The 60,948-nt window shown below is 43.2% G+C and overlaps 2 protein-coding genes across 4 annotated transcripts; one reads left to right on the top strand and one right to left on the bottom strand.

Annotated features, from left to right (window-relative positions):
- Positions 1-220: 220 nt before the first annotated feature.
- LOC135512499 (prominin-1-A-like) lies at positions 221-44,471 on the top strand. 3 transcript variants are annotated; one of them, XM_064934582.1, is made up of 25 exons: positions 221-430; positions 865-933; positions 10,377-10,703; positions 20,922-20,986; positions 27,195-27,400; positions 30,230-30,350; positions 32,276-32,339; positions 33,857-33,946; positions 34,115-34,311; positions 35,210-35,284; positions 35,543-35,606; positions 35,821-35,977; positions 36,068-36,220; positions 36,327-36,450; positions 36,534-36,622; positions 38,149-38,233; positions 38,474-38,617; positions 38,795-38,863; positions 39,020-39,112; positions 39,318-39,371; positions 39,503-39,583; positions 41,580-41,648; positions 41,887-41,976; positions 42,074-42,186; positions 43,979-44,471. In XM_064934582.1, exons 3-25 carry the CDS (start codon positions 10,460-10,462, stop codon positions 44,028-44,030), a joined length of 2,499 nt encoding a protein of 832 aa, XP_064790654.1. In that variant the 5' UTR covers positions 221-430; positions 865-933; positions 10,377-10,459; the 3' UTR covers positions 44,031-44,471. The 3 variants fall into 3 exon arrangements, with proteins under 3 accessions (XP_064790654.1, XP_064790655.1, XP_064790653.1); XM_064934583.1 differs by having other exon boundaries at positions 865-937; XM_064934581.1 differs by lacking the exon at positions 865-933.
- Positions 44,472-46,146: 1,675 nt separating this feature from the next.
- Positions 46,147-52,581, bottom strand: LOC135512498 (BLOC-2 complex member HPS6). The gene has a single exon (XM_064934579.1). It carries the CDS (start codon positions 52,300-52,302, stop codon positions 49,444-49,446), a length of 2,859 nt encoding a protein of 952 aa, XP_064790651.1. The 5' UTR covers positions 52,303-52,581; the 3' UTR covers positions 46,147-49,443.
- Positions 52,582-60,948: the final 8,367 nt, after the last annotated feature.

Genomic DNA, 60,948 nt, shown 5'->3' with positions numbered 1-60,948 from the left:
TGGTCAATGTATACTGTAGTAGCCTTTCACTGCTAAAAAGCAAACACCCGCCAGCTCTCTCCCTCCCGACTGTCTCTCTCATCCAGTTAAGACCCTCCTGTTCTCCCTCCCCAATCCCTTCTTCCATCCCTCTATTGTCAGTATTTTGCAGATAGGGTCTACTGTTGCTGCTATTAATTTGACTGCCTATCAGGTTTCTCAAGGAAGGGACTAACACACTCCCTCACACATCTGTGCTGTGTAGAGCGGAGACACACCTGCAAACACATACACTAGTGGAACCAGGGTAGAGACCGGACACACACACACACCCGTGCTTTGCAGATTGGTGACACACCTGTCCAGGAGGAGGACACACTCAAACTCACCTGGAATATATACTTCACTCTCCTGCTTCAGCTCTTTCCTGTCTCGACTTAAGGAACAACAGGTAAAGTACTGTTTAATGTCCCCCCCAGCCATTTTCCTCTCACCTCTCCGATATCTTTCTCCTCTATGGCCTCCAACACACTCTACCTTCTTTCCTCTTCTCTCACACTCTTCTCCTGACTCTCCCCCCGTCTCTCTCTCACTCTCTTGTTATGTCTCCTCTACTCCTCCACACACTTCCAGAGCCTCAAACAGGTACAGGAGAAGTAGGCTAACAGCTCTGCAGTTAGCCTCCAGAGGCACTCGTACTAGTTAAGTGTTGAGTTAGCTGTACAAGATACACACGTCTGCTGTTGTATTTGATTAAGCCACTGTAGAGCCTATTTCCTGTAGAGGAGCTTTTAGGGTGGTTGTATACAGTTGAAGCAGCAGTAGTGCGAGAGTGTTTGAGTTGTACTCCAGGACTTGTTGACTGTGTTCTGTCTGTTCCAATAGGACTGTGTATAAAGAAGCCTGCTCACTCTCTGCTCTACTCGCAACAGAACTCGGTTTACACTGTGGGAAGTGAGTGAGTGCTTTTTAGTCTGTACTTAATTGTATATATTTTTCTTTCTCCGTTGTCCTAGTATTTGCCTTTCAGAGGCACATGAGTAAATAAATATAACATACTGAAACTTATTGGACAATCAAATTGCATGTGACATTGCAATACTTTGTTTGAGTTTATGCAATCCTAGTAAAAGCTTTTCTTTACTTTATATAGAGAATACCGGTATTTTTATTTCATTTTTATTGAACCTTTAACTATTCTGTCACAGTCTTAGTAAGCAGATCAGTGCCTGGTTTCCCCCCTCCCATATTTCACCTCTGTCTGTCTGGTTAAAACTAAACAAACCGTAGTGATGCAGGTAGCTGTTTATGATGACCTGTTATGCAGTAGTGAGTGTTGATAGTCTGTTTATAGAAAAACAGACTATCAACACTCACTATGTGGTGTTGCGTTATGGAAAGTTTTTCTTGTTTTTGGTGATCTGTCTCGTGTCTTTTTTTTATTGATCGGAACAGCAAATGTGAAATGACTAGATTCAAGTAATTGATAATGATAGCTGTGTTGGTGGTTGATTGATCAAAGCTCAAGTGTGTAAAGAGGTTGATAACCTTCAGTGGTATAGCCTAATACAGACCTATGCTCTCTAGAAGGATGCTGAGCCAATGTTTATAGATAAACAGGGAAGTATGATGCCAATGTGTGTCGCACAACATGAAAATACTTTGCACATGAACAAAGGTAGGACACGTTTATCAGAAGTTGATCACCAGCACCCCATACCCGTGGGCACAAAAGCAAAGGAAGTAAAAAAAATTAAAATAGCACTGAGTGTACAAAACATTAAGAAGTTCTTCCCTTTTGCACTCAGAACAGCCTCAATTTGTCTTGGCATGGACTCTACAAGGTGACGAAAGCATTCCACAGGGACCCATGTTGACTTCCCACTGTTGTGCTAAGTTTGCTGGATGTCCTTTGGGTGGTGGACCATTGTTGATACACTTGACAAAACCGGTGCACCTGGAACCTACTACCCTACCCTGTTCAAAGGCACTTCAATCTTTTGTCTTGCCCATTCAACCTCTGAATGGCACACATACACAATCCATGTCTCAATTGTCTCGAGGCTTAAAAATCCTTCTTTAACCAGTCTCCTCCCCTTGATCTACACTGACTGAAGTGGCTCAATAAGGGATCATAGCTTTCACCTGGTCAGTCTGTCATGGAAAGAGCAGTATTTTATACATTCAGTATATATACACTGCTCAAAGAAATAAAGGGAACATTAAAATAACACATCCTAGATCTGAATGAATGAAATATTCTTATTAAATACTTTTTAAATTACATAGTTGAATGTGCTGACAACAAAATCACACAAAAATTATCAATGGAAATCAAATGTGTCAACCCATGGAGGTCTGGATTTGGAGTCACACTCAAAATTAAAGTGGAAAACCACACTACAGGCTGATCCAACTTTGATGTAATGTCCTTAAAACAAGTCAAAATGAGGCTCAGTAGTGTGTGTGGCCTCCACGTGCCTGTATGACCTCCCTACAATGCCTGGGCATGCTCCTGATGAGGTGGTGGATGGTCTCCTGAGGGATCTCCTCCCAGACCTGGACTAAAGCATCCGCCAACTCCTGGACAGTCTGTGGTGCAACGTGGCGTTGGTGGATGGAGCAAGACATGATGTCCCAGATGTGCTCAATTGGATTCAGGTCTGGGGAACGGGCGGGCCAGTCCAGAGCATCAATGCCTTCCTCTTGCAGGAACTGCTGACACACTCCAGCCACATGAGGTCTAGCATTAGGAGGAACCCAGGGCCAACCGCACCAGCATATGGTCTCACAAGGGGTCTGAGGAGCTCATCTCGGTACCTAATGGCAGTCAGGCTATCTCTTGCGAGCACATGGAGGGCTGTGCGGCCCCCCAAAGAAATGCCACCCCACACCATGACTGACCCACCACCAAACCGGTCATGCTGGAGGATGTTGCAGGCAGCAGAACGTTCTCCACGGCGTCTCCAGACTGTCACGTCTGTCACATGTGCTCAGTGTGAACCTGCTTTCATCTGTGAAGAGCACAGGTCACGCCAATGGTGTTCTCTGGCAAATGCCAAACGCCTCCACAGTGTTGGGCTGTGTGAAAACCCCCACCTGTGGACGTCGGGCCCTCATACCACCCTCATGGAGTCTGTTTCTGACCGTTTGAGCAGATACATGCCCATTTGTGGCCTGCTCGAGGTCATTTTGCAGGGCTCTGGCAGTGCTCCTCCTGCTCCTCCTTGTACAAAGGCGGAGGTAGCGGCCCTGCTGCTGGGTTGTTGCCCTCCTACGGCCTCCTCCACATCTCCTGATGTACTGGCCTGTCTCCTGGAAGCGCCTCCATGCTCTGGACACTACGCTGACAGACACCGCAAACCTTCTTGCCACAGCTCGCATTGATGTGCCATCCTGGATGAGCTGCACTACCTGAGCCACTTGTGTGGGTTGTAGACTCCGTCTCATGCTACCACTAGAGTGAAAGCACCGCCAGCATTCAAAAGTGACCAAAACATTAGCCAGGAAGCATAGGAACTGAGAAGTGGTCTGTGGTTATCACCTGCAGAACCACTCCTTTATTGGGGGTGTCTTGCTAATTGCCTATAATTTCCACCTGTTGCCTATTCCATTTGAACAACAGCATGTGAAATGTATTGTCATTCAGTGTTGCTTCCTAAGTGGACAGTTTGATTTCACAGAAATGTGATTGACTTGGAGTTACATTGTGTTGTTTAAGTGTTCCCTTTATTTTTTTGAGCAGTGCATATAATCCCTGGAGGCTGGGAGACTCATGGCATAGGCGCAGAATGCACGGAGACCACAAAGTGTGCTTCAAAAATCATCAGACTAATTATTTTAACCTAAAGCATTTAATAGAAACATTTATAGTACAATATTATGGGGAATGAGAGGGCTACTTACAGTGTTGGAAAGAGATCACAGCAGTGAAGGTGTAAGGCATGAGTTGAAGTGTTCAGAGGCTTGATCAGTGCAGGACAGGATTTTACTGCAAAGACAACAAATAACACAAGACACTACACAGTTAGACAAAAGAGCTAAGTATGGGTTAGTCAAAGCAAGGAGTAAAATTATTAATGTGTAATAATGTGATTGATTCTACATATAGTAATGAGAGAAAATTGATAGGGGTACTCACAGTGCTTTGAAGGGAAACATTCAATGTCGTGCTTCAGTTCATGTCAGAAGAAAGTTGACAATGGTATTGGAGTGGAGTAGTCAACCCTTTATCAGGGAACATGAGGGGACTTATCTGCTATTTGTATTTACAGCTCCATTCCTTTACAGCTGCGCCATCGTAGGTTTGAACAATGAGTTTCTCTATGAAGTTAAACTCAGACATCTCAAAATTCATAAAGTCAAACAGACTGCGCATCTTGCCCACTTGGCACAAAGTAGCCCAAGAAACGTTCCTGAATAAAGCCTTGATCATCCACATACCTGACAATAACTGACAACTGCAAGCAGACTGGTGGCACCATAGGTCACAGAACGGTGGGGCAATTTTTACCCCCTGGGGCCTGTGGTTTCTCCTTATATGTTAACCAAACTAGGAAAGGTATGGACCCTATAAGGTATGACAGTGATTAATCAGTTGGAAAAAAGGTTTTCTATGGGCTATGATGGAACCAGTTTTTCATAATCATGGTTTTAAAAAACTCCTGGCCCTGGGGGGGATGAAAACTCTCTCAAACTACAGCTACCTGATATTTGTTCATATAAATTATATTTAGACTAGATTAGGAGGGGGATTTCCTCTACCCAGATACATAGACATTGCTTGTGTCTATCCGGAGTGATTATGTGTTATGATCTTTGCTAAATAAATACAGGAGGAAAGTGCAAAGCCTACTTATTAAGAGCATGCAAAAGAATGTGCTGCGTCAACCTCTCTAATCTAACTTTTAATGGATAATGCGATGGAAGCTATCAAATCATTTGGAATTTTTTGACATCCCGTTAAAGATGTAAAGCATTGTAATGTGCAATTACAGGTGGCTTGATGATAGGCTCCCTGTTAACCAACTATACATTTGATACAGGTTTGGTATTGATTGCCCTCACCATTTTCATCCTTCTTCATGAAACTGATCTCAGGTCGAGGTCGACCCTCGCTTTTAATTTGCACATTTTCCGTGTACCCCAGAGAATGAAAGGGGTTCTTCAACAATGGAACCCCTATAATGCTCTGTGCCACAATCCCAATACAACACACTACGTTCATTCTCTGATCCTGCATCTATGATTGGATGGACATGTCAGTTCATATTGCAAAATATATTGTTTTGATTGGTTGGAGGACGTCCTCCGTAAGTGGTCATAATTACCATGTATGTCTATGGAAGGGTGTGAGGCCTACCATCCTCCTAGATCTGGTATTGAAGTCAATGTAGTCAGAGGAGGACGGAAGCTAGCTGTCCTCAGGCTACACCATGGTGCTAGCCCAGACAGTGCTGTTGAAGTTACTGTAGACCTTCATTGCAAACAGTATATTTTAACCAATTATTTGGTGACATATGAATATATTTAGCATAGTTTTATCTAAAAATAACTTTTTATGTTTCACTTTTTTAAAGAAATTTCACTGAGGAGGATGGTCCTCTCCTTCCTACGCCGGGGAGCCGCCGCTGATATACACTACCGTTCAAAAGTTTGGGGTCACTTAGAAATGTCCTTGTTTTTGAAAGAAAAGCAAAAAAAATTTGTCCACTAAAATAACAGAAAATTGATCAGAACTACAGTGTAGACATTGTTAATGTTGTAAAAGACTTGTAGCTGGAAACAGCAGATTTTTAAAAATGGAATATCTACATAGGTGTACAGAGGCCCATTATCATCAACCATCACTCCTGTGTTCCAATGGCACTTTGTGTTATCTAATCCAAGTTTATAATTTTAAAAGTCTAATTGATCATTAGAAAACCCTTTTGCAATTATGTTAGCACAGCTGAAAACTCTTGTGCTGATTTAAAGAAGCAATACAACTGGCCCTCTTTAGACTAGTTGAGTATCTGGAGTATCAGCATTTGTGGGTTCGATTACAGGCTCAAAATGGCCAGAAACAAAGGACTTTCTTCTGAAACTCGTCAGTCTATTCTTGGTCTGAAAAATGAAGGCCATTCCATGTGAGAAATTGCCAAGAACCTGAAGATCTGGTACAACGATGTGTACTACTCCCTTCACAGAACAGCGAAACTGGCTCCAACCAGAATAGAGGAGTGGGAGGCCCCGGTGCACAACTGAGCAAGAGGACAAGTACATTAGAGTGTCTAGTTCGAGAAACAAACACCTCACAAGTCCTCAACTGGCAGCTTCATTAAATAGTACCCGCAAAACACCAGTCTCAACGTCAACAGTGAAGGCGACTCTGGGATGCTGGCCTTCTAGGCAGAGTTGCAAAGAAAAAGCCACATCTCAGACTGGCCAATAAAAATAAAAGATTAAGATGGGCAAAAGAACACAGACAATGGACAGAGTAACTCTGCCTAGAAGGCCAGCATCCCGGAGTCGCCTCTTCACTGTTAACGTTGCACCATGAATTGTCGCTGTCGATAATTCTAATGTTATAACTTCTAATAGTAGCTGTATCCACTGGCAAAGTGGGAGAGAGAGTGAGGTGATTGCCATCTCAGAGCCAACATATTTTTCTTGCTGCAGTGCTGCCTGGCAGCAGTAATAGTCTCGGATTAATTGAGAGATTCAAGGAACTATCATTGTTAACATAGAAGATGCAAAGCATTGAATATTTACATTTCTGCACTTTGAAATTAATTTTGTAACCTTGTCCCAGAAGCATTTAACTGCAGGGCACTCCCACATCATATGACGGAATGTGCCTACATGAGTTATTGAACACAGTAAACATTTGGGAGTTGGGGACAATTTCTTCATAAAACGTTTCCTTTGTGTTATACAGTTTTAACAAACTTAATGTATAAATTGATAGTTTGGATTACGGGATAACAAGGTCATATTTTTCCATATTTTGTTCCAATTAAAGGGTTATTCAGATTCACTTAGAACTGTGGACCATACTTTTTTAATGACTAGCTCAGAATATAAGCTTTCCATAAGTTGTTTAGATATTACAGAGATCAGTCCTGTTGGGAGCCCAGATAATTTATTTATAAATCCCATCATTGGATGGTTTGGTAGTTGGGCTTCCCAAGGGACTCCATAGGCCAACATTGCTGACCTAAGTTGTAAATCTAGAAAAAAGGAGTTAACTGGGAATGTGTTTGCCTTTCAAATCTTGGAATGTTCTCAAACCATTACTTCCATGATATTGCCAAGGCTACGGATTCCACATTTGGACCATTGGGGGAATGCAAAATGACACCCTCCAGATTGCAAGACATTATTGTGAAATATTGGAGTGTGGGTATGCCATTTCGATTCCCGGAGATTGTGTGAGCAATAATAGGACCAAAGTGTAGTTTACATTTTTTAAGGGACATATCAGTGAAGACCACCACTTCCAGGGCTATAGCAAACACCATATTTATCTCTATGGGAAATGGTGCCGGAGGGGATGGCTGCCGTTTTATGGGCTCTTAACCATGCTTTTTTTCACATTCTTTGTAACTTATTTTGTACATAATGTTGCTGCTACCGTCTCTTATTACCGAAAAGAGCTTCTGGGTATCAGAACAGCGATTACTCACCTTGAACTGGACAAAGAATTTTTCTTTAACGAGCTGGATGAGAGGCCCTCATCCCCGTCATTAGCAGGAGAAAGAGACGGGGGTATTGAGATCGGCGTGCTTTGCGAGGATCCCGCGACGAGAGGCTAATCTGCCTTTGCCATCGGTGCTATTGGCCAACGCACAATCGCTGGATAATAAAGTGGACAAACTACAAGCACGTATATCCTAACAACGGGATATTAAAAATGGTAATATCTTATGTTTCACCGAGTCATGGCTGAACGACGACATGAATAATGTACAGCTAGCGGGTTATACACTGTATCGGCAGGATAGAACAGCAGCCTCTGGTAAGGCAAGGGGTGGAGGTCTATGTATTTTTGTAAACAACAGATGGTGCACGAAATCTAAGGAAGTCTCGAGGTTTTGCTCGCCTGAGATGGTTTCATCTACAGCTTATCATGAGATACTCTATCTTCCAAGGGAGTTTTCATCTAAATTCTTCATAGCTGTCTATTTACCACCACAAACTGATGCTGGCACGAAGACCGCACTCAATGAGCTGTATATGGCCAAAAGTAAACAGAAAAACGCTCATCTAGCGGCTGCGCTCTTAGTGGCCGGGGACTTTAATGCAGGGAAACTTTAATCCCTTTTACCTCATTTCTACCATTATGTTAAATGTGAAAATGGAGAGAAATTAACTTTAGACCACCTTTACTCCATACACAGAGACACGTACAAAGCTCTCCCTTGCCCTCCATTTGGCAAATCTGACCATAATTCTATCCTCCTGATTCCTGCTTACAAGCAAAAATTTAATCAGGAAGCACCAGTGACTCGGTCAATAAAAAAGTGGTCAGATGAAGCAGATGCTAAGATACAGGACCGATTTGCTAGCACAGACTGGAATACGTTCTGGGATTCCTCCGATGGCACTGATGAGTACATCACATCAGTCACTGGCTTCATCAATAAGTGCATCGATGACATTGTTCCTACAGTGACTGTACGTACATACCCCAACCAGAAGACATGGATTACAGGCAACATTTGCACTGAGCTAAAGGGTAGAGCTGCCACTTTCAAGGTGCGGGACTCTAACCCGGAAGCTTATAAGAAATCCTGCTATGCCCTCCCTATGAATCATCACACTGGCAAAGCGTTAATACAGGACTAAGTTCGAATAGTACGACACCGGCTCTGACGCTCGGCAGATGTGGCAGGGCTTGCAAACTATTACAGACTACAAAGGGAAGCACAGCTGAGAGCAGTCCAGTGACACGAGCCTACCAGACAAGCTATTTTACTTTTATGCTCGCTTTGAGGCAAGTTAACACTGAAATATGCATGAGAGCAGCTGTTCCGGATGATTGTGTGATCACGCTCTCCACAGTCGATGTGAGTAAGACCTTTAAACAGGTCAAAATTCACAAGGCTGCAGGGCCAAACGGATTACCAGGACGTGTACTCCGAGAATGCGCTGACCAACTGGCAAGTGTCTTCACTGACATATTCATCCTCTCCCTGTCTGAGTCTGTAATACCAACATGTTTCAAGCAGACCCCCATCGTCCCTGTGCCCAACAACACTTAGGTAACCTCCCTAAATGACTACCGGCCCGTAGCACTCATGTCTGTAGCCATGAAGTGCTTTGAAAGGCTGGTCATGACTCACCTCAACACCATTATCCAAGAAACTCTAGACCGACTCCAATTTGCATCCTGCCCCAACAGATCCATAGATGATGCAATCTTTATTGCACTCAACACTGCCCTTTCTCACCTGGACAAAAGGAACACTTACGTGAGAATGCTGTTAATTGATTACAGCTCTGCAATGGTAAGGGTAGGCAACAACACCCCCCCCCCCTCCCCCAAATCTGCCACGCGTCCTTAGTCCCCTACTGTACTCCCTGTTCACCCATGACTGCATGGCCAAGCACGACTCCAGCACCATCATTAAGTTTGGAGACAACACAATGGTGGTAGGCCTGATCACCGACAATGATGAGACAGCCTATAGGGAGGAGGTTAGACACCTGGCAATGTGGTGCCAGGACAACAACCTCTCCCCCACTGTGATCAAGACAAAGGAGATTATCGTGGACTACAGAAAAAGGAGGACCGAGCACGCCCCCATTCTTATCGACGGGGTTGTAGTGGAACAGGTTGAGAGCGTCAAGTTCCTTGGTGTCAACATCATCAACAAACTTTCTTTTCACACCTTTAGTTAAATAGGCATCCACTTTAGAAGAGAGCAATGCGAGTGCATTTACCCGTTTTAATTGCAAATCGAGGGCAGAGATAATGTCCTTACGAACAATCTATCGGATAGTAGCGGCCAGCTCTTTCTGTTGTCTGGTGAAAGCCGCCATGTTCCCACAGGTGAATTGTGGATGGACAGATTATGCTATCTGATGGAGCGAAACCTGCTAATCTTTTAATTATTGAACAATGAACGTCCTACACCTTAATATGGGGTTAACAATTCACATTTTTATAAAACAATAGTTTTGCAACAGAAAGACACAATATCGCATATCAATGCATGTCACCAGAACTAGAAACCTGCTTCACTTGTGGTCACATTTATGGTTTCCCTCAATGCTAGTTTTCTCACAATTACAATATGTATGCATTTACTTTCCAGGGCCTGCACCCTTTCACAACATTCTCTTTACTTCTGTGTTTACTTCCGTATTTGTGTGTTTCCACTCACACCCCAGTGTCTCTGCTTTGTTTGCAGGCCCATCAATACAGAGATAGTGCCACTCTACATTCTCCAGCCTTACCCTAGCCCACCTTCCAGCCCTATCTCTAGTTGCAGTGATGGGAGCATGTAGGAGTGTTTGGAGGTTGGGAGGCTGCGCCGGGGTGGTGTTGGCCTGGATCGGGGCTCTGTTGCTGGGGTCCAGCTTGGCCCTGCCTCTCCCTGCCACCTGTCCTAAGGGAGTCTCTCCCTTGAACCTGATCCAAACACAGTACCAGTCAATCCCAGGAGCAGACGCAGGCTTCATGTCCGGGGTCGTCCAGTCCTTCCTCCACACCGTCCAGCCCAACCCCTTCCCAAAAGGTCAGTCTCGGTGCATCTATGTGGTCAAAAGTAGTGAACTATATAAAGGGAATAGGGTGCCATAGTAAAAAAAACTGCAGCATAATCGGACAACGCTGCTTTTCTACAGCAGTGCTTTGATCATATTGAGCTCATTCTGACCTAGCCAGGTGTGTGTAGCCACTATGTAAATCCCATATAAATACCTAGGCTTTCACCCATTTGCAGAGGGATTTCTGCATAGAGCATCTTTAAGTAGTGAGTGGACAATATTCCACTGTAGTCCAGAATCTTTGTCACCTTTGTTATCGATCCTAAATGACTACTTCAGAGCTGGCTCAGTTTATTTGTGACTGCTTCCTTGTTAGAGCTAGTAGTGATTCTGATGGACAAACAACAGTGAACGCCCCTTAGGTACACAGAGACACACACACACACACACACACACACACACACAGTGTGTGTTAATTAGCCATTGACCTTTGCTCAAATCAAATCAAATCAAATTTTATTTGTCACATACACATGGTTAGCAGATGTTAATGCGAGTGTAGCGAAATGCTTGTGCTTCTAGTTCCGACAATGCAGTAATAACCAACAAGTAATCTAACTAACAATTCCTAAACTACTGTCTTATACACAGTGTAAGGGGATAAAGAATATGTACATAAGGATATATGAATGAGTGATGGTACAGAGCAGCATAGGCAAGATACAGTAGATGGTATCGAGTACAGTATATACATATGAGATGAGTATGTAAACAAAGTGGCATAGTTAAAGTGGCTAGTGATACATGTATTACATAAGGATGCAGTCGATGATATAGAGTACAGTATATACGTATGCATATGAGATGAATAATGTAGGGTAAGTAACATTATATAAGGTAGCATTGTTTAAAGTGGCTAGTGATATATTTACATCATTTCCCATCAATTCCCATTATTAAAGTGGCTGGAGTTGAGTCAGTGTCAGTGTGTTGGCAGCAGCCACTCAATGTTAGTGGTGGCTGTTTAACAGTCTGATGGCCTTGAGATAGAAGCTGTTTTTCAGTCTCTCGGTCCCAGCTTTGATGCACCTGTACTGACCTCGCCTTCTGGATGATAGCGGGGTGAACAGGCAGTGGCTCGGGTGGTTGATGTCCTTGATGATCTTTATGGCCTTCCTGTAACATCAGGTGGTGTAGGTGTCCTGGAGGGCAGGTAGTTTGCCTCCGGTGATGCGTTGTGCAGACCTCACTACCCTCTGGAGAGCCTTACGGTTGAGGGCGGAGCAGTTGCCGTACCAGGCGGTGATACAGCCCGCCAAGATGCTCTCGATTGTGCATCTGTAGAAGTTTGTGAGTGCTTTTGGTGACAAGCCAAATTTTTTCAGCCTCCTGAGGTTGAAGAGGCGCTGCTGCGCCTTCTTCACGATGCTGTCTGTGTGAGTGGACCAATTCAGTTTGTCTGTGATGTGTATGCGAGGAACTTAAAACTTGCTACTCTCTCCACTACTGTTCCATCGATGTGGAAAGGGGGGTGTTCCCTCTGCTGTTTCCTGAAGTCCACAATCATCTCCTTAGTTTTGTTGACGTTGAGTGTGAGGTTATTTTCCTGACACCACACTCCGAGGGCCCTCACCTCCTCCCTGTAGGCCGTCTCGTCGTTGTTGGTAATCAAGCCTACCACTGTTGTGTCGTCCGCAGACTTGATGATTGAGTTGGAGGCGTGCGTGGCCACGCAGTCGTGGGTGAACAGGGAGTACAGGAGAGGGCTCAGAACGCACCCTTGTGGGGCCCCAGTGTTGAGGATCAGCGGGGAGGAGATGTTGTTACCTACCCTCACCACCTGGGGGCGGCCCGTCAGGAAGTCCAGTACCCAGTTGCACAGGGCGGGGTCGAGACCCAGGGTCTCGAGCTTGATGACGAGTTTGGAGGGTACTATGGTGTTGAATGCCGAGCTGTAGTCGATGAACAGCATTCTCACATAGGTATTCCTCTTGTCCAGATGGGTTAGGGCAGTGTGCAGTGTGGTTGAGATTGCATCGTCTGTGGACCTATTTGAGCGGTAAGCAAATTGGAGTGGGTCTAGGGTGTCAGGTAGGGTGGAGGTGATATGGTCCTTGACTAGTCTCTCAAAGCACTTCATGATGACGGAAGTGAGTGCTACGGGGCGGTAGTCGTTTAGCTCAGTTACCTTAGCTTTCTTGGGAGCAGGAACAATGGTGGCCCTCTTGAAGCATGTGGGAACAGCAGACTGGTATAGGGATTGATTGAATATGTCCGTAAACACACCAGCCAGCTGGTCTGCGCATGCTCTGAGGGCGCGGCTGGGGATGCCGTCTGGGCCTGCAGCCTTGCGAGGGTTAACACGTTTAAATATTTTACTCACCTCTGCTGCAGTGAAGGAGAGACCGCATTTTTCCGTTGCAGGCAGTGTCAGTGGCACTGTATTGTCCTCAAAGCGGGCAAAAAAGTTTAGTCTGCCTGGGAGCAAGACATCCTGGTCCGTGACTGGGCTGGATTTCTTCCTGTAGTCCGTGATTGACTGTAGACCCTGCCACATGCCTCTTGTGTCTGAGCCGTTGAATTGGGATTCTACTTTGTCTCTGTACTGACGCTTAGCTTGTTTGATAGCCTTACGGAGGGAATAGCTGCATTGTTTGTATTCAGTCATGTTACCAGACACCTTGCCCTGATTGAAAGCAGTGGTTCGCGCTTTCAGTTTCACGCGAATGCTGCCATCAATCCAAGGTTTCTGGTTAGGGAATGTTTTAATCGTTGCTATGGGAACGACATCTTCAACGCACATTCTAATGAACTCGCACACCGAATCAGCGTATTCGTCAATGTTGTTATCTGACGCAATACGAAACATGTCCCAGTCCACGTGATGGAAGCAGTCTTGGAGTGTGGAGTCAGCTTGGTCGGACCAGCGTTGGACAGACCTCAGCGTGGGAGCTTCTTTTTTTAGCTTTTGTCTGTAGGCAGGTATCAGCAAAATGGAGTCGTGGTCAGCTTTTCCGAAAGGGGGGCGGGGCAGGGCCTTATATGCGTCGCGGAAGTTAGAGTAACAGTGATCCAAGGTTTTTCCGCCCCTGGTTGCGCAATCGATATGCTAGGGAGTCTTGTTTTCAGATTAGCCTTGTTAAAATCCCCAACAACAATGAATGCAGCCTCCGGATAAATGGTTTCCAGTTTGCAAAGAGTTAAATAAAGTTCGTTCAGAGTCATCGATGTGTCTGCTTGGGGGGGGGGATATATACGGCTGTGATTATAATCGAAGAGAATTCTCTTGGTAGATAATGCGGTCTACATTTGATTGTGAGGAATTCTAAATCAGGTGAACAGAAGGATTTGAGTTCCTGTATGTTTCTTTCATCGCACCATGCCTCGTTAGCCATAAGGCATACACCCCCACCCCTCTTCTTACCAGAAAGGTGTTTGTTTCTGTCGGCGCGATGCGTGGAGAAACCCGTTGGCTGCACCGCTTCGGATAGCGTCTCTCCAGTGAGCCATGTTTCCGTGAAGCACAGAACGTTACCGTCTCTGATGTCCCTCAGAGAATCTCATCCTAGATCAGAGAGCTCTCGATTTGCTGAGCTGATTGCAATGCACAGATTGGATATTCTCTTTTGATCATGGCTTCTATCCAATCAGGATTGGAGGATGTTGTTGAAGCAACCCTTGTTTGCTCATGTTTTGGTTTAATTTTTGGATAATGACACTAGTATTCGTGTTATGACAATAAAGGGGTGGTTTACAGAAGATAGCCCTATTTGGTAAAAGGCCATGTCCATATTATGGCAAGAACAGCTCAAATAAGCAAAGAGAAATGACAGACTATGATTATTTTAAGACATGAAGGTCAGTCAATCCGGAACATTTCAAGAACTTTGAAAGTTTTTTCAAGTGCAGTCGCAAAAACCACCAAGCGCTATGATGAAACTGGCTCTCATGAGGACCACCACAGGAAAGGAAGACCCAGAGTTACCTCTGCGGCAGAGGATATATTCATTAAAGTTACCAGCCTCAGAATTGCAGCCCAAATCAATGCTTCGTAGAGTTCAAGTAACAGACACATCTCAACATCAACTGTTCAGAGGACACTGCATGAATCAGGCTTCATGGTTGAACTGCTGCAAAGAAACCACTACTAAAGGACACCAATAAGAAGAAGAGACTTGTGTGTGCCAAGAAACACAAGCAATGGACATTCGACTGGTATGAATCTGTCCTTTGGTCTGATGAGTCCAAATTTGAGATTTTTGTTTCCAACCGCCATGTCTTTGTGAGATGCAGAGTAGGTGAATGATCTCCGTATGTGTAGTTCCCACCGTGAAGCATGGAGGAGGTGTGATGGTGTGGGGGTGCTTTGCTGGTGACACTGTCTGTGATTTATTTAGAATTCAAAGCACACTTAACCAGCATGGTAACCACAACATTCTGCAGCGATACGCCATCCCATCTGGTTTGCGCTTAGTGGGACGATCATTTGTTTTTCAACAGGACAATGACCCAACACACCTCCAGGCTGTGTAAGGGCTATTTGACCAAGAAAGAGAGTGATGGAGTGCTGCTTCAGATGACCTGGCCTCCACAATCACCCAACCTCAACCCAATTGAGATGGTTTGGGATGAGTTGGAACGCAGAGTGAAGGAAAAGCAGCCAACAAGTGCTCAGCATAGGTGGGAAGTCCTTCAAGACTGCTGGAAAAGCATTCCAGATGAAGCTGGTTGAGAGAATGCCAAGAGTGTGCAAAGCTGTCATCAAGGCAAAGGGTGGCTACTTTTAAGAATCTAAAATCTAAAATATATTTTGGTTTGTTTAACACTTTTTTGGGTTACTACATGATTCCATATGTGTTATTTCATCTTTTTGTGATGTCTTCACTATTATTCTACAATGTAGAAAAATAGTCAAACTAAACTTTTGACTGGTACTGTATATCTGGGTCCAGGATAAAGTGACTAGGGGCAATTGAAATTGGCGTGGGAGCAACATGTTGAGGGTTCTTGCATTGGAATTATATTGAATCCTGCTTATATCACGTTATACTACAATAAACCTAAAGTTCAAATTCCCAGACTCCAAGATAATGGAGTGCTTTTGAAGTGACAGTCAGGTTGTCACGAAATCTCTGCTGCGCTGTATCAGAACAATGGACAGTGCCTTGTGCCGTACACACTAACGTAAGGCTGTTTTGGTAAAGAAGACAGTCTACAAGATAGATAGGCTGTTTGTAATAGCTGTCTTACCAAAATAATGGAAAAGAAACGCTGAAAGTAGTAGCCTAGTTATTCATGCATGCAAACAAAAATACTGAATAGCAGTTTGACTTAGAATACCGACACAACTGCGAATGTGAACGAACTAATGAATGCGAACTGAACAAAACAGCGGTACCAAGTAGTAGTAGGCCTAGTAAAACAAAATGTCAGATCGATAAAGGCATGACACAATCTATATTTAGGCTAGTTACATTAACAGTAAACAAATGCAGTAAACAAAATGCGAATGGAGATCCAAATAACCAAAACAGCCTAGAACCTATTACAGTGGAATGCAGCCATGCACAGTTGTCTTCCCAAATAAATAGGTCTATAATGGCCCGCATCAAACATGCAATATAATGACGCTCGCTCATGAGTTCAGTAACACGTTGTGATACGGCAAAACACACTTCTGTAAATAAAATTCGACACGTAATCAAGTAAGCAATGGCCAGACTACCATAAACAGGTTTCCAATATATACAGTTCCATGTACAACGAAAACCAATTGGCTACCAAGAAAACCCCAATAGAATGTCTAGTTATTTGATTAAACATACGATCTGTATAGCTATACCCTGGGGCATCATTTGGGATATTGCGTTGGAATTATATTGAATTATGCTTATATCACGCTACAATGAACATTAAAGTTAAAATGCTTTTGACCAATAAGTAACAGGTTGGCGCATATATCCGCTGCGCTCTATCAGCACCATGGACAGTACCCTACACACAAAAGAACGATTTGTATTAAAACTAACCAGCTAGATTTGGTCTTACCTTTTCAGAACAGTTGCTGCCTCCTTGATGTTCTGTGGATCTTCCTGAGTAATCGGTCATTCCATTCTCCCCGAAATCTTCTTGAAAGATCCCCCTCAAATACCAGTTGGCGTAGTTGAGCTTTTCTCGGGTGTATCATGCTTCTTCTGTGCTGACGGAACACATTTGTCAAAATGGAAAATGAGTTCTCGCATGTAGCTTCATCAGTGACAATCTCACTCATGAGCCCTATGATTTCATTTTGAAAATCGCGTGATGTTTATGTGACATTGTGGGGTATGGTGCTAAACACCATGACAAGTTCCTTGTCTATTCAGAGAGTATATTCCATCATGGACAGAAAATGTATACTGCCCCCCTCTCCTCTTGACTCTATCGCGTCCAATACCCCCTCAGTGGTCGCTGGTTGGAAACAAGACACTCAATAATGTCCACAGTCGCCGAAACACATACATGTGATTTCTTAACACGTGTTGACATCACAGTACTCACAATGCAGTGCATTTCAAAAGCTCTTTGTTTGATGCGTGCCCAGCGAATCCTTTGGTACTATCAATAGCATGCTTCCAGTTAGAATACCCGACCTGGGTGAAGGCCTTGTTTGCGTTAGCATTGGACACAGAACTTTCGACGTGGGAAACAAAATGTTGCATCTGCAATAACCGAGTATTCCAGCCACTCTCCTCATGTGAGCCAGTTGCTATTAAATGAACGTTTTAATATAGAAAACCTTAGGCTATGGTAGGATTATAGGCTAACCTGGGCTTGCTCCTCTGTTCCAAGGAACAGTCGGCGGTGGAGGGGGCTGTGGAGCCATTATCCTGGCGGCATTTGTGGAAGAGAGGGAAGGCTCTGCACTCGGAGCTAGCTGGAGCTCGCTAACATCATCGCTGCTGGGCTTGGCAGCGGCCTCGGTGGTTCGATGCTGCTGCTCATCGCTCTCCATTGGCTTTATTTGGGTACTTTGGCGCAGCCAATTTATGATATCCATCGTGGCAGTGGCGGATTAGCTGGTTCGAGCTAGCTAAATAGGCGAAGGCTAAGAACACTAACGCTTTTTACAGCTGGATAAGAAGCTAAATAAATTATGTAGTGGTGTGGTGTGTGAGACATAGTTGACTGAAGCTGCTTCAATGGTAAACTTGACCCCGCCCTTATAAATCAAATATTACAGGCGGAGCCGTATCACTTTATCCCCTTAGCCTACCACAGATGAAGTGTTTTTTACAGCTTTTATTGAAACCCAAAGGGATCATACATAACCTGCCCCAGTGGCTTTCCATAGACCCCCTACACACCGCAGCGCACTCTGTCCATTGTGCTGACACTGTCCATTGTGCTTACACAGTGCAGGGAGATACATATTTTTCACCAACCTGTCAGTCAATCATTTGGAACTTTTTTGCTATTTGTTTTATATAGGGACATAAAACAAAAACTGAGTGGGCTAAGCTCCCAAGTGGAGCCGGGTACACCCTCCTCCCTCTCTCTGTCATTCTCTCTCTGTCACCCTCCCTTTCTCTCTATGGCTGAATGCCTGGGTATCAGGATTCAGAAGTGGATTACTATTCTGTTCACTAAGTAACGTACATGACAGTGTACCAGTTGGGGCTTTAACACGCCAGCTGGGTATCTGCTTTCAGGAGATTAATAAAGAAATGGAGAGAGACTGTGAGAAAGTGGAATTTCCTCTTTCCCAACTAGACGATAGAGCTCCTCTGAAGTTTCTCTTCACAATGCCAGCTGGTGTTGTGTGAATAATAACCGGCTATAAGTGCAGGGTTAGACAAGACAGTGGAGTAGGAACAGTGTGGTAGTCTCAGTTCTCACATCCCTGGTATGGATACTAATGGTTTCCTGATCCTGAACCTAGGTTACATCTAAAGAACATACAGTAGGTTTGATTTCTGCAAGTAAATGAAATAATGATAGAGAGTATTTGTATTGTGAAGGTGTGAGATCTCACTGTTGTCAGAGAGAATGAGGGTGATGAAGAAACTGAGGGCGAGAGAAAGTGAGAGGGAATGAGAGAGATACCTAGTCAGTTGTACAACTGAATGCATTCAACTGAAATGTGTCTCCGCATTTAACCCAACCCCTCTGAATCAGTGAGGTGCGGGGGACTACCTTCATCGACATCCTCGTCTTCGGCGTGCCGCCTTGCTCAGGGGCAGAACGGCAGATTTTTTACCTTGTCAGCTCTGGGATTCGATCCAGCAACCTTTCGGTTACTGGCCCAATGCTGGCCCAATGCTCTAACCATTAGGTTACCTGCGAGAGAAAGAGAGATCGAGAGGGTTGATGTAAAATGTGACTCCTGATCTCCATACAGCCTTTGACAGTGTGAGGTCAGATCCTCTCACATGAATCAAATCAAATCAAATTTTATTTGTCACATACACATGGTTAGCAGATGTTAATGCGAGTGTAGCGAAATGCTTGTGCTTCTAGTTCCGACAATGCAGTAAAAACCAACAAGTAATCTAACTAACAATTCCTAAACTACTGTCTTATACACAGTGTAAGGGGATAAAGAATATGTACATAAGGATATATGAATGAGTGATGGTACAGAGCAGCATAGGCAAGATACAGTAGATGGTATCGAGTACAGTATATACATATGAGATGAGTATGTAAACAAAGTGGCATAGTTAAAGTGGCTAGTGATACATGTATTACATAAGGATGCAGTCGATGATATAGAGTACAGTATATACGTATGCATATGAGATGAATAATGTAGGGTAAGTAACATTATATAAGGTAGCATTGTTTAAAGTGGCTAGTGATATATTTACATCATTTCCCATCAATTCCCATTATTAAAGTGGCTGGAGTTGAGTCAGTGTCAGTGTGTTGGCAGCAGCCACTCAATGTTAGTGGTGGCTGTTTAACAGTCTGATGGCCTTGAGATAGAAGCTGTTTTTCAGTCTCTCGGTCCCAGCTTTGATGCACCTGTACTGACCTCGCCTTCTGGATGATAGCGGGGTGAACAGGCAGTGGCTCGGGTGGTTGATGTCCTTGATGATCTTTATGGCCTTCCTGTAACATCAGGTGGTGTAGGTGTCCTGGAGGGCAGGTAGTTTGCCTCCGGTGATGCGTTGTGCAGACCTCACTACCCTCTGGAGAGCCTTACGGTTGAGGGCGGAGCAGTTGCCATACCAGGCGGTGATACAGTCCGCCAGGATGCTCTCGATTGTGCATCTGTAGAAGTTTATGAGTGCTTTTGGTGACAAGCCAAATTTTTCAGCCTCCTGAGGTTGAAGAGGCGCTGCTGCGCCTTCTTCACGATGCTGTCTGTGTGAGTGGACCAATTCAGTTTGTCTGTGATGTGTATGCCGAGGAACTTAAAACTTGCTACTCTCTCCACTACTGTTCCATCGATGTGGATAGGGGGTGTTCCCTCTGCTGTTTCCTGAAGTCCACAATCATCTCCTTAGTTTTGTTGACGTTGAGTGTGAGGTTATTTTCCTGACACCACACTCCGAGGGCCTTCACCTCCTCCCCTGTAGGCCGTCTCGTCGTTGTTGGTAATCAAGCCTTCCACTGTTGTGTCGTCCGCAAACTTGATGATTGAGTTGGAGGCGTGCGTGGCCACGCAGTCGTGGGTGAACAGGGAGTACAGGAGAGGGCTCAGAACGCACCCTTGTGGGGCCCCAGTGTTGAGGATCAGCGGGGAGGAGATGTTGTTACCTACCCTCACCACCTGGGGGCGGCCCGTCAGGAAGTCCAGTACCCAGTTGCACAGGGCGGGGTCGAGACCCAGGGTCTCGAGCTTGATGACGAGCTTGGAGGGTACTATGGTGTTGAATGCCGAGCTGTAGTCGATGAACAGCATTCTCACATAGGTATTCCTCTTGTCCAGATGGGTTAGGACAAGAGTATGTACTGACATGAACAAGCCAGATGATGTTTATATGTTGAATATATTTCTGTGGTGATATCTAATCATTATTCGTTGAATGTTGGCTGATGTTTAAAAATATATATTTATTGAACCTTTTATTTTATCAGAGAGTCATACTGGGACCAAGGTCCATTTTTACAGATGAGCCCTGAATTACACATATTAAAGAAAAAATACGCATCAAAATATAAATACAGAATGCAAGCAGAAAGAAAAACATGGTCATATAAAACAAACACATCCAGATCCTCCTCCTTTCTTTCTCTCCCTCTCCATTCTTCTCTCTTAGATCTGCTGGTTAAATTAGTGGAGAAAAGTGACAATATATACAATGACAAGAACACCATCAAAGAGGTAAGAAAAGATGGATGCGTGCATGTGTGTGTGTGGTGTGTGTGTCAACTTGGTCGCTAAATCCAGAGAAACTATGGACCATGTAATAAAACTGTTAGTCTCTAAATCCGTCTTGAAGGACCACGTAAAAACGGTTGGCTGGTATGCCCTCACCCGTCTGAGTGGTCGGTTGTGAATGCCCTCACCCGCTATATACTTATATCTGATTAGTTTGGTTCTGCCCTCTAAATCAAATCAAATCAAATTGCATGTGTCACATACACATGGTTAGCAGATGTGAATGCGAGTGTAGCGAAATGCTTGTGCTTCTAGTTCCGACAATGCAGTAATAACCAACAAGTAATCTAACATAACAATTTCACAACAACTACCTTATACACACAAGTGTAAAGGGATGAAGAACATGTACATAAAGAAATATGAATGAGTGATGGTACAGAACGACATAGGCAAGATGCAGTAGATTGTATCGAGTACAGTATATACATATGAGATGAGTAATGTAGGGTATGTAATAATTATATTAAGTGGCATTGTTAAAAGTTGCTAGTGATACATGTATTACATAAAGATGACAAGATGCAGTAGATGGTATAGAGTACAGTATATACATATGAGATGAGTAATGTAGGGTATGTAAACATTATATTAAGTGGCATTGTTAAAAGTTGCTAGTGATACATGTATTACATAAAGATGACAAGATGCAGTAGATGGTATAGAGTACAGTATATACATATGAGATGAGTAATGTAGGGTATGTAAACATTATATTAAGTGGCATTGTTTAAAGTGGCTAGTGATAAATTTTTTACATAAATTTCTCCAAAATTAAAGTGGCTGGAGTTGAGTCAGTATGTTGGCAGCAGCCCCTCAACGTTAGTGGTGGCTGTTTAACAGTCTGATAGCCTTGAGATAGAAGCAGTTTATCAGTCTCTCGGTCCCTGCTTTGATGCACCTGTACTGACCTCGCCTTCTGGATGATAGCTGGGTGAACAGGCAGTGGCTCGGGTGGTTGTTGTCCTTGATGATCTTTGTGGCCTTCCTGTGACATCGGGTGGTGTAGGTGTCCTGGAGGGCAGGTATTTTGCCCCCGGTGATGCGTTGTGCAGACCTCTCTACCCTCTGGAGAGCCTTATGGTTGTCTGTAAACTTGATGATTGAGTTGGAGGCGTGCATGGCCACGCAGTCGTGGGTGAACAGGGAGTACAGGAGAGGGCTCAGAATGCACCCTAGTGGGGCCCCAGTGTTGAGGATCGGCGGGGTGGAGATTGTTACATACCTGGGGACGGCTTGTCAGGAAGTCCAGTACCCAGTTGCACAGGGCGGGGTCGAGTTTGGAGGGTACTATGGTGTTAAATGCTGAGCTGTAGTCGATGAACAGCATTCTCACATAGGTATTCCCCTTGTCCAGATGGGTTAGGGCAGTGTGGTTGCGATTGTGTCGTCTGTGGACCTATTGGGGCGGTAAGCAAATTGGAGTGGGTCTAGGGTGTCAGGTAGGGTGGAGGTGATATGGTCCTTGACTAGTCTCTCAAAGCACTTCATGATGACGGAAGTGAGTGCTACGGGGCGGTAGTCGTTTAGCTCAGTTACCATAGCTTTCTTGAGAACAGGAACAATGTTGGCCCTCTTGAAGCATGTGGGAACAGCAGACTGGGATAAGGATTGATTGAATATGCCCGTAACCACACCAGTCAGCTGGTCTGCACATGCTCTGAGGACGCGGCTGGGGATGCCGTCTGGGCCTGCAGCCTTGCTAGGGTTAACACGTTTAAATATTTTACTCACGTCGGCTGCAGTGAAGGAGAGTACGCAGGTTTTGGTAGCGGTATGTGTCAGTGGCACTGTATTGTCCTCAAAGCAAGCAAAGAAGTTGTTTAGTCTCTCTGGGAGCAAGACATCCTGGTCCATGAAGGGGCTGGTTTTCTTTTTGTAATCTGTAATTGACTGTAGACCCTGCTTCATACCTCTTGTGTCTGAGCCGTTGAATTGTGACTCTACTTTGTCTCTATACTGACGCTAAGCTTGTTTGATTGCCTTGTGGAGGGAATAGCACTGTTTGTATTCGGTCATGTTTCAGGTCACCTTGCCCTGGTTAAAAGCAGTGGTTCACGCTTTCAGTTTCGCGCGAATGCTGCCATCAATCCACGGTTTCTGGTTTGGGAATGTTTTAATAGCTGCTGTGGGTACGACATCGCCGATGCACTTGCTAATAAACTCGCTCACCGAAATCAGCTTATTCATCAATGTTGTTGTTTGACGCAATGCGGAACATATCCCAATCCATGTGATCGAAGCAATCTTGAAGCGTGGAATCAGATTGGTCGGACCAATGTTGAACAGACCTGAGCGTGGGAGATTCCTGTTTTAGTCTCTGTCTATAGGCAGGGAGCAACAAAATGGAGTCGCGGTCAGCTTTTCTGAAAGGAGGGCGGGGGAGGGCCTTATATGTGTCGCGGAAGTTAGAATAACAATGATCCAGGGTTTTACCAGCCCTGGTAGCACAATCCGATATGCTGATAAAATTTAGGGAGTCTTGTTTTCAGATTAGCCTTGTTAAAATCCCCAGCTACAATAAATGCAGCCTCAGGATATGTGGTTTCCAGTTTACATAGAGTCAAATAAAGTTAGTTCAGGGCCATTGATGTGTCTGCTTGGGGGGGGAATATATGCGGCTTTGATTATAATCTAAGAGAATTTTCTTGGTAGATAATGCGGTCTACATTTGATTGTGAGGAATTCTATGTCAGGTGAACAGAAGGACTTGAGTTCCTGTATGTTGTTATGATCACACCACGTCTCGTTAATCATAAGGCATACCCCCCCGCCCCTCTTCTTACCAGAAAGATGCTTGTTTCTGTCGGCGCGATGCGTGAAGAAACCAGCTGGCTGTACCGACTCCGATAGCGTGTCTCGAGTGAGCCATGTTTCCGTGAAGCAAAGAACGTTACAGTCTCTTATGTCTCTCTGGAATGCTACCCTTGCTCGGATTTCATCAACCTTGTTGTCAAGAGACTGGACATTGGAGAGTATTATGCTCGGGAGCGGTGCACGATGTGCCCGTCTCCAGAGCCTGAAGACCGCTTCGTCTGCCCCTTTCACGGCGTCGTTATTTTGGTTCGCTGTCTGGGATCCGATCCATTGACCTTGGTGGTGGGAAAAACACAGGATCCGCTTCGGGAAAGTCGTATTCCTGGTCGTAATGATGGTGAGTTGACGTTGCTCTTACAATGGGGCAAAAAAAGTATTTAGTCAGCGAACAATTGTGCAAGTTCTCCCACTTAAAAAGATGAGAGAGGCCTGCAATGTTCGTCATATGTACACTTCAACTATGACAGACAAAATTAGGAAAAAAAATCCAGAAAATCACATTGTAGGATTTTTAATGAATTTATTTGCAAATTATGGTGGAAAATAAGTATTTGGTCAAACAAGCAAGATTTCTGGCTCTCACAGACCTGTAACTTCTTCTTTAAGAGGCTCCTCTGTCCTCCACTCGTTACCTGTATTAATGGAACCTGTTTGAACTTGTTATCAGTATAAAAGACACCTGTCCACAACCTCAAACAGTCACACTCCAAACTCCACTATGGCCAAGACCAAAGAGCTGTCAAAGGACACCAGAAACGAAATTGTAGACCTCCACCAGGCTGGGAAGACTGAATCTGCAATAGGTAAGTAGCGTGGTTTGAAGAAATCAACTGTGGGAGAAATTATTAGGAAATGGAAGACATACAAGACCACTGATAATGTCCCTCGATCTGGGGCTCCACGCAAGATCTCACCCCATGGGGTCAAAATGATCACAAGAATGGCGAGCAAAAATCCCAGAACCACACGGGGGGACCTAGTGAATGACCTGCAGAGAGCTGGGACCAAAGTAACAAGGCCTACCATCAGCAACACACTACGCCGCCAGGGACTCAAATCCTGCAGTGCCAGACGTGTCCCCCTGCTTAAGCCAGTACATGTCCAGGCCCTTCTGAAGTTTGCTAGAGAGCATTTTGATGATCCAGAAGAAGATTGGGAGAATGTCATATGGTCAGATGAAACCAAAATAGAACTTTTTGGTAAAACTCAACTCGTCATGTTTGGAGGACAAAGAATGCTGAGTTGCATCCAAAGAACACCATACCTACTGTGAAGCATGGGGGTGGAAACATCATGCTTTGGGGCTGTATTTCTGCAAAGGGACCAGGACGACTGATCCATGTAAAGGAAAGAATGAATGGGGCCATGTATCGTGAGATTTTGAGTGAAAACCTCCTTTCCATCAGCAAGGGCATTGAAGATGAAACGTGGCTGGGTCTTTCAGCATGACAATGATCCCAAACACACCGCCTGGGCAACAAAGGAGTGGCTTTGTAAGAAGCATTTCAAGGTCCTGGAGTGGCCTAGCCAGTCTCCAGATCTCAACCCCATAGATAATCTTTGGAGGGAGTTGAAAGTCTGTGTTGCCCAGCAACAGCCCCAAAACATCACTGCTCTAGAGGAGATCTGCATGGAGGAATGTGCCAAAATACCAGCAACAGTGTGTGAAAACCTTGTGAAGACTTACAGAAAATGTTTGACCTCTGTCATTGCCAACAAAGGGTATATAACAAAGTATTGAGATAAACTTTTGTTATTGACCAAATACTTATTTTCCACCATAATTTGCAAATAAATTCATTAAAAATCCTACAATGTGATTTTCTTGATTTTTTTCCCCCTCCCCTCATTTTGTCTGTCATAGTTGAAGTGTACCTATGATGAAAATTACAGGCCTCTCATCTTTTTAAGTGGGAGAACTTGCACAATTGGTGGCTGACTAAATACTTTTTTGCCCCACTGTATATCCAGTAGTTCCTCCCGACTGTATGTAATAAAACGTAAGATTACCTGGAGTACCAATGTATAGTGCTGTCCGGTTAGAACATGATGTTGAGGTCCATCACTGTACTCTTGATAGTCACCACCACACACACAAAGACACATATGTTTCCATTTGAGGATGTTTATATGATTTTAGTAATCCGAAGGACTTGGAATGTTATTGTTGTGGTTCTATAAAACAAAGATATATAAACAGTATTAGGTCATGCTTGTAACTATGCAATATACACACGTATATGAATAAATGGCAAATGGCATTACCCTTACATGTCTATAAAGGGCTATAAACACAGCATCAATATACATTTAAACATTCACCTCTTGGAGAGAGAGAGAAACAAATTACTTGGATTTACAGAGTCCAGATTTATGGCACTTTCTCTCTTCAGCCTTCTATGAGAATCTGCCAGGCTGACACCTGATCTGGCCTGGCACCACAGGGTTGTAAATTACTCTGTGCATGAGGAAGCTCCAAGAACTGTCTGGGATGACTCGAGAAGCTTGCCCATGGCAGCTCAATAAAACACCTTAATAAAGGCCACTATGGAAAATGCTGTGTTAGCATGTGCATGCAAAAGAATATGCTTACCAATACAACAATTAAACCACTTCTGCAAAAGTACTTGTGCAACCAATGCAATAATAACACTTATGGAAATACAGAATAATACTACATATGATAAACAATACGTAAAGCAGCACTGGCAACTCTAACATTAAATAAAACTAACAGCCATACAGTAGATCATATGTCTGAAACTTATCAAAGTAACATGAAGTAATTAGTGGTAATGACCTATTATTAAACAGCATGTAAAAACCCCAATAGAACACCCCTGCAACTTACATTTCGATGCACCCACAACATTCCTGTTACTGTCGACAATAAAAAGTCCTCAGAAACATGCGTCTTCTCTCTTCGGACAACGATAACACTCTGACCTGGGCGGTTGCAGTGTCCAGATGCGCATTTCCAAGTGCTCTGATTGGTTGGGAATGGCAGGGCTGTAATGGGTGAGGAATATCTTAGGTAGCCTGAGCAGCCAAACTAACGGGACTTAAGAGAAACTGATTGGACCTTGAGGGGAAGTTAGGTAGAGAGGAGCAGGACAACCTTTTTTTTACAGTGTGTGTGTGTGTGTGTGTCAAGTTAAGCTCTGTGTACTAGCCACAGACACACCCTCCTAAGTTACCCTTTAGGCAGTAACCTGGGAGAGCTTTATGTAAGGCACCCTACTAATTGTGTGTGTGTATCTCTGTGTGTTAACCTGTGTGTGTGTGTGTGTGTGTGTGTGTGTGTGTGTGTGTGTGTGTGTGTGAATCTCCTCAGGTTCTTCTCTATGAAGTTGGTTTCCTAGTGTGTGCTGCTATAGGGATCGTGTACATTATCCTTATGCCCCTGGTGGGGTTTTGCCTGGCCTGCTGTCGCTGCTGTGGACACTGTGGAGGACACATGTACCAGGAACAGACTAAAGCTGTCCACTGTCACAGGAGAGGATTATACTGGGCTACACTACTCACAACACTTGTCATACTGTAAGTGTGTGCCACCCTGAAAAAAACAGCATAGACCAGCATAGGTGGTGGTTTTGCTGGTGACCAGCCTTCGCTGTGTTTTTGAAGTGCCTTCGTTGTGCTTTCATGGTTCATTCGCTGTGTTTTCGTGTTGACCAGCCTTCGCAGTGTTTTGCTAGTGACCAAAATATCACCTAGGGCCCCCAAAATGCTAGGGCCGGCTCTGACTGCATGTGTGGGTATACAGTGGGGCAAAAAAGTATTTAGTCAGCCACCAATTGTGCAAGTTCTCCCACTTAAAAAGATGAGAAGCCTGTAATTTTCATCATAGGTACACTTCAACTATGACAGACAAAATTAGGGAAAAAAATCCAGAAAATCACATTGTAGGATTTTTTATGAATTTATTTGCAAATTATGTTGGAAAATAAGTATTTGGTCACCAACAAACAAGCAAGATTTCTGGCTCTCACAGACCTGTAACTTCTTCTTTAAGAGGCTCCTCTGTCCTCCACTCGGTACCTGTATTAATGGCACCTGTTTAAACTTGTTATCAGTATAAAAGACACCTGTCCACAACCTCAAACAGTCACATTCCAAACTCCACTATGGCCAAGACCAAAGAGCTGTCAAAGGACACCTGAAACAAAATTGTAGACCTACACCAGGCTGGGAAGACTGAATCTGCAATAAGTAAGCAGCTTGGTTTGAAGAAATCAACTGTGGGAGCAACTATTAGGAAATGGAAGACATACAAGACCACTGATAATCTCCCTCAATCTGGGGCTCCACGCAAGATCTCACCCCGTGGGGTCAAAATGATCACAAGAACGGTGAGCAAAAATCCCAGAACCACACGGGGGGACCTAGTGAATGACCTGCAGAGAGCTGGGACCAAAGGAACAAAGCCTACCATCAGCAACACACTACGCCGCCAGGGACTCAAATACTGCAGTGCCAGACGTGTCCCCCTGCTTAAGCCAGTACATGTCCAGGCCCTTCTGAAGTTTGCTAGAGAGCATTTGGATGATCCAGAAGAAGATTGGGAGAATGTCATATGGTCAGATGAAACCAAAATATAACTTTTTGGTAAAAACTCAACTCGTCGTGTTTGGAGGACTAACCATAATTTGCAAATGAATTCCTTAAAATCCTACAATGTGATTTTCTGGATTTTTTTTCCCTCATTTTGTCTGTCATAGTTGAAGTGTACCTATGATGAAAATTACAGGCCTCTCATCTTTTTAAGTGGGAGAACTTGCACAATTGGTGGCTGACTAAATACTTTTTTGCCCCACTGTACATGTGGGTAAGCAGACCCGCAAGCCACTGCAGCCCCTCATGATGAGTTCAGATTTTCTGGGGCCCCTACCCACATCAAAGTTGCCCATCCCTGAGCTAGACCATGCTGGACCACTATACACCAGCTTGATCACCAGTATACCAGCATCGCCATCATAAACTAATATCACCATCATAGCTACATTATTGAGGAACATTTTACTTACTATGACTGTAATATGTGGTTGTTCCACCTAGCTTTCTTAAGATGAATAGCCCTTACACCTCCAGGCTGTGTAAGGGCTATTTGACCAAGAAGGAGAGTGATGGAGTGCTGCATTAGATGACCTGGCCTCCACAATCACCCGACCTCAACCCAATTGAGATGGTTTGGGATGAGTTGGACCGCAGAGTGAAGGAAAAGCAGCCAACAAGTGCACAGCAAATGTGGGAACTCCTTCAAGACTGTTGGAAAAGCATTCCAGGTGAAGCTGGTTGAGAGAATGCAAAGAGTGTGCAAAGCTGTCATCAAGGCAAAGGGTGGCTACTTTGAAGAATCAAAAGTTATTTTTGATTTGTTTAACACTTTCTTGGCTAATGGCATGATTCGAAATGTGTTATTTCATAGTTTTGATGTCTTCACTATTATTCTACAATGTAGAAAATAGTCAAAATAAAGATTTTTAGGGTATTTTTATATGTATCTGTTTTACCGTTTAAAAATGAAAGCACTTTATGTATCTAGACCCCCCATTTGAAGAAATCCTAAGTATTTTGACAAATTAAATTATTGTGTAACGTCGGGAACAGTTTAGTATTTGGTCCCACATTCTTTGCACACAATAACTAAACCAAGCTGATGACTCTACACAGTTATTGGATTCATTTGTGGTTTATTTTGGTTGAGTTTTCGATGTCTTGTGTGCCATTTTAGAGTCACTTTTATTGTAAGTAAGAATAGAAGGTTCATGTGCTCTACATTCTTGTGGATGCTACCCTGATTATGGATAGTCATGGATGGATCCACTCAATTAGAAAGAAAATGACTCCAGTCATCACTCACCATTCAGATACTATTGGGCAAAACATAACCCAAACAAAATACAAATGCATTCAATGAGTTTGTAGAGTCAGAAGTTTGATGTAGCTGTTGCGTGCAAGGAATATAGGACCAAATACTAAACTTTTGACTACTTTAATATCCTATAAGTGAATTTGTCCAAACTTCTTCACATGGGAGAACAAGATACATGAAGTGCTTTCATTTCTAAACGGCAAAACAGTTATGTATGAACATACTCACAAATAAAAGGTACATTCTGTATTGTTGCTTAATATTAAACATTTTATCTGAAATCCAAAATGCTGGAGTATAGAGCCAAATAATCATTCTTAGCTTCACTGTCCAAATATATGTAGAGGGGAGTGTATTTGGATATGAAGTGAAACAAACTAACTTTTCTGTGTGTTTGTGTTTGCGTGTGTGCATGTGTTTGTGTGCATGTGCTTATGTGTGTGTGTGTTTGTGTGCGTGCGTGCATGTATTTGTGCGCTTGTGTGTGTGTGTAGTGCAGGGAACATCTGCATGTTCTTCACTAACCAGTTACTCAAAGTGAGTGTTGAGGACAGCTCTGTAGATCTCAACAATAACCTGGACAACCTTCAAACCTACCTCACCTCTGTCCCTAAGGTAAGTGTGTGTTGTTGTGGAAATTTCCTTAATTTCCAAATGATGAGAGAGCAAATCACACACCAGTCAGAGTTATGCTTAATCTTCACCTTTAATAATAATTAAGCTTTTGCAATAGAATTTTGACTTTCAACATTTCAGTATCTCTAATGAAAAGTTGAGAGTGGTCAACATAATGGCAACTGAGATCTTTTATAGCAAAGATCCACCCCCCAAGTCGACATGACAAACCACAGGTCTTAGGAACTTACACAAAGAAAGACTTTACTTCAGAGAGGAGTATCCCATAGCCAGACTGCATTGGCTATAAATTATCGTTCAGTTTGGTCGCCTAAACGAAGCTCTTAACTCGTTCTTGATACAAAATGGTACCAAGACATTACCTCACCCAATGGTATATATCAATTGTCATTTTAGACACTCCCATCCCAAATACAACCCATCCTGGACAAGCTCACGGAGAGGAGAGTGAGCCTCTAGGTCAAGATAAGGGCAACCAAAGAGGGAACATAGAATGGTTCCAGACACTGCCATCCTCCTCTCCCCGATGGGAAAAGTATGGAAAAAGTAGGGAGTGACTGGCACACAGACATTGTGGAGCCAAGAGATAATTGGTTCCCCCTCAATCATCCCTTCATCCCTCCATCAACCCGGTTTAAAATATACGTTTACACCTGACGACAAGCTTAACCTCTCCCCTCTCTGTGGCCCAAGTAACTGAACACTGACAGAGAACAGATAACTGCAAACGGCCACCACTAAAGTACAACAATATACATTCTAAATGACAAGTATCTCACAAGCATATTATGAAAATAAAACATCTTATCTATGTTAGCTAACTATTTCTGATTCCCCAACAGTGTGTGTGAGAGAGAACGTTCCTATTATTTTCAGAAGGGAAAACCAAAATAATAAATGATGTAGAAGTAAGACCAGTTTATTTTTTTGGGTTTATAAAACAATAGATACAGCTAAAAGTAGCAACTGGATATTTTTGAATGGGTACACACATTTATTAAAACCATTCCATATTCTCTTCTGTTAAGTATCCTGTAATAAATTACTTGGATGGCATGTCACTTATCTTCTGTTGACACACAACCACCTATAGATCAGTTTACTGACCTAAAGCTTCTATTCAGAGTTAGTACATAAACCATAAACATAAACCACTCCACCTACCATAAATATCCCCCTAGAGAATAGCCACACACACACACACACACACACACACACACACACACACACACACACACACACACACACACACACACACACACACACACACACACACACACACACACACACACACACAAATTGCGCGGCAGGTAGCCTAGTGGTTAGGGCATTGGGCCAGTAACCGAAAGGTTGCTAGAACGAATCCCCGAGCTGACAAGGTAAAAATCTGTCATTCTGCCCCTGAACAAGGTAGTTAACCCACTGTTCCTAGGTCGTCATTGTAAATAAGAATTTGTTCTTAACTGACTTGCCTAGTTAAAGAAAGGTCAAAAAAAACATTTGTCTCTCCTGTCCAGCCTGCACTGTGATCACTTGTATCTGATACAACAGAGGGAGAGAGGAGATGGGTGAGAAAGGCAGGGAGGATAGAGAGGGAAAGGGAAAGGGGGATACTTAGTCAGTTGTACAACTGAATACATTCAACTGAAATGTGTCTTCCGCATTTAACCCAACCCCTCTGAATCGGAGAGACTCAGAGAAAGGGGAAGAGAGGATGGAGAGAGGAAAAAGGGGGAGGGAGAGAGGGATAAGGTAATGGTCAGGCAGGGTTGTGTGGTAAATCGGTAGTGGCTTTGATGTTTCTGTGCATAGTTTCAGTGTGTTTTAAATGTGTTTGAGGGAGTCTTGCAAGTTTATGTCATCTCTCCTGTGTCTAAGTGTGTCTGTCTCCTGTGTCTCATCAGCAAATTGACAGTGTGCTGATAGAGGGCAATAAGACAGTGGATGAGGTTACCAGAAGCCTCAATGGTAAGTACTGTACCTGAGCTTTGAGAACAGGGTTCACGAACAGGCAAAAAACCCAGCTCCAAGTGATTTTAAATTTGGATATCTGTTCTGAAGTATTCCTAAGCATCATAGAGAGACATGATTGTATATAGTCGTGGCCAAAAGTTTTGAGAATGACACAAATATTAATTTTCACAAAGTTTGCTGCTTTAGTGTCTTTAGGTATTTTTGTCAGATGTTACTATGGAATACTGAAGTATAATTACAAGCATTTCATAAGTTTCAAAGGCTTTTATTGACAATTACATGAAGTTGATGCAAAGAGTCAATATTTGCAGTGTTGGCCCTTCTTTTTCAAGACCTCTGCAATCCGCCCTGGCATGGTGTCAATTAACTTCTGGGCCACATCCTGACTGATGGCAGCCCATTCTTGCACAATCAATGCTTGGAGTTTGTCAGAATTTGTGGGGATTTGTTTGTCCACCCTCCTCTTGAGGATTGACCACAAGCTCTCAATGGGATTAAGGTCTTGGGGAGTTTCCTGGCCATGGACCCAAAATATCAATGTTTTGTTCCCCAAGCCACTTAGTTATCACTTTTGCCTTATGGCAAGGAGCTCCACCATGCTGGAAAAGGCATTGTTCATCACCAAACTGTTCCTGGATGGTTGGGAGAAGTTGATGGTAGCGTTCACCTTGTCTTCTCCGGACAAGCTTTTTTCCGGATGCCCCAAACAATCGGAGAGGCGATTCATCAGAGAAAATATCTTACTGGCAGCAATATCCTTGCCTGGGAAGCCCTTTTTGTGCAAAGCAATGATGATGACACGTGTTCCCTTGCAGGTAACCATAGTTTACAGAGGAAGAACAATGATTCCAATCACCACCCTCCTTTTGAAGCTTTCAGTCTGTTATTTGAACTCAATTAGCATGACAGAGTGATCTCCAGCCTTGTCCTCGTCAACACTCACACCTGTGTTAACGAGAGAATCACTGACATGATGTCAGCTGGTCCTTTTGTGGCAGGGCTGAAATGAAGTGGAAAGATTTTTTGGGGATTCAGTTAATTTGCATGGCAAAGAGGGACTTTGCAATTAATTGTAATTCATCTGATCACTCTAAATAAACATTCTGGAGTATATGCAAATTGCCATCATACACACTGAGGCAGTAGACTTTGTGAAATGTATACTTGAGTCATTCTCAAAACTTTTGGCCATGACTGTACACATGCAAGCAAGGTTTGATAAATATTATATGTTTGGGCTTCTTGTGGTCAATTTGCAGTCTACAAATTATTTGTAATTATGTTCCGGCCCCCCGATCATCGGCTCAAGAAAAAATTCTCCAAGCAGCTGAATCTAGTTCCAAGTTCTAGATATTCACATAATGTGTGCAAAAGTTCTGCAAAGTAGAAATGCACTGAAACAATTATGTTGACCATTGTCTTGACCCAGAAGAGACTGCCATCCACCATTTGAAAAACACTGGTCAACAATTACATACATCTCTACCTTTTCTCTCTCGTCTCTCCCCTAGACATAGGTCCTCTGCTGGGCAGAGAGATCCAGAGAAGTCTAGAGGGCCCCCTGAACCCTGCCCTGAAGTCTGTCAGAGATATAGCCAAAGGTACAACTCCATCCTGTGTGTGTGATGTTTGTTTGTGTGTGTGTGTATTCCTCTTCTGAAATAGTTTCATTTTAATTCTCTACATGAATGGTTTATTAATAAAAAGCTTTCAAAAGTCAAACATCTTCTGACATTTTAATCTGTGTGTATGTTGCATCTGTATCCTAGTGGTGAACCGTACCAGTGTCCTGCTGGTGGGGTTGAACTCTACTCGAACCCAGCTCCAGTCTGATGTGACTGTGGTCCAGGCGAATGTTTCCTCTGTCAGAGACCGCATCAACAGCACACTGAGAGACCCTGACTGTCATGGGTGTTCTGCCTATCAGTCAGAGCTAGAGAAACTAACATTTGACACCACTATCACTGTGAGTGCAATCGTATTGCTTCGCCACTCCTCTCTTTTCTCTTTGCTCTCCTCTCATCCCTTTTTTCTTCCCTCCTTCTCATCTTTCCACCATCGAATGCAAATTCCACGGTAGCTCTGATATCCCAGTTATCCCCCTGTACACACGGGTGTGTATTTTCATTTTACTGGTTTGTTCTTGATGACGAACGATTCAGGCCTTTTGGACGATGTGTGCTGGTCTTGCAGCAGAAGTTAATGGGGTGGATATGACACAGGCAAATTAGTTATGTGGAAATGGTTCACGCTGTTGTCTTATGACATCAGGTCTCAGGGTGTTCCTCCTCCTCCTCCCACTCTACTGTTGCTGACGCACGCTGAGTCTGTTTGTGGGTTAACGCTCTCCCCTCCTCTCCCCCCTTTCTCAAACAAGATACCACAAATAGAGGCTTGGGTTTCAGGAAAATTGCAGTTCATAATATATATATATATATATATATATATATATATATATATATATATATATATATATATATATATATATATATATATATATATATATATATATACACACACACACACACACACACACACACGCGCACACACAGTATGAGGAACACAAGATAAGTTCCTTATCGAGAACAAACCAGTAGGATGGAGAACAAACATGGTGTATGTTACTCTGATATAAATGTGGAAAACAATGCAGTATTTCATTCACCCCCTATCACTGTTCTACTTTTATAACAAGCATAAGGAAGGCAATTACATGCCAAAGTAAAAACGTGAATTTGTCATCTGAGTGGATAGTTCTGGTTTTGCTGCACCCTGCTGCCAAAGAATAAGAATGACACACTGCAGAGAAGTCATGAGCTGTTTGTAACCTCAAGTCTATGTGTGTGTTTGTGTTTGTTCCATAGATCCCCAGTCTGAATGAGCTGCAGTGGGTTGTTGATGACGTCACCAGGGCTAATCTCAACTCAAAAGTGAAAGAGGTAATCCTGTCTGGACTAAATAGGCACACTAAATACCCCCCCCCCCCTATATATATATATGTGTGTGTGTAATATATATGAGAGAGAGAGAGAGCAGTCAAAATGGATTAGTGAAGTGTAACTGACATTCCACAGCATGTTCCTGTTTGTGTGGGAGGAATTGAGATCCACTCTTGTTCCAACATTTTTCATCCATTGACTTCTATGCGTCATTTCTGCAGTAGTTACAGAGGATGTTTCTGACCATGTGTGTTTCAGGGAGAATACTTATTTGCAAGTATTCCCCAGAGAGTGACCAATGACACCAGGGACATGGTACAGAGTGAGTATTTACCTTCACGGTCACTACTAACTGTTATAGGAGTAGGACTAGTTCAGTTAAACTACTTGCTGTTATCGGTCATTATTATTCACAGTGACACTAACAAGAGTCTGATGTCTACTAGCCTTATAGCCACATCTTATGCTTTAACCTAAATACCTTTAAAACTGACCTTGGATCAGTGTCTAGAGAGATATTCATCCTTCTCCTTCAGATGTGAAGCAGCAGCTTGAAGTCATCAAGAGACAGATCTCTTCGGTGAAGGGATACATCCCTGTCTCTGCCCTCAGCAACATCTCACACACACTGGGAGAGGCTCAGAGATACATCGACATGTACTTACCACAGGCAGAGTGGGTAGAGATGATCAGGTAATGAGTACACACACATAGGCACGCGCACACACTGACAGGGCTGAACAGATAAGGTAATTATCCCTCTGTGTTTTTGTCTCTCTATAGGTGGGGTGTGGGTATTATCCTGAGCTGTGTCGTTCTCCTGGTCGTAGTGTGTAACCTTCTGGGTCTGTTTTTGGGTCTGGTGGGACTGAGCCCTCAAGACGACCCGACAGAACGATCCAGCACCGCCGACTGCGCAGGAACCTTCCTAATGGCGTAAGTACTGTCACTATGTCTGTTTGTGTGTGTGGGTGGGTATGAGGATGGGCATAAGGGACATTTGGTAAAATAATTATCTCAACGTATTTGTCTGTGTGTGTAGGGGTGCAGGGCTAAGTTTCCTGTTCTCCTGGCTCTTCATGCTGGTGGTGTTTATACTGTTTATACTGGGAGGGAATGTCTACACACTGGTCTGCCAGCCCTGGCACAGTGGACAGCTACTACAGGTAAGAACACACACTCTCATACATGCACAATTAATTAATTAATTGACTCACTGATTGATTGATTGTATCTTCCCTCTCCACAGTTTGTTGACACTCCGGGCCTGATACCTGGATTCGATTTAAGAGAGATACTGGGCCTGAAGAGCAACCTGTCTTTCATTGAAGTATACAAGTATGTAGCAACTTTATAAAGGGTTATGTAAATGAAAGATATTCTTTCTGGTTTTCTAAAGTATTATTATAAGTAACTCTGGATTAGAGTGCTTGCTAAATGTAACTTTGTTTTTCTTCTGCTCTTATGCAATGTAAGGATTAATGGTACACAGGTCAGCTGTTTGTTCACCGGCACCCACCCGCAATATGTTTCTGCTTATAATTTCCGACATTTTGGTAGGCTATTTGTTAGTCAACTTGTCCAACAGTGGAGGCTGCTGAGTGGAGGACGGCTCATAATAATGGAATCATTGGAATGGTATCAAACACATTCACTCCATTCCGGCCATTATTATTTGCTGTCCTCCCCTAAGCAGCCTCCACTGTTGTGTAAAATTAGATAAATGCAGCTTTACTTCTGTCATTATATGTTGCCCTCGAAGACTAAATAAACACTTGCTCACCAGAATAATGTAATAAATCGATAGAATGAATGCTTCAATATAGTTGACATCGGTAAAGTGTTTTCTATCATCTCTGATTCTTTCGCGGAGCAAAGATGTTTAGGGACCGGGTAGAAAATGCAATAACTCAACAACAAAAACTAGAACGTTTTTCTGTGCAAAATTTCCAAAAGACATAAGTTTGACCGGCTGTGAAAATGACCCAATATGTTTCTGATAAGATTTCATTTTGGGCTTGGATGCATATTTTATGTGGTTGATAAAGATAGCACCTACAAATGGTAGGTATCTAACTGCGCATTCGCATTCTCTCAGGATGCTGAAATAAATAAATCATATTTCCCCACTCCTGTACCTGAGTCAAAATTCTGCCTACATTTGGTGTACAATGTTACTGCAAGAAATGCTTAATTCTGCAGGAGTTCATATTAAGGCTATATGAGAGGTTATAAACCTACAGTTGGTGTCCAGAATTCAGTTTCCATTTAACCCATCTGAACAGTAGGCTACAGTTCCTTTGATGTGCCATCGGCCTATTTGAAGTCCCCATCTTGTGACTGTTGAATTTGTATCGCGCCTCACAATCATCACACATCTATCTATCTGCTATCATTATCTTTTTCCACTTCCCAAACATTAGTGCACTCCCTTCTCTTTATTTTCAACTCTCCATTTTCTGTTTTGCAGCTTTGCTCTGATTGTATTCAACTCCAGCATTTTCCTTTTTTGCCTCCATGATCGACTTGAACATGAACTTTTTCTGCCTGTTTCCAAAAGCATTTGGCGGTTGGCGTGTTGGCTAGGTCCTAAAGCTTAGGCATTATGCACTAATGCCAGATGGCCTAAAATATTGAAAGAAAAACGTCAATGTAGCCTATAGATATAAATTGCACAAGGTGAATGATACATTTATGGATATTTAAGGTATTATTTTCTCTTCATTTAACCCACCCGCCCTTCATCCACACAATATTTCATGACCCTAAACCCGCCACACCACGGATATAACCGCTGGGGCTGCGGGTTATTAGTCAACCTCCACAACACTAGTAAGATTGTATTGTTGTGCGTGTGTTTGTAGTGAATGTGAACAGAACAGGCCTCTATGGACAACCCTCCACCTGTATGAGCTCATAGACCTCAATGATCTACTCAACGTGTCCAAAGTAAGACTGTCACGCTACGGTTTCTACTCTTATCACATGTGGTTTTTACTTTTTCTATCACCATACACTGTCTACTGATGATTACTGGGAATCACTTTATATGGGTGATTAAATTCCCAAATCTTGTCCTATGTTTCCACTTCCAAAGTGGTGTAAACGTCCATATTTCAAACCATCTGCTATACTAGCACAATGTTTCTGCTACTCCTTTTAATTATGTGTCCACCTCTCGCCTCCCAGTACAAAGAAGAGATTCAGCAACACTTTGACAGTAATGAGATCAAACTGCCTACCATCACCCTGCTCACACCTGAGACAAGCAAACAGCTACACAGCTTCTCTGACATGGTCCATGATGTTGACATAAGCTCTGTCACACAGCAGGTACAAAGTGTGTGTATGTATGTACAGTACATGTAGATGTGCTTGTGCATTTATGTGTGACCTTTGGCCTCTAATAGTTTGGAACGTGTTCAATTGGAGTGTATATTAGGACAACATGCAGCGTCACCTCAGTATGGTTACAAAGTCTTATCATAACTATTTCTATATCTGTTTCAGATCAACGTTATTTCCAGCATTAATCTGACAGAAATAGCAGGCATGTTAGACCAACTTGCTACTGTTCAAGTGAGTAATAAAACATGTAACATTGTTAGAAACATATTCCCTCCCTCTGAGCACTCTCAGGCTCTTCCATCAATGATATGATGTGAACATCAGTGTGTGCACTAGTCATTTAGATGTTTGTATAAAGACAGTAATGTGATGCACGTCTCTCAACAGATTAATACAGGTGTTCAATATCAGCTGACACAGGAGGCTGAAGGCCTGAGAGGGATCCAGTCAGGCATTGTCACTACCATCATCCCACAACTGGTACGTCTGACTGGCCTGGTGCTATCTGTTTCTGCTCTGGACAACTTCAGCAAATGTCACATATGTGTGTTTGTACTAAATATACAGCTATCTGAGTGTCTGGATTATCGATGACTATTTTATAAATCCTTAAGAGGTCATTATCCAGAGCAGAGTCCTAGATATTGTAAATAGATATATTACCTGTCTGACTTTTGTGTTTCAGACTCAGTTGAACTCCAACATATTTGCCCTCAGTGTCATAGCATCAGAGATCAATGTAAGTAATACTGCAGAATGTTCAGAAAGCATGAGCTGCAAGGGTTCTTTCCTTAAACAATGAAAACATGTAGCTATGCAATGCATGCTCATCCCTCTCTCTTTCTCCCTCCCTACCTCTTTCTTCTTTAGGGCACAGTAGGAGATGTGTTAAATAAAGTGGGAACAGCTCAAGACTTCCTCAACACCAACACTACACAGATAGTCAAGGCCGTGAGTAACCACACACATGCACGTTCAAACGCATGCACAAACACAAGCATAGTGCCTTGCGAAAGTATTCGGCCCCCTTGAACTTTGCGACCTTTTGCCACATTTCAGGCTTCAAACATAAAGATATAAAACTGTATTTTTTTGTGAAGAATCAACAAGAAGTGGGACACAATCATGAAGTGGAACGACATTTATTGGATTTTTCAAACTTTTTTAACAAATCAAAAACTGAAAAATTGGGCGTGCAAAATTATTCAGCCCCTTTACTTTCAGTGCAGCAAACTCTCTCCAGAAGTTCAGTGAGGATCTCTGAATGATCCAATGTTGACCTAAATGACTAATGATGATAAATACAATCCACCTGTGTGTAATCAAGTCTCCGTATAAATGCACCTGCACTGTGATAGTCTCAGAGGTCCGTTAAAAGCGCAGAGAGCATCATGAAGAACAAGGAACACACCAGGCAGGTCCGAGATTCTGTTGTGAAGAAGTTTAAAGCCGGATTTGGATACAAAAAGATTTCCCAAGCTTTAAACATCCCAAGGAGCACTGTGCAAGCGATAATATTGAAATGGAAGGAGTATCAGACCACTGCAAATCTACCAAGACCTGGCTGTCCCTCTAAACTTTCAGCTCATACAAGGAGAAGACTGATCAGAGATGCAGCCAAGAGGCCCATGATCACTCTGGATGAACTGCAGAGATCTACAGCTGAGGTGGGAGACTCTGTCCATAGGACAACAATCAGTCGTATATTGCACAAATCTGGCCTTTATGGAAGAGTGGCAAGAAAAAAGCCATTTCTTAAAGATATCCATAAAAAGTGTTGTTTAAAGTTTGCCACAAGCCACCTGGGAGACACACCAAACATGTGGAAGAAGGTGCTCTGGTCAGATGAAACCAAAATTGAACTTTTTGGCAACAATGCAAAACGTTATGTTTGGCGTAAAAGCAACACAGCCCATCACCCTGAACATACCATCCCCACTGTCAAACATGGTGGTGGCAGCATCATGGTTTGGGCCTACTTTTCTTCAGCAGGGACAGGGAAGATGGTTAAAATTGATGGGAAGATGGATGGAGCCAAATACAGGACCATTCTGGAAGAAAACCTGATGGAATCTGCAAAAGACCTGAGACTGGGACGGAGATTTGTCTTCCAACAAGACAATGATCCAAAACATAAAGCAAAATCTACAATGGAATGGTTCAAAAATAAACATATCCAGGTGTTAGAATGGCCAAGTCAAAGTCCAGACCTGAATCCAATCGAGAATCTGTGGAACGAACTGAAAACTGCTGTTCACAAATGCTCTCCATCCAACCTCACTGAGCTCGAGCTGTTTTGCAAGGAGGAATGGGAAAAAATTTTAGTCTCTCGATGTGCAAAACTGATAGAGACATACCCCAAGCGACGTACCGCTGTAATCACAGCAAAAGGTGGCGCTACAAAGTATTAACTTAAGGGGGCTGAATCATTTTGCACGCCCAATTTTTCAGTTTTTGATTTGTTAATTTTTTTTTTAGATATCCAATAAATGTCGTTCCACTTCATGATTGTGTCCCACTTGTTGTTGATTCTTCACAAAAAAAATACAGTTTTATATCTTTATGTTTGAAGCCTGAAATGTGGCAAAAGGTCGCAAAGTTCAAGGGGGCCGAATTCTTTCGCAAGGCACTGTATCTAGTCACAAAAAAATTCCTTTACAACCAGAAAATGACATCATATGCCACATTTCTCTCATTTGGGTTTCTTTCCTAGAAAGATGAACCATTTCATCTGTTTCATGACCTCAGCTGTTCTGTACAGTAAAGAAGGAGAGATGGTAGCACCACAGCCATTACTCACATCTTAGCCCACAGTCACACGGCACACTTCACATAGTTATAGGGAATTCCACCTGATTTTCTGCTGCAAAGCTCCACTGATTCTCATGACTTCTGAGTCAATAGGGAATGTATGGAATTTACACTTGTTTTTCTTTCTTTTTCTCAGGCGAGTAGGGAGTTCCTAGACTGTCAAATGGGGTACTTCACGATGTATGCTGACTGGGCTAACCTCACGGTGGGTTCACTTAGCATTCTACTACTACTGTATCACTGCATTGCTGTATCTTGTGTGTGTGTGGTTTAATTTTAGGTTCCTGTGTGTGTGTGTGTGTGTGTGTGTGTGTGTGTGTGTAGTTTAGCCTCAGCCTTATGTGTGATTGTGGTTGATGTAAAAAGGGCTTTATAAAATACATTTGATGAAATTTGATTGTGTGAGTGTGTCTTTGCGTGCGTGCGTGTGTGTGGGTATGTAGATCACTCAACAGATTGGTCTCTGTGGCCCAGTGGCAGAAGCTGTGGACTCAGCGAAGGTTGTTGTCTGCTCAAATATGATGGAGTCTCTGGTGAGAAAATGATTTCATGCACGCACCCACGCACAGAAAATGATACACTGCGTTAATCTAATATTGTTTATTAACCTACATCTGTGTTTGTGTCCAGAATGCGTTCTGGTTCAGTCTGGGCTGGTGTGTGATCTTCCTGGTCCCCAGCATCATCTTCTCCATCAAACTGGCCAAGTTCTACAGGAGGATGAAGCACAGCGATGTCTACGAGTGAGTAGCAAACACATTTACACACATACATCAGATGATTGTACTTAGGTACTGGGCGGGAAATACTCATTCAGAAATAAGACCAGGGCCTGTATATACAGTAACAGTCAAAAGTTTGGACATACCTATTCAAGAATTTGTCTTTATTTTGATTATTTTCTGCATTGTAGAATAATAGTGAAGACATCAAGACTATAAAATTACTCATTCAGAATCACGTAGTAAGCAAACAAGTGTTAAATAAATCAAAATATATTTTATATTTGATATTCTTCAAAGCAGCCACCCTTTGCCTTGATAACAACTTTGCACACTCTTGGCATTCTCTCAACCAGCTTCACCTGAAATGCTTTCTTGAAGGAGTTCCCACATATGCTGTGCACTTGTTGGCTGCTTTTCCTTCATTCTGCAGTCAAACTCTTCCCAAACCATCTCAATTCGGTTGAGGTCGGGTGATTGTGGAGGCCAGGTCATCTGATGCAGCACTCATCATTATCCTTCTTGGTCAAATAGCCCTTACACAGCCTAGAGTTGTGTTGAGTCATTGTCCTGTTGAAAAACAAATGATCGTCCCACTAAGTGCAAACCAGATGGGATGGCGTATCGCTGTAGAATGCTGTGGTAGCCATGCTGGTTAAGTGTGCTTTGAATTCGAAATAAATCACTGAAGAGTCACCAGCAAAGCACCATCACACCTCCTCCTCCATGCTTCATGGTGGGAACCACACATGTGGAGATCATCCATTCAGCTACTCTGCATCTCACAAAGACACTGGGTTGGAACAAAAAATCTCAAATTTGGACTCATCAGACCAAAGGACAGATTTCCACTGGTCTAATGTCCATTGCTCGTGTTTCCTGGCCCAAGCAAGTCTATTCTTCTTATTGGTGACCTTTAGTAGTGGTTTCTTTGCAGCAATTTGTCCATGATGGCCTGATTCACGCAGTCTTCTCTGAGCAGTTGATGTTGAGATGTGTCTGTTACTTGAACTCTGTGAAGCATTTATTTGAACTGCAATTACTGAGGCTGGTAACTCTAATGTTTTATTTGATTTATTTTACCTTTGTTTAACCAGGTAATGAGTAATGATGGACTGTCATTTCTCTTTTTTTATTTTAGCTGTTCTTGCCATAATATGGACTTGGTATTTTACCAAATTGGGCTATCATCTGTATACCACCTCTACCTTGTCACAACACAACTGATTGGCTCAAATGCATTAAGAAGGAAAGAAAATCCACAAATTAACTTTTACAAGGCACATCGGTTAATTGAAATGCATTCCAGGTGACTACCTCATGAAGCTGGTTGAGAGAATGCCAAGAGTGTGCAAAGCTGCCATAAAGGCAAAAGGTGGCTACTTTGAAGGATCTCAAATAGAAAATATATTTTCATTTAACACTTTTTTTTTGCTCACTGCATGATTCCATATGTGTTATTTCATAGTTTTGATGTCTTCACTATTATTCTACAATGTAAAAAACATTACAAATAAAGTAAAACCCTTGAATGAGTAGGTGTGCCCAAACTTTTGACTGGTACTGTATATACCAGAGTTCAAGTGCTGATCTAGCGTCAGGTCCCCTGCCTGCCCATAATAAGATGATTATCTTATTATTTGTTATGATCTAAAAGGCTGAACGGATCCTATGTCAGCACTTCTACTCTATTACTTTTTGTGAACACGTGCCTAGGACACTATGACTCTGATTGAAACGTTGTTGTAATGAAGCTGGTATGGGAACAACATACAATCTCTCTTTCTGTCTTGTCTCATCTCTCTCCTCACAGAAACCACGTAGCCAAGAACATCCTCCCCCGAGCCCAAGTCAAACCCTACTGAGCTGGGGGAAAGAGAGGACTGGCAAGGGTTGTTACTGCTCTCAGGGAATAGAACCAGGGCTCTGCCACCCCACCCTGACAGAGGGACATGAATGGGTCTAACGCTGCATGTACCACCAGAATAATGATATGATATATTATATCATAATATATATGATATATCAAATAGGGTAGGTACAAGTTGCCGGCTTCAACATAACGTCTATAATCATGTCATTGTGTTGTTTGTCTACAATGTCATTTTACATTTTTTTATATATATATTTTCTTCTAAGGAATGATATTGATTGAAATATTTGATTCTGCAATGATACAATTTTGAACCAGACGATGAGTAGGATATGTGTTGCGAAGCACTTTAGTAGGTCTGTTTATATAGGAAAATTATTTCTGACATGCATTGTGCAAACTACTGTGATTAAAGATTTACTATTGATAGAGACTACTGTTTGTGTTAGCTAATTCTTTCTCAAATATATTACTGATATAGTACCTTGTAGTATAATATGTTTCTGATAGGATAGCACCAGCAGCAGTGGCCAATAGAAACGTGTTCTGCATGTGATTGATTGCTGTTTACAGGATGCAGTCTAAAAATGGTGCAAATCAATCAATACGTTTAGGTTTACAGCACAGATCCACCTGATTCAGTGAACACAACCTCTCAGCATCACGATGGGGGAAGTAGGGGAGCAAAGGGAAGTTTGGGTATCAGATTGAATTTGACCTCAATGACCGATATGAAGTGTTCTGCAGTTTTCTAGCCTCTGGGATCAGCCTCCTTCCCACTCTCTCCCTCCGCAGCAGGATTATCTGAGACCGAGATAGTGAGTCCCCATTGTCTTCAGCCAGGTGGTGTCACTCCAGAGGATCCTCGATCAACAGTGCAGATGAAAATCTAGCGTAAGACAATAAGCGGGGCCCTCCACCACCCTTTTCCACCTCTTCTCTCCCCCCCACTCCAAGGTTAATGATAATTCAACCGACATGATGATATCCTTCTCACACACCCCTGGGGAACCTGCCTGTCTGCTGTGAAACAAGAGACGCACGCATGCACACACACACACACACACACAGTTCCATAGCCATGACAATAAGGAGTGGCATTGTTTAGTAGACAGGGTAAGGAAGGACATTTTCTCCCACTGCATACACGCACATTAATCCTTCGACTGGTCCACACACTAAGCTGTGTGCAGCTCTAAAGAGATTTAGGCCTAGATTCAATCAGATCAAGCGTTAACCGACGATTGCAGACATGCGCATAGCGGATGTTTTGCCAGTGTGAACACATTCCAGTGTTCAAACTTTTAAACAAGGCTGCATGGGATTTATCTTAATGCTACGGCATGCAGCTAATGGCAATGTCCGTTTTTTAGGTATAATGCTGGGAGCCACTTGTGGATTTGACAGCTCCACCTCAGACAATATCCACTAAGTTGGCTAAAGCAGATCTGATTGAATTGAGCCCTTGGTCATAGCTGGGCTATGGCCATATTGAGCTTAAAACCCAAAGCTATGGGAGCAGTGGGTCATGTGTCCTCAATGTAACTACATTTACTAGTGTTTTCTCTGTTTCTTTGACTATAATGGGTTTAAACATAGCAAGATAGGAGTTAGCCAGGTCTGTTTGTGCTATGACAAACATATGGGACCAGGCTAGTTTAAACAAAAGGTAACAATCACAATGTTTTTGTATCTAAAGAGTGAGTTGGCAATGTCAAGGGCCTAACAACCCAGAACAACATGTGGGAGCCATGCCTTATGGTGAGGATGAGAAACTATTCACAGAACAGAAACACAGATAAAAACAAGGGCATTTCTCAGTGACATACATATTGGGCACATTCGGCCTGCATAGAATATCAGCTCTTTACCACATCACTATGATGTAATGATCTCGTAAACTGCACATAATATGGCTATCTGGAACGCACCCAATTACACTCAACAAGTTAGCCTGGGTACCTGACTGTTTCTGATGTTAGCAATACTACATTGTTGCCTTAGCAGGACAACAACCAGTTAGCTAAATTAGAAATAGACTGAGAAAATACAACACAATCCTATCAAACAGTATATTCCTAAATAGCAAACACCAAACAGAGACCATGTAGAAGTTTTAACTTGGGTTTAATAACACACGCATTTTGCATTCAAACATTTGATATCTGTGTGGCTGAAAGTGAAACACTGCAGAAGGCTAAAGTACTGTACATGGAACAGTCATCATAGCTGACCGGAAAAGACACAATTTGATAACAGGCAATAAAAAAGGGGAACTCCACCTGTCAAAGTGGAGCAAAGGCAAATAAACAAAGACTTCCGTTTCTGAGCACATTCACCTGTCTGGATTGAATAGTAGGATGCTTGGCAATGGTGTTTTATGTGATTTTCTTGTTATGCTAAGGCTTTATACATCCATCCATTCTCACATACTGCAGAGGTATCAAATTCAAGTCGATGGCTGCAATCCTACTGGTTTTAGTTTCACTTATTGATCACTGATTGGCCAGAGAGAGTATACAGTCTGATTAAAAGTAATAAAAAAACTGCCATTGCGGCCCTCCAGGACTGTAGATGTGCAAAAACATCAAACTAACAATGTCATCACAAGTCACAGCATCTCATGAGCCATACCCGGCATCCCAATTAAAAACCCTTTTCACTGGAGTGCACTCCTCCGCAGATTTAAAAGCATAGGGCTGGTGTTAGTATGGGTTATTACACCGATCCCATGCTCTGTTTGATCTACGTGGGGGATTTTCCTTGAATCACTTCAAGGAAATGGGTGGAGAATTCCAGCACAGAGTAAGTCATCTTTGTCTCTCGGAGCAGGCGACCAGTTTTAACTGGCAGAGTCACATGATCAGGCAAAACAAATTACCCTATGTCACTCACTCACACACACACACACACATGCTTCTGATGGCTGTATCTATAACAGTGGTGGTGACTGCATTGGAGCAGATATGTGACACTAGGTTGTGAATGAGGAGCAGCAGCTGCCTGAAGGAACTCAGTCATTCCAGTAGCATTCTGGAGTGTCACTGACTGTGTGCCTTAGCAGGCCGTATTTTGTGAGCACAAGTGTTCAGTCAGTTTTAACCAGGTTAGGCTTCACCAACTTCACAGAATATATCTGGATAGGACTACAGAAACAAATAATTTCATAAACAAATATATTCTTTAGAGGTGGTTCCACAGCTCTGTTAGCCTGAGTCCAAGATTTGTCTGTACTGTCATTCCAACTCATATGTCATTGGCATGACAGCACAAACATATCTGGGACTCGGACTACTGCACTGTGCAAAACATTTAAAGAATCAGTTTGATTCTAAATCTAAATGCTAAAGAACACTTTCTATAAAATAAAAAATGTAGGCACTTTAAAACAAGCTTCGTTTACAAGGTTTGATCTCCAGACTTTAACATTTTACTCAGACATGACAAGTAAACAATAGTAGGATATTCTGTAATACTGACAATGGGGAAGAAACACATACAGCATGTAGAGCATGAACTCCTCTGTGTGTGTCAATCATGGAGCAGAAAACAGAGAGAGAAGGAGAAAGAGAGCAGAGGTGAAATGGAGACGGGGAATGTTAACAGGAGAAAGAGCAAATGCCAACAGTGGATAGACAGAGAAAATGTTAGGAGAAACAGACAGAGGGTCTAACATCCATAATGACATTACAGTCACTTGGCCCATGCAGGGAGACATGACCTGGTGCAGAGTGCCGTGTGTGAGATGTGCTTTGGTTTGGGCCTACCCCACCCCTACTAAGGACATAACAGCATTACCCCAAATTAAATTACAGGAGCTCGAAGACAGTGAATCACCTCTGCTCTACAGGGCAGTTTGGTAGGAATGTGCTGGGTGGAACTGGAGTAAGAGAGACTGAAGAGAGGGTTGAGAAGATAATGAAAAGAGAAAGAGAGAATGCAACAAGGGTTTAAAGAAGTAGAAAGATATAAATATTAATCTACCCCTAAAAGAAAATGTGCACTATTTAACTGAACATTTTCCTCCAAAAGCAGCTGAAAATCTCTTAAATAACATGTTTCACTATGGAACTTTTCCACTGCTGTTGGAAAAGGTATCATTATATCAATGTTATTTTCAAACAGACACGTTCAGTAAAATAGTTCATGTTTGAGTGTGACGATTGACTGACTTTATGAGGAACATACACTAAACCCAGAAGTCACATCCCAGAGATGAAACCTTTACCCCCTAGAGCCAAGGGTTCAAAATATTATAAACAAATAAACATTCAACACAGAGGTTTGTGGGTCAGGGTCCGATAACTGTATCACTATGGGCTGACAAAGGGCTTTCGATTCTTAGTAGGTTTAAAGTACAGTAAATCACCTGGGATATTATGACACACAGAGTTGGCGAAAGCAAAAAAAGATCCAGGTTGTGTACAGTAGACATGAATTAGAAAAAACATTTTGAAGCACAAGAGGCACAACCTGAACATGACCAATGAGAATGTTCATTGTAGCTTTTTAAACATTTTCTGTTGGAGACCATGTTCTGTTTTGTGCCTGCTGAACAAGACCCACAACAATGAATGAATATTAAGCAAGTTGATGATAAAAAAAAGAAAAAAAAGGACAGTTAATGGAGTTCTACCATATTACATACAAGAATGGTAGCTCTGCGACATGCACACTTAATAATCTGTTCATAATATCAATACATACTGTATATTAATCTATTAATGTTCTTTCCATTAAGGCTGAGTTTATTGAATGCAAGGCAACTCTTAGCTAGCATTCTACTCTGTGTGCATTCCTGATCACACAATAACACTTAAATAACACCACATATATACACATTTTAAAATACAAAATGAAAATCAAAGAGAGGTATGTACAATGGTAAGATTTAGTAGTCATTTAATAACTTGGAATAACTTTAAGGCAATATTTTGTTCGAAAAGTAAACTGTCAGCTATGGTTACTCATCTGCTTATGATAGACAACAGAAAAGAAACCTCAAATGAAGCTTGCCTAAAAGAGGACATTTTGTTTTGTTGACTGATTTTGTTGTTCAGGCACAGTCCTGCTTCAGTGTAGAAGAAACACTTAAAGTATGCTGTTCAATAGCAGATTAGACCAAGCTCAATCTAACAACCCACTACTACCTATACCAATCAACTGAAATCTCAATAATGGTATCAATAGTTTTTTTGTTATTTTTATTCTGTTAAAACGTTTTCGTAGCCAACACTGCACATCAAGTAGAGTAACATGAAGATATCGCCGCAGCCAAAGAGCACTTTTCCCTACAGAGCAGAAATAGACTGTGTGTGTGTGTTTTGAGTATGGCAGGATTGACAGGTTGTTGAGTGTCAGAAAAGGATTATGGGGTGAGAGACCAGTGTGCGTGTGTGCGCGTCTCAGTCGGGGTTCGGAGTGGATGTCACCCTGCCCCCGTGGACAGTCCTGTGTTTAGATGGGTCGTGTTGATCCAAGATGGCCGCCATGTTGCTGATGATATCATTGTGCTGCTGATCTAAGCCTATGCTAGGCTCGGTGGTGGACCTAGGCAGTCCTTTAGCCTGACGAGGGGGTGTGGGAGGGGGGAACGAGGGCGACTGGAGGATGTCAGCATATCGCTGGTTGGGCCTGGTCTCTCTCTGTAGAACCTTACTGAGCAACGGCTTCAACAACCCAAAGGTCAACTGGCTGGACTGGGGGTCAGCAAAGGGAGAGGAGGGAGGGATATTTGAGGAGGGGGAGAAGGATGTAGATAAGGAAGATGATGAGGGTATATTTTTCAGCACAATGTTAAGTATGGCTGTGACCGTAAGATCTTCAGGACACAGAGCCCAGAGGAGGTCTAGGTATGGATCCAGGTCTCGATGCTGGGCCACCTCACACAGTAAGGTAGTAAAGATCTCTTTGTTCAGTAAGGGACTCTGCCTGCAGAACCGCTGTGCCACTTGGGTTACCCTCTCCCACTGTCGTCTCCCCATCAAGATCCTCAGAGCCTGGAGGACAGCGTTTGGCCTACCACTCACCAAAAGGAGATCCACCTCCAAGTCCTGGTTTTGTTCATAATCTGGGTATTGTTTCAGGTCTGATCCGGGGCCAGGTAGAGGCAGAGCTGAAAGGGCGCGTTTATACAGGGGGAGGCTCTCTCCATTCTCTGCAAATCCCCTACCTCCAGAGTAGCTCCAGGTGGAGCCACCAAGGCCTAGACCCATCCCCAAGCCTGCAGAGGTCTGCTGCTGCTGGGCCAGCTCCAGGAACCTGGGCAGCCAGCTAGGCTGGAAACAGAAGACAGAGTGGCACAGGAGCTCGAAGACAGGCAGGGCCGAGTTAGCGGCAGGTGGGCTGGAGTTGGAGCTAAGGCTGGGGCTAAGTTTAAAACTAGAGCCAGTGCTGGGGCAAGGTTTGGGTGGCTTGTGTTTAGACTGGCTGTTGCCATTGGTGTAGGGCAGGTTTGCGGTGACAGTGGGGGCCTGTACAGGGCTGAGGACAGTCTTCCAGACCTCCGGGGGCACTTTAGAGGAGAGAGAGCCCTCTCCGTTGCAGCGTAGCTGCAGAGTGCTCTGTGTGGCCCTCCAGGCCTGACCGGGGAACAGGCTGAAGATGGAGTTGAGGTAGAGTAGAGAGTCTCGGTCGAGCTCTGACGAGAAGAGGAGTCTCCCCACCTCCTGCTGCACTAGACTCTCACACACATCCTCCACCTCCCTCTCCTTCACCAATCCCCCCTTCACCTCCTCTAGGGAGACCAGCCCCTTCAGTTCAGCCTCCAGGGACCCGAGCAGCTTCTCCTGTCCTCTCCTGCCTCCTCCCTGGGGTAACTCCACTCCCCTTTCCCCCCTGCTCTGGAGGTAGTCTCCAACGATGTTTGCCAGAGTGATAGGAGCCTGGAACATCCCTCCTCTCTTTAACTTCTCCACAGTGAGCCGAGTGCTGCTAAGACTTCTCTGTTGGTAATACTTACAGGCTTCCTCAAACACAGCCTCTACCAGTAGAGCCGCAGGGCTGATGCTCTCTCCTGTACCCAGGGACGGAGTCTTCTGCTTTGGGCCAGAGTCGTGGCCCCAGGGGTCGCCGTCCCGGAGCATCACTACAAATAGGCCGGTTTCTAACAGCAGGTGTGGTGCCTGCCTCTCGGTCCTGTTCACGTAGAGTAGCCCCTCTCTCTTCAGGGCTATTTTCTCCAGCTCCACACCACACGTAGTGTCAATCAGGTAGAGGGTCCGTCCGATGGTCAGAGCCAGGGTGTCCTGGTACACGTTCAGGCTGTTATGGGCACTGCTGCTGGCTAGGCAGTTGTCAGCTAGTTTGTAGATCTGTCTTAACACCCCATCCTTCTGTAGTAGACTGACCCAACCTGTGCTGAGCAGCAGTAACAGGCCTCCACTGCCAGTGGGGGAGTAGCCATATATATCAGGGGGGCTAAGGGCTGATAGGTATCCCGTGCAGTCTGTTATCAACCTTCTAAAGTCAGATTCTTTAGTAGAAGGTGAGTCTTTTTGGAGGAGATTACCTTTACAGGTGCTGCTCACTCTGAATGTGTCATACCGGGGGGACCACATGAGAAAGAATTTGGAGAGGGACATGGTGGATTTGTCTTTCAAATCAGGTAGTAGGTAAACATTCTCACCTGAGCTGATGACGCTGTAACGGGGGTTGTTGTGCAGAGCAATTTTCATGCCCCCTAAACTGACAGCCATTTCCTCCACCTCATAGGTTCGTTTGCAGATGCAGTACCTGAAATTGTGGGTCTCATTGACAAGTAATGAACTCTCTGACGGTGGCCGCTCCTCACACCAGACGATGTAGTTCTGACTGGCCGAGACAGAGATTACTTTAGCCCGGGGGCTGTTGCAAAGGTCCGCGGTGTGCAGGGGATGCCATCCCCCTTTGAGTTCCAGAAATTTCCAAAACTCTGCTTTTCCATTCTCGAATATGACAGCTAACAGGGCAACACCGCCGTCTCTGTTTTTGTCGTCAAAATATACAATATCCACAATGGGCACAGCCCGAGTCATCCCCAAATCTAGGTGCTTTTGGCTCTGGATCTGCTGCGGTCTCTGATATTTGTCAAAAGTCATGAGACCAACCTTGGGTTTGCGGAGAATGACGTGAATGTGGCGTCCATCTGGGCTCACGCGCACATCTGATAGATTGTTTTTGCAACTTCTGTTATTCGAATACGTCTGTCTTAGATACTCGTTTAAATCTGTACCTCTAGTAAAGTCCACGAAATCTGTCACTTGTTCCAACATTCGTTGCATCATGTCTACAGAGCAGAGAAGGTATTCGATGCGGTGCTTAACGCTAGCACAAATCTCAACTCAGACTGCGGATGTTGCAAGCTGGAACCCGTCAGCGGTTAAATCAACCGTTTGTCGTAAGCTTTAGTAATCCCACTTCCGTCGATGAAAACCTCTCTTACTATGTAGCTAACTGTCGACATTTCAAAACAGTTTAAATCTTATACATAAAAGTAGTTAGCTATAGCTAACAAGCTAGTCATCTGGATGCTTAGCTACCTCCTGACATCACGAGTTTATTAATTTCCGGATACAAAGATTTTTTTCCTGAAAGGGGAGGAGTGGAGAGGGAAATACGTAACATCAAAGACTGCATCACAGAACGTTGAACTGTGTAGGTTGTTCCATCTTCAGTATGTGAAAATTGTTGAACAGCAGTACAACTAAATAAACGCAAATTGGTGATATACAACACTTCTAAATGACTCCTAAAATATGCATTCGAAAAACGTTCATAAAATTGTGATTATTAAGTGACTGAATGACGAAATCGTTGGAAGTATTTTATGAAGCATTGAACTGTCAATCAAGGCACAACCGCAAGCTGTCTTTCAAATGGCGCGTTCGTCTGCCCAGGCGTTGGTAACACATGCCAGATGTTACAGTGCTTTTCCACATAACATGTTGGGGTGATAAAACAACGGAGCCCCATTCATTTTGAATTGAGGGAAGTCAGTGAAGTGGGCGGAGGGACAGTTGGGTGATGTGAGCATCTGTGAGGGAGCCTGAACATGGTGGGATCAACGTTTGGGACAGCTGAATGTTTTGGTAATACTCCAAGACATTGTGGCACTGTCGACCAATCGAAGGTCACTATAGCTTCCAGCCCCTACTGTAATGGCTGTTGATACCCTAGCCTGCTTGCTAGCACCCACATGAGGACGAAGCTACTGCGGCTATCCAAATTACCATGTTATGTGGAAATTGGGCATCACCGCTCATTTACACTATTACATTACATTTACATTTAAGTCATTTACAAGCGGCACTCGCATAACCGCGCTAGCCTCACCTTCATGTGGGTGCTAACAAGGTAGCAAGCAAGCTAGGTAGTGCTATGCATCGTCAGCCAATCCAGTAGGGGTTGGAAGTTATGGTGAGCTTCGATTGATCACTTGCATTCAGACTAGAGCGGAACGGAGCGGGAGCAGAGCGAAGAGGAGCACACAGGTGTAAAATCAAGGTGACTTACAAAGATGAGGAGGACCAAGCACAAAAGAGGAAGTGCGGTGATATAGTGTCCACAATTAAAGAATCGTTGTGGAATCTGAAAAGACACATATCCCAAAAGCATGATGTTGTAAGTGCCCATACAGAATGTTAGGAGGTGGGTTGCTAGCTAAGTATGGCATTGTAGAAAAGTATTTTTAAACCAAAAATCTGATCTCTTAAAAGTTTAATTAATTTTCGTTCTATTATCTATGCAATAGGCTATATTTTTTTTTGGCCCAATAGGCCTGACATATGTCTCCTGACCGCTCCTGTCTCAGCCTCCAGTATTTATGCTGCAGTAGTTTATGTGTCAGGGGGCTAGGGTCAGTGTGTGAATTTAAGTATGCTCTCTCTAATTCTCTCTTTCTCTCTCTCTCTTGGAGGACCTGAGCTCTAGGACCATGCCTCAGGACTACCTGGCGTGATGACTCCTTGCTGTCCCCAGTCCACCTGGCCGTGCTGCTGCTCCAGTTTCAACTGTTCTGCCTGCGGCTGTTCACTCGACAACTACTGTGATTATTATTATTTGACCATGCTGGTCATTTATGAACATTTGAACATCTTGGCCATGTTCTGTTATAATCTCCACCCGGCACAGCCAGAAGAGGACTGGCCACCCCTCATAGCCTGTTTCCTCTCTAGGTTTCTTTCTAGGTTTTGGCCTTTCTAGGGAGTTTTTCCTAGCCACCGTGCTTCTACACCTGCATTGCTTGCTGTTTGGGGTTTTAGGCTGGGTTTCTGTACAGCACTTTGAGCTATCAGCTGATGTAAGAAGGACTATATAAATACATTTGATTTAAAATTTGATTGGACATATTACCTCTTTCAAGGAGCTTTCCGTTTTGATAGGGTTATTTTAAAAACCTTTAGGCCTACCTTCAGAATTTTTTCAGAACAACTCTGCATCCCGTCCAGCCTGGCAAGAGTGTCCCGAAGGGTGTATAGCATCCTCAGTTGCTCTGCAAGCACGGAGAGGGTCTATTCTCTGCTGCTGGCATTCTTTCCAGGCACCATCACGTGAGCCTGAAGCCACAGACTCTGGCCAAACTCGTGTTTCTAAAAGTGAATTCAAAGACACTGTAGACTGAGCCTAATAAGGCATTTTTAGTTACATTTGTATTTCATTCTAAGTAAGTCACAGCCTATATGCACAATGTATAGGCTATAATGATTTAATACAACAAAATATTGTAAGGATCTCTACAGGATCAGTGTCCCACCCTCGGGATGGTTGAGCTAACGTGCTAATGGGATTTGCATGACGTTGTAAGTAACAAGAACATTTCCCAAGACATAGACATAATCTTATATGGACAGAAAGCGTAAATTATTGTTAATCTAACTGCACTCTCCAATTTACAGTAGTGATTAATGAAAACATAAACTGCTATTGTTTGCGGAGAGTGCACTTGTACTTGAAAATGTATATATTGACCAATTAGGCACATTTGGGCAGACTTGATACAACATTTTGAACAGAAATGTAATGGTTCATTGGATCAGTCTAAAACTTTGCACATACACTTTTGCCATCTAGTGTCCAAAATCTAAATTGTGCCTAGAGTCCTAAGTCAGATAATGGCCTTTCTCTTGCATTTCAAAGATTGTTTTCAAAGAATGTTTTCTTTGTATTATCTTTTACCAGATCTAATGTGTTATATTATCCTACATTAATTTCATGTTTCCACAAACTTCAAAGTGTTTCCTTTCAAATGGTATCAATAATATACATATCCTTGCTTCAGGTCCTGAGCTACAGGCAGTTCCTTTTGGGTATGTCATTTTAGGCAAAAATTGAAAAAAGGTTCCGATCCTTAAGATGTAATGCTTAGCACTGTTCCTGACAGACTTGCAAATCCTTCACATTGTATTTCTTTGTAGGCTATAGCCTTGAAATAATAAAAATATGCAAATAATATAGCCTAAATAATTCATTTTCTTTCCTTCTTAGGCTCTTGATCTATTTAGAGTGTTTATGTGTTGTTTAATATTACATGTAGCCTATTGGCCTATTGGAAATAATGAGCTCTTCTTACAGTAAACGTTTCATATTATTTATTAAAATACTTTTCATTCAAATCATACTGTTTGATTTCAATACTTAAAAACCAAATGGTAGGTCCACGTATTCCCAAAAATAGATGGTTGTTGGCTAAATGGTGATTTTAGCGAACGGACCGAATTTGAATAGTCCGTTTTTTTCCTGTGAGCAAAGAGCGTTTTTTAGCGGAGCGTTGAATGTGGAGCGCAGGAGCAGTGCGAAAGCACCGCTCGATGATCGATGATTGGGATTTTCGACCACTCAACTCTGCTCACATACTCTGTTCGTGTAGCGATATCGCAGAGGATTTGCATAAAGTTCAGCTTTCCCAAACTTTAGTCCTGCCCTGTTCAGCTCCCTTGCGAATGCTCGCATCGCTCAACGGTCCCCCATCCACTCTTCTCTCTCTTTTCATTAAAATAATTGCTTCATATGTTTCTCTGCGCTGCTGTTTACTATAGTGCAATTTAACTTTTTACAACACCTGGATAGGTATTTTAAGTATCAGCTAACCAAATATTATGTTTATTTTATTTTATTTTTATTTCACCTTTATTTAACCAGGTTAAAGAGGAATATTATTTTCTTGCATAGAATGTGACAGGCTGAACAATTGAACAGGTAAACTATTCTACTATGGGGTTGTCTGATGTAGCTGTTGCTTACTTGTGTTGTTGGCTGTGGGAAATTACATGTGGACAACAATTTTTCATTAGATAATTCGAACAGGCTCACGAAAGGGACCAGGTCTCAGCTCGGCTTGGCTCTCATTTGGATCATAGGTGCCAGGTCACGGAGCCGGCGGGACCTGGACCAATTTAACCCACTAGTAATTACCATTTGGAGGAGCGTTTAAGTGGATGTTTCCCAGGTGAATTAACACTCCTCAGTTAGCAGGCTCAAGCAAGCTAAAACCCACATGGTAGCAAAAACTAACAAGCAGAAATTGTTAACGAGTTAGAAATTATTGAAACACACTTTGCTGTAGGCTACTATTTACTAGTTAACAAAAAATCATGTAAGTCATATAAAATATATTCACCCCACCCAGTATTGTAATCAAAACTTAATGTTAGATCCCTCACTTCTAAGGCAGTTATAGTCAATTAAGTTATCCCTGATCACTGATCATAATCTTGATGTGATTGGCCTGACTGAAACATGGCTTAAGCCTGATGAATTTACTGTGTTAAATGAGGCCTCCCCTCCTGGTTACACTGGTGACCATTTAATCAGGAAGATGATGGAGTCCAGGTGAGTCTGATGATGCGCTAGTGCGCGTAACAATGGTGACTGTGCCATCAGAGACTCTGGGTTCGCGCCCAGGCTCTGTCGTAACCGGCCGCGACCGGGAGGTCCGTGGGGCGACGCACAATTGGCCCAGCGTCGTCCGGGTTAGGGAGGGCTTGGTTGGTAGGGATGTCCTTGTCTCATCGCGCACCAGCGACTCCTGTGGCGGGACGGGCGCAGTGCGCGCTAACCAAGGTTGCCAGGTACACAGTGTTTCCTCCGGCACATTGGTGCGGCTGGCTTCCAGGTTGGATGTGCGCTGTGTTAAGAAGCAGTGCGGCTGGTTGGGTTGTATATCGGAGGATGCATGACTTTCAACCTTCGTCTCTCCCGAGCCCGTACGGGAGTTGTAGTGATGAGACAAGATAGTAGCTACTACAACATTGGATACCACGAAATTGGGGAGAAAAAGGAGTAAAAATTCAACAAAAAAACAAAACAAAAAAAACCAACAAAACACAGACATGAAACTGAAACAAAAACAATAACGCCTGAGGAAGGAACCAAAGGAAGGGACATATATATGGAAGGTAATCAGGGAGGTGATGGAGTCCAAGTGAGTCTGACGATGCGCTAGTGCGTGTAACAATGGTGACAGGTGTGCGCCATCATGAGCAGCCTGGTGACCTAGAGCACTGGAGAGGGGGTATACGTGACAATCATCAAAAGCTGTGCTATAAATTCTCAGACAACCCAAAGACTCCTAGATGCCCTTCCAGACTCCCTCCACCTACCCAAGGATGTCAGAGTACAGAAAACGGTTAACCACCTAACCGAGGAACTAAATGTAACCTTGCGTAATACAGTATATGCAGTCACACACCTAAAACCCCAAAACATTTGTCATAAGAAACTAGCTCCCTGGTATACAAAAAATACCTGAGTCCCGAAGCAAGCTTCCAGAAAATTGAAACGGAAATGGTGCTCCACCAAACTGGAAGTCTTCTGACTAGCTTCTGACTAGCTTGGAAGTACTAGCCGTGCAGTATCGAAGAGCAGCTCACTGCTGCTCGATCATCCTATTTTTCCAACTTAATTGAGGAGAATAGGAACAATCCTAAATGTATTTTTGATACTGTCGCAAAGCTAAGTAAAAACGAGCATTCCCCAAGAGAGGATGGCTTTCACTTCAGCATTGACAAATTCATGAGCTTCTTGGATGAAAAGATCATGAAAGCAAATGACCGACTCCTCTTTAAATCTGTGTATTTCTCACTCAAATGTTTTAATCCTATATCTCTTGACACATTCATGAAAATAGTCATGGCCTCTAAACCTTCAAGCTGTATACTGAAACCTATTCTAACTAAACTACTGAAAGAGCTGCTGCCTGTGCTTGGCCCTCCTATGTTGAACATAATAAACTATCCACTGGATGTGTACCAAACTCACTAAAAGTGGCAGTAATAAAGCCTCTCTTGAAAAAGCCAAACCTTGACCCAGAAAAAAACTATCAACCTATATCGAATCTCCCATTCTTCTCAAAAAACGTGTTGTGCAGCAACTCACTGCCTTTCTGAAGACAAACAATGTATGAGAAATGCTTCAGTCTGGTTTTAGACCCCATCATAGCACTGAGACTGCACTCGTGAAGGTGGTAAATTACCTTTTAATGGCGTCAGACCAAGGACCTGCATCTGTCCTCGTGCTTCTAGACCTTAGTGCTGGTTTTGAGACCATCGATCACCACATTCTTTTGGAGAGATTGAAAACCCAAATCGGTCTATATGGATAAGTTCTGGCCTGGTTTAGATCTTATCTTTCGGAAAGATTTTGTCTCTGTGGATGGTTTGTCCTCTGACAAATCAACTGTAAGTTTTGGTGTTCCTCAAGGTTCCGTTTTAGGACCACTATTGTTTTCACTATATATTTGACCTCTCGGTGAACTTTCACTGCTTTGCGGACAATACACAGCTGTACATTTCAATGAAACACGGTGAAGCCACAAAATTGCCCTCCTTGGAAGCCTGTGTTTCAGACATAAGAAAGTGGATGGCGGCAATTTTTAAACTTTTAAACTCGGACAAAACAGAGATGCTAGTTCTGGGTCCCAAGAAGCAAAGATATCTTCTGTTAGATTTGACAATTAATATTGATGGTTGTACAGTCGTCTCAAATAAAACTGTGAAGGACCTTGGCGTTACTCTGGACCCTAATCTCTCTTTTGACGAACATATCAAGACTATTTCAAGGACAGCTTTTTTTCCATCTACATAACATTGCAAAAATCAGAAACTTTCTGTCCAAAAATTATGCAGAAAACTTAATACATGCTTTGTCACTTCTAGTTTAGACTACTGCAATGCCCGGATAAAAGTGTTTCCCGACCCCTCCTGTCTCAGCCTCCAGCCTCCAGTATTTATGCTACAATAGTTTATGTGTTGGGGGGCTAGGGTTATATCTGGAGTATTTCTCCTGTCTTATCTGGTGTCCTGTGTGAATTTAAGTATGCTCCCTCTAATTCTCTCTCTCTCCCTCTCCTCCAGGAGAACCTGAGCCCTGGGTCCTTGCCTCAGGTCTACCTGGCCTGATGACTCCTTGCTGTCCCCAGTCCACTTGGTCGTGCTGCTGCTCCAGTTTTGTCTGTTCTGCCTGCAGTTATGGAACCCTGACCTGTTCACCAGACGTGCTACCTTGCTGTTTTCGACCTGCTGTTTTCTACTCGCTCTCTCTACCGCACCTGCTGTTTCTAACTCTGAATGCTCGGCTATGAAAAGCAATTTACTCCTGAGGTGCTGACCTGTTGCACCCTCCACAACCACTGTGATTATTATTATTATTTGACCCTGCAGGTCATCTATGAACATTTGATCATCTTGGCCATGTACTGTTATAGTCTCAATCTGGCACAGCCAGAAGAGGACTGGCTACCCCTCAGAGCCTGGTTCCTGTCTAGGTTTCTTTCTAGGTTCCTGCATTTCTTTGGAGTTTTTCCTAGTCAGCGTGCTTCTACATCTGCATTGCTTGCTGTTTGGGGTTTTAAGCTGAGTTTCACTTTGTGACATCGGCTGATGTTAAAAGGGCTTTATAAATACATTTGAATGATTGATTGATTAATTGAACCCTTAATGTTTAGAGTGCATGAGTGACCGAACACTAAGCCAATCACAGCGCAACTAGAGAAGATGACCAACCCCTACGCTCTATATTTTCCGCTGGCTGCCCGTCCACCACAGAAAGCACTGAGCTAGCTGAAACCCCTACATTTTGGAGCTGCCTTGCTCAATATGCAAACTGATATAAGACACGTATTAATGTCAAAATAACATGAAAAACTGCAACAAAATGACGGGTCTGAATGACGGGTCACCACTGGGCATAGGCTATTGTGAACTATTCCCTAAGTTTAAGATCAATGTAATAACCCACAGCACCACAACAATAGGCAGTAAGAAAGAGGGGGGAGAGAGAGAGGGGGGAGGGAGAAAGAATCTAGAGAGACAGAGAGAGAGTGAGAGAGGTGGTAAAGGTCGAGATGATTTTTGACTTTGTCCCTGAAACCCAGGTTAAAATCCAGAGCAACAATACACAAATGTAATGTTCGCTGAGATAATGCCTTTTAATTGAACTATTGCTCATAGCCTGACAGACGCTGGTAGTATTCAGAAAACCACAGTACATTTTAGGGCCAGCTATAGTAGATTTCACCACCATTCTTTATCTTATCACCAGACTCTTGTGAAATGCCCATATGATTGCCACAGAGTGACATACGGAAAAGGGCTTCCGTAAACTTTGTATATCTATGGTCAACAGTTGACATTGCCCAACTCTCCTATCACCTCCATGATCTGTAACCATTGTGATGGTTCTTAAAGCGATAACTTAAAGTTTGATTGAGGCTTGCCGATTTCTGACATAGATAGGCTTAGATCATTTTGCGAGATCATGTTGCGGATCTACAGATCGAACATGTCTGTTTACTCTAGTTTTTGACTGCATTGGTGTATTCATGCACACAATGCAGTTATCAATAGCCCTAACAGACGTCTTCAGGACAGGGTAGGTCGATACAGTGCTATTCTCGTCCCAGCTCGGTATCTTTTCATAGAGAGATAAAGGCTTGA

This window comes from Oncorhynchus masou, chromosome 24, assembly GCF_036934945.1.
Source record: "Oncorhynchus masou masou isolate Uvic2021 chromosome 24, UVic_Omas_1.1, whole genome shotgun sequence".
Lineage (NCBI taxonomy): Eukaryota > Metazoa > Chordata > Actinopteri > Salmoniformes > Salmonidae > Oncorhynchus > Oncorhynchus masou.
The sequence above is the reverse complement of the archived record's forward strand: the minus strand, read 5'-3'. Positions and strand labels throughout refer to the sequence as shown.

What these genes read in the sequence shown, in the direction of transcription:
- LOC135512498 (XM_064934579.1), bottom strand. Translation starts at nt 52,302, where the DNA reads ATGATGCAACGAATGTTGGAACAAGTGACAGATTTCGTGGACTTTACT.
- LOC135512499 (XM_064934581.1), top strand. Translation starts at nt 10,460, where the DNA reads ATGGGAGCATGTAGGAGTGTTTGGAGGTTGGGAGGCTGCGCCGGGGTG. An exon ending in CTACCATCATCCCACAACTG is followed by an intron (nt 39,113 to 39,317) that starts GTACGTCTGACT and finishes TTTGTGTTTCAG; the next exon opens with ACTCAGTTGAACTCCAACAT. An exon ending in AAGCACAGCGATGTCTACGA is followed by an intron (nt 42,187 to 43,978) that starts GTGAGTAGCAAA and finishes CTCTCCTCACAG; the next exon opens with AAACCACGTAGCCAAGAACA.